The sequence below is a fragment of the Trichosurus vulpecula genome, chromosome 1 (assembly GCF_011100635.1).
Source record: "Trichosurus vulpecula isolate mTriVul1 chromosome 1, mTriVul1.pri, whole genome shotgun sequence".
NCBI classification, from domain to species: Eukaryota; Metazoa; Chordata; class Mammalia; order Diprotodontia; family Phalangeridae; genus Trichosurus; species Trichosurus vulpecula.
The window spans coordinates 441,835,155-441,907,243 of record NC_050573.1 but is presented as its reverse complement, the minus strand read 5'-3'; the positions used below and the strand labels follow the sequence as shown (position 1 = coordinate 441,907,243).

The 72,089-nt window shown below is 39.7% G+C and overlaps 2 pseudogenes; one reads left to right on the top strand and one right to left on the bottom strand.

The window, feature by feature from the left end:
• Positions 1-9,783: 9,783 nt before the first annotated feature.
• On the bottom strand, positions 9,784-21,208 carry LOC118839623 (annotated as a pseudogene).
• A 35,698-nt stretch (positions 21,209-56,906) lies between these two features.
• LOC118834524 lies at positions 56,907-57,580 on the top strand (annotated as a pseudogene).
• Positions 57,581-72,089: the final 14,509 nt, after the last annotated feature.

Genomic DNA, 72,089 nt, shown 5'->3' with positions numbered 1-72,089 from the left:
ACCTACCCCATTCCTAATTTCTACTTGGTGCCATCATCCTCTTCACCACTCAGGTTCAGAACCCCAGGGTCAGCCTTGATCCTTAATTACTCCTCACCCCTCATATCCAGTTGCCAAGTCTGTCTAATTCTACCTACACAACATTTCTTGTATCCCTTCTCTTCTCTTCAATTATATAGCCACCACCCCAGTTCAGATTTTATCACCTCTTACTTGTACTATTTTAGCAGTTTCTCAATTGGTGTCCCTGTCTCTAGCTTCTCTTTTCTACCATTCATCCTCCAAATAGCTACCAAGTTGATATTCATAAAGTACGTCCAACCACATCACTCATCTGACTACCCTTATTATTGGCCCTAGAATCTCTATTGTCTCTCAGATAAAATACAAACTCCTCTGTTTAGATCACAGAATCATAGATGTGGAGCTGCAAGGATTTTTGAGGGTATCTAGTCTAACCTGCCTTCTGTCATCTTACAAATGAGGAAACTGAGGCCCAGATTGCTTAAGTGACTTGCACAAAATGAAAAAGGTGAGGTGCCGTTTAAAGCCCTTTATAATCTGGCTCCAATCCATAGGTTTGTAACCTGTGTTCTTGACACACGGGTCTACTTGCTGTTCCCTGACCTTTCTGCCTCGGTGCCCTTGTACAAGCTGTCCTCCATGCTTGAAAAAGTCTTCCTCTTCATCTAACCTCTGTCTTTAGGAACTCCAGGCTCAACTCCAAGGCCACCTCCCACACAAGGCCTTTCCTGTCACCACCCCCCCACTTGTTTGTGTTCTCTCCCTTGACCCCAAGTTATTTTGTATTTACTTTGTATATCTTTTATATTTCCTTGTCTACCAGTACATTGTTTTCTCTCAGTAGAACAAAGCCTCTTTTGAGGTAGGGACCGATTCATTTTTGAATCAGTCATCTCTCTAAGGAGAGGCAATATGCTGCAGTGGATGGAGAACCAGTTCTTGTAGTTGTCATTGCTATTTATTGAAGTCAGAAAGACCCAGATTCAAGTCCCAGCTCTGCCACATATTGGTTGTGTGACCCTGGAAAAGTCATCTAACCACACAATAAAAGTTGTAGCTATGGAAGGAGATACTTGGTTCATTGGTAAAGGGAGTTTCCTCACCTCGGGGTTCCCTATACAAATGAAATCCCAGGTCCTATTCCCAACACCTAGTAGAGGACCCGGCACCTAGTGTGCCCTTATTAAATGGTTAAGATTAGGGTTAGAGTTAGAGTTGGAGGGTTAGGGTTAGAGTTGGAGGCATTTAGGGTTAGGGTTAGTCAGAGTTGGAGCTCGTGACTTTTTTTTTTTGGGTTAGGGCTAGGGTTGGTAGTGGTTGTGGTTGTTGTTTTTAATTCAAGGGATGCTAAAAATCTGTCCCTACAACTGTAATAGCAATTTAGATTTGGAGATCTTTCCCACCCATTAATAGGCCATGTGACCTGCTTACATCACAGGAGGCCTAAGTCACATGTGGTGGAAGGAGCTTACTGAGAGGAAAAGGAAGTTGTGTGATAGAAAATGCTGAGACAGAGAGAAAGCCATTATGGCTGCTAATGGCCATTGTGACTGTTAAAGCGGAGGTAAAGCAAGTCCACCTCTGATAGCTGAACAGACTGTGACAACCTACTGTGAGTTTGTTTTTGGGAAGACCCCAGCAGGGGGTCTGAGAGGTTTTGGGATGGAAAGCCTCCAGGTTGTGGTATTATATGTCGAATGCTTCACTGCTGTGATGGGTTGGGTAAATGACTTGTGGGATATGGTTCTCTGGTGTCTGAATAAACGGTTTACTTCTTCTACCTTCTATGTGGAGAGTCTCATACATTTTGCGATACAGAACTACATAAGCATTTTGACAATTATCATCTACATTGTTGTTACTGCCTTACTGATACAACAACTTCTACTCATTGTTACTAATTCTGTCCCCTAGAGCCAAACAGAACAGGACTAATCTCTCATGAACATGGTAGCTGGCATAGTATCTCTTCAAATACTGTCAGATACTATACCAGCTACCATGTTCTACCTCCCCAGACCCTAAGGCTTATCCTCCATAAGCCAAAACCCCTAGCTCTTTCTCTCAGTTCTCAAATAGCATGGTTTTCATTCTTTCCACCATCCTAGTCTCATTCTAGTATGACAATGACCTCCCTGAAGTGTGGTGGTGAGTGCTGAACCCAGCAGCTCTCCAAATATGGTCTGCTTAAGGCAACTGGGTCATCCTACCTTTTGTTCAGGCCACTTGGCTTCTTTTGGCGCATAATAAGCAGGGATGTGCTGGTCAATGTCTAACAATCAGCTTTCAGAGCGGGGAGGATGTACATAGGACACGCAGGAAGGATTACTGGTTTGTTTGTTTTTTCTTCATTCAGCCCTCTATCAACTATACTGTGCTGCCTCTTCCCTAGGATTTGATTCATCTATTGTTTAGCTTTTGAAGCCCTTCATGACCTTGCCACCAACCTACCCTTCCAGCCTCAGTGGAAATTACCCCTCCTCCTGAACGTTGTGTTCCTGACAAATAGGCCTTCTCTCTGTTCTTCACACATGACTTTCAAGCTCAAATCTCCACACCTTCGCCCTAGTCATCCTCCATGCCTGAAATGCACTCTACCTCATACCATCCCTCTCTTCCTTCAAGGCACAGCTCAAGTCCCATCTTCTTCATAAAGCCTTTCCAAATCCCTTCAACTGCTCGTGTTCCCTCTCCAAGACTACCATGTATTTACAGCATCATATTTATTTGTGTTTATTTTCTTTGTATTTGTCTTTGTCGTCTTCCTCATTAGAAGGTAAGTAAGCTCTTTGCTTTAGTAGGGAGTTTCATTCATCATATTTGTACATTTGGTGCCCAGCACACAGTAGGTACTTAATACTTGTTGACTGTTTGATCTGGACCTGGTGAGCTGAATTCATTGAGGTTCTCTTTAATATCTTCTCAAGTATCTGTTGATCATTTTTGTTTTATCCTTCCTAGTCTGAAGATCATTTTCCTTTAAGTTAAGGAGAAAACAAATTTTAAAAAGAGTTGCTCTTTTTTTTCCAATTTCTTTTTAAAAATTCTGTTATTGTTTGTTCATCATAGTCTTTACCAACCATTCATTTCCCAAATCCATCTGCCCTATCTGACAATTTTTGTTTGTTATGATTGAAAGCTCCATTCTGGCCTCAATTCTTCTTTTTTCCTAATTTATTTTAAACTTAAATACTAAAACTTAAATACACAATAAGAAAAGAAAAAAGAAACATATTTTAAACTTAAATTGAAAAGACAAAAAGAAAAAAAGCATCACTATGTGCATAACAGAACATAAGAAAAGATTCAACAACAATATTGATTAATATGGCTGATGTACAGTGTGATTTCCCTATTTTTCTCTTCTGATTAAATCTATTTTAGCTTTAACCTTGTCTGAGATTATGATTACTACCCTTGCTTTTTTTTCTCTAATAAATTCTACTTCTGATCTGTATTTTATGTTTGTGTGTACCTTCTATTTCCTATCCCTACTGACTCCTCTACTTTATGTCTACCCACTTACTTGCCCTCCTATTACTTAACCTACCCCCCAATGAAAGGTCCCTTCCTTATCTTCTCTCTCCCACCCTAAAATCATTCCTTCATCCTCTCCCCTTTCCCTATCCCCTAAGCCTTTTATTTCTTTCTGAATTCAGAAGACTTTTATGACCTAGATATATATGTATTATTTCCTCTTTAACCCACTCCTGATGAGAGTAGGGTTACAGAACTACCAGCCCTCCTCTCCCATCTAATTCCTCTATGTCAGTTCCTCCTCTTGCACCTCATTTGTATAAGATAATTACTCTTTTGATCTTTTCCTAGACGGTTTGCTTTTTAATATCATATCATATTCAACTCTACTTTGCCCTTTCAAACTACCCAATTACTAATAATAATCTTAGACATACAATTTATATTCCCTCATATAAAAAGTGAACAGTCTGTCCTTATTGAGTCCCTTGTAGTTAGTCTTTGATATTTACCTTATATTTCTCTTGGATTTTACATGTCAGATTTTCTACTCATTTCAGGTCTTTTTACAACAAAATCCTGAAAGTCTGACCATTCATCAAATATCTGTTTTTATTCATTTAGCATTATGGTTGACTTTGTACAATTTGATATTTTTGACCACAACCCCAGTTCTTTTCCTCCTTGATACATCGTGTTTCATGACCTGTGGTCTTTTAGTACAGCTGCTGCTAGGTTTGTGTGATTGTAATTGTGGCAATGTCATCTTCAAATTGTTTTTTTCTTGTTGCTCATGATATTTTCTCCTTGAGCTTTTGGATTCTAGCCATGACATTCCTGTAGATTTTCCTCATAGGATCTCTCTCTGGTAGTGACCAATGGATTTTTTCTAGTTCTACTTTTCCCTCTTGTTCTAACACTTCAGGATAATTTTCTTTAATTATTTCTTGTGTCATTATATTAAGATTCTTTTTTTGATCAGAGCTTTCAGGTAGTCTGATTATTCTTATGTTTTCTCTTCTTGATTGGTTCTCCAGATCAGTTGTTTTATTTTGAAAATATTTTTTGAATTTTTTTTGAATATATTTTTTCTTTCTTTATATTTTGTTTTGTTGTTTCTTGGTTTCATAACTTCGCTGGCTTCCCCTTGCCCAATTCTAATTTTGAAAGAGTTGTTTTCTTCCTTAAGATTTTGGATCTCCTTTTCTAGTTAGTTGACTTTCTTTTCATAATCTTCTCGTTTTTCTTGGATTGTTCTTATTTTTCTTTTTAATTTCTCCTAAATCTCTCTCATTTGATTTTTTCTTTTTTTATATAGTATTTTTAGTTTTCAACATTGATTTCCACAAGATTTTGAGTTACAAATTTTCTCCCCATTTCTACCCTCCCCCCTACCCTAAGATGGCATAAATTCTGATTGCCCCTTTCTCCAGTCTGCCTTCCCTTCTGTCACCCCACCCCACCCCCACCTTATCCTCTTTCCCCCTACTTTCTTATAGGGCAAGATAGATTTCTATACCCCATTGCCTGTATATCTTATTTCCCAGTTGCATGTAAAAACAACTTTTTAAAAAAACATTTGTTTTTAGAACTTTGAGTTCCAAATTCTCTCCCCTCTTACCTCCCCACCCACCCTCCTTGAGAAGGCAAGCAATTCAACATAGGCCACACATGTATCATTATGCAAAACATTTCCATAATAGTCATGTTGTGAAAAACTAACTATATTTCCCTCCATCCTATCCTGTCCCCCTTTATTCACTTTTCTCCCTTGACCCTGTCCCTTTTCAAAAGTATTTCCTTTTGATTACCTCCTTTCCCAATCTGCCTTCCCTTCCATCATCCTCCCCATTCCCTTCCCCCCTACTTTCCTGTAGGGCAAGATACCCAATTGAGTGTGTATGTTATTCCCTCCTCAAGTCAAATCTGATGAGAGCAAGATTCACTCATTCACTGTCACCTGCCCCCTCTTCCTAACTGCTTTTTCTTGCCACTTTTATTTAAGATAATTTACCCCATTCTATCTCTTACTTTCTCCTTCTCCCAATATATTCCTCTCTCACCCCTTAATTTAATTTTATTTTTTTGGATATCATAACTTCATATTCAACTCACCCTGTGCCCTCAGTCTATATGTGTATATATATATATCTGTATATTCCTTTCAACTACCCTAATACTGAGAAAGGTCTCATGAGTTACAAATATCATCTTTCCGTGTAGGAATGTAAACAGAATGGTTCAACTTTAGTAAGTCCCTTATGATTTCTCTTTCCTGTTTACCTCTTCATGCTTCTCTTGATTCTTGTATTTGAAAGTCAGATTTTCTATTCCGCTCTGGTCTTTTCATCAAGAATGCTTGGAAGCTCTCTATTTTATTGAAAATCCATATTTTGCCCTGGAGTATTATACTCAGTTTTGCTGGGTAGGTGATTCTTCATTTTAATCCTAGCTCCTTTGACCTCTGGAATATCATATTCCAAGCCCTTCTATCCCTTAATGTAGAAGCTGCTAGATATTGTATTATTCTGATTGTGTTTCCACAATACTCAAATTGTTTCTTTCTGGCTGCTTGCAATATTTTCTCCTTGCCCCAAGGACTCTGGAATTTGGCTACAATATTCCTAGGAGTTTTCTTTTTGAGGTCTTTTTCAAGAGGCTATCAGTGAGTTCTTCCAATTTCTATTTTACCCTCTGGTTCTAGAATATCAGGGCAGTTTTCCTTGATAATTTCTTGAAAGATGATGTCTAGGCTCCTTTTTTATCATGACTTTCAGGTAGTCCAATAATTTTTAAATTTTCTCTGCTGAATCTATTCTCCAGGTCAGTGGTTTTTCCAATGAGACATTTCACATTATCTTCCATTTTTTTATTCTTTTGATTCTGTTTTATAACTTCTCGATTTCTCATAAAGTCACTAGCTTCCACTTGCTCCATTCTAATTTTTAGGGTAGTAATTTTCTTCAGTGGTCTTTTGGACCTCCTTTTCCATTGGCCTAATTCTGCCTTCTAAGGCATTCTTCTCCTCTGGCTTTTTGGAGCTCTTTTGACATTTGGGTTAGTCTATTTTTTAAGGTGTTATTTTCTTCAGTATTTTTTTGGGTCTCCTTTAGCAAGTCATTGACTTGTATTTCATAATTTTCTTACATCACTCTCATTTCTCTTCCTAATTTTCCTCTACTTGTCTAACTTGCTTTTCCAAATCCTTTTTGAGCTCTTCCATGGCCTGAGACCAGTTCATGTTTTTCTTGGAGGCTTTTGATATAGAATCTATGACTTTGTTGACTTCTTCTGGCTGTACGTGTTGATCTTCTTTGTCACCAAAGAAAGATTCTATAGTTGAGTCTCCTTTTATGCTGCCTGCTCATTTTCCCAGCCAATTACTTGACTTTTGAGCTTTTTGTTAGGGTATGACTGCTTTCAGAGTGGAGAGTGCTTTTTCCCCAGCTTCAGGGGTTTTGCACTGCTGTTTTCAGAATTACTTCTATTCTGAGGTGGTATGATCCTCCTCTCCTGGGCTGTGCTCTGGTCTGTGAGTGCAAGCACTCTTTTCTGCCATGTAACTACCAGGAGCACTGCCTCTCCACAGTCATCACAAGCTCTGCCACACCAGCACTTCTCCTCCCCCAAGGACTGCCAACTAGGACTGCAACACAGATCCAGGCAGGGCAAAGCAAGAGAACCTTGCCTCACTGCCAGCAAAGCCATCTCTGCACTCATGCTCTGATCAGCCACTTGATTCCCACAACATGTAGGCCTGGGACTCCAGAAGCAGCTGCCACTGCTGCTGCTGTTGCTGCCATTGCCACCACCACTACAACCACCTCTTCCACCCCAGGGCAGAGGCTGGACTGCACACTTCCCTCACCCAGATCCAGCAGTTTTCTCACCGATCTGCTCCCTTGTCTTTGGTGTTTGTGGGTAGACAAGTCAGGTAACTGCCATAGCTCAGTGATTCAGGGCCCTGAGGCCTGCTCTGCCCTATCTATTCTGGCCTAGTTTGTCCTCTTGTGGCCCTTGCTGGGCTGTGCTCCATTCCCAAAATGGTGCAATGGACCCTTCCCAGGAACCATCCAGGCTGTTGTGGGCTGGAGACTTGTTTCCCTCTGTTATTTTGTGGGTTCTGTAGCACTAAAATTTGTTTAGAGTTATTTTTTACAGGTCTTTGAAGGGATTTGGGGGAGAGTTTAAGCAAGTTCCTGTTTTCAAGCTGCCATCTTGGCTCCACCCCCTCTCATTTGATTTTTAAAGTCTTTTTAAAGTTCTTTCATGAATTCTTTTTGGGCGGGTGATCATTTGACCTTACTCTTTGGGGTAGGAGAGGGTTATTTTGCTTTGATGACAATCCCTGGTCTTCTCTATTCTCATAGTAACTTTCTATGGTTAGGTTCTTTCTTCTTTGCCTACTCATTTGTTTTTTTTTATTTATAGGAATTTGTTATTATGATCACCTCTAATCCTGAGATACGGGGCATGGTGTCTCTGCCCTTAGATCCTCTTTCAGTTCTCCCCTCTTGCCTGGGACAGAAACCAAGAACTTTACTCTCCTGTAAGTATCCACAGCTAGCAGCATCCTGCCCAGCTGCTTCTGCACTCACCAGGAGTCAGCTGGTTCCTTCTCACCCAGAGCTGCATAGCTGGGGCTGGCAACCCTAATCAAGAGAGATTCCCTCAATCTTCTCCAGCTCAGACGCCCAACTCTCCACACTGTCCAGGAAGTGAAATTCCTATGGCTGGAGCCAAGATTACTTCCCAATCCAGCTAAACCCAGGTCTCACTGCTTGGTGTTTTAGTGGAACTAGCCTAGAAATGTTTGCTCTTCACAGGAACCAAACCTCAGTCTTCGGATTTTTCTTCCGTCCAGGGATTTTTCTTTCAACTGTCCCAGGAGGACCACTGTTCTGCCCCAACTCTTGTTTGTTTTTACCACTCTACCTTTGCCCTGAGGCACTGTTTTGTCTTTTCTGTGGAGGAAATCTAGAGAGCTTGGAATTTTCTTACCTATTCTGCTATCTACCCAGAATCCTCTCTGTGGCCTCAATTCATGATCTCTCACTTCTGGAGGGGGTAAGACATAATGTTTTCTCCATTGTCTTTATCATCAATCCATCAACCCTAAGAAGCAGACTATCACCTCTTTGATCTTCCTGTTTCCCCAATAAACCACTATTATTCACCAACATGTTGTTTTTTTAAATCCATTTTTGGTGTTCTTAGCATTCACAAGTTTTACACTTCCTGACATTATTCTTACAGGATTGCATTATGTCTTTGTATTCATTTCTAGTTCTTTCTTCTGGCTTCCATCTGCTATATGTGTTTTTCAAATCTAAATTAGTAAGACCAACAGGCATCTATCTCAGCATTTTCAAACAACTCCCACTTTTCTCCAACAGAATTTCTGCTTGTATCATCAGATTTTTTTTTCACTTGAGAGTCAAACAGACCTGTTAGTACAACTTCTTCTGTAGGCCATGGAATAGATGCTGCCTTTCATTTCTCTGAGCCCTTTGAAACCCATTCTTCCTCAATCTGAGATAGTAAAAAAAAAAAAAGACTTTCCCCTTCTCCTCTATTACTATATCCAAGACAGAATGGTCACTACCCTTCAGGGTTCCCATTTTTTCTGCTTTAGCAAACAGTTCCTCCATATTAGCCAATTTCAAGTTCAGAGTCACAGATCTCTTCATTGCTTCTTCCACCTTTACAACCATGTAATTCTCATTAAAGCAAATCAAGAATGATCCAGGAATCTGTACCCTCTTCTCAATCTGTATTGACTTTTAGTACTGAATACTTCCCTTTCTAAATGTTCACAAACCACCCTTTTAATTTTGTGTGTATACTTCGATTTTGTTCATTTCTTTACTAATCATCACCTCTTCTCAGACTAACTGTTGATCTCTTAGATCCACTCTTCTTATCTGAAGCCCCTAGCTCTATTTAGCAGGAGAGAATAAATATGCTTTGTGTTGCCTAGGACTTAATCTTCCTCAGCACTGCTTCTTAGGTTCCTTATGGTGTCAATCATGTGTTCCTAAGTGAAGCACCAAAAGGGATAGTAATTTTGGGGGCTTTTTTCAATTGAGGAGAAGGGGACAAAGAAAACAGTGATTTATTTGTTACTCCATCACAATAAGTTGCATGCCAGTTGTTATTCACAGCCCACAAATTAAGGAAAACAAAAGAAATACAAAAAAAATCTTATTTTAGAAAACATTCTGTATAAATGAATTCATAGTTTGCATATATGTAGATAAATATACACACACTTTGATTTACTTTTTTTTCAAGATGCAAATCAATTTAATACTCCTTTGGAATATATTTGTGCACAATGTTATCTCTCTCATAAAGAAATAAGCAAATGACATCTGAAATGCTATTTTGATGGAAGTGTGAAATTATTTTACTATTTCTTTGTCGTAGATCTTCCAAAAAGTCTGCCTTAAGCTTGCTAAGTTCTTCTGCTAGAAGTTTCAGTGTGTAGGCAATCACTTTTTCATCTTTGACTTTCTTCATCGTCTGAGAGATCACTCCTCTGAATTTCTGATCAGCTTGATGAAGAATATTAGTTGAACAAATAATTCAATCAGTTTCCTTTTGTTCCATATTTTCCTCAAAACATTTTATAGGATTCTTCAAAGCAGAAATCAGTAAAGCAGACATTTCTATGTTGTCCTCAGAACCAGATCTTGTACTCTCAACAGGGAGACTGTTGTGTTCCCATGCATTTTTCTGAATGTTTGGAGATTCTATCTTTTCTTGCATAAGCTGTATGATCTCATCCAGAACTGGTTTACTTCTCTGCCAATTCCTTTCCAGACAGGACTCAAATGGACATTCTAAAAATAATTGGCCAAAGCCTGAGGAATATTTTCAAGCCAGTTGGTATACTTCATAACTCATGCTCTAGTAATAAAAATTGATGTCCAAGATTAGATACAAAGGTTGAGACAGAGCTGCATTGGTTAAGCAATAACCCTGGGCCTTTCCTGTTCCAGAAGATATAAGATCTTCATCTTTCAAGAAGTTGACAAAACTTTCCCACATGACTTGAGGTTGGGGAAGATAATTTGTATCCATTGATGATGGCCATCAAGAAATGTTCAAGGTATGTCAAAAGTTCATGTCGGAACGATTTCCACTGGGATGGCAGCAGCAGTTAAGTGTTCTCGCCCTCAAGAAACGTATCTGGGATGATGTCATTGTAAGTTATGATGGCAACGTGCCAGCCCTGCTTCCTCCTCAGGTGGTCGCTAAGAGAGCTGGCAAGGCTAGATTTTCCCTAGCCTGGCAGGCCACAGAGGACGCAAAATTGCAGCTGAATGTGCCCCTCACTTCTGGTCTCCCCTGGGGATTCTCCTTTCTGCACGGTGACCAGGGCAAGAGAACCCCAGCCGACCGCGTAGGGTTTCTCAGAAGGCCCCTCAATTTACTTTTTTATTAATATTTTTTGGTTTTCTATACCATAATCATTTTCTGACATAATCCTCTTCCCCCCTTAGAATCTCCTTTTGTAAAAAAGAAAAACTTAAACAAACCAAACCAACATGGAGCCCCAATCTGGTAGCATGTGCAACATTCCTTGGGCCTAATAATTCCTACATTTGACAAGTCTTGGAGGGGGACCTCTGTCACATCATGCCCCAGTGAAAAAGCATAATTCCCTCTTGTTCCATGTGAGATGAGCATAAAGCCCCCTCAGAAGGGAGTTACCAAACAATATAATTTTCTTCTTGCTCTGTCTAATACTAAATGGTTTCTTTCATGGTTGTACCTGTATGTCTTCATCATCATTCTTGGGAGCACAAATATTTCTTCCTTCTTAGGGGGTTAAGATAAGAGACTCATAGCTGTTACACGTCACCAAAAGTTAATTGGTCCTCTTCCTTCTGTGCCACATTTTTCTATCCTACAACCTCTTGTCACAAATTAAGATTTCATTCCATCTCGTCTCTTCGGATTCTTTTTTCTTTCCATTTGAAGTTCATTGTTGATTCTTTCAAGGAATGCTATACTTCATCTTCCCTGATAGTCTGGGGAGTAAAGAAATATTGCTTTAGTTTTTTCAGCTTCTCCTCTACAAGGGAAACCTACATGGATTCTGTGCATGTATGTTGCTGTTACTTCATACTATAGAAATACAAGCATAGCATATTCTGCATAGGTCACTTCAAAATTCCTTTTGCCTTCCATATTCACTGACACTGAAATCCTCAGTTTTCTATCACTCTTAATATTTAATAATATTTTATTATAATATTATAATGCATATATTTTATAATATTGGCAAATTCTAATGGCTAACTGCCATAGCAAACTGCCTATTGGACACACTTATTCCCTGCACTGGTGCTCTGTCCCTGAAGGGTCTTAAAGTAAGGCCTTTTACTGAAGAGCAGGTGTTCCTGCCTTTTTTTTCCCTGTCTTTGTTCTTCTTTTGTTTATTTAATTTTTTTTTCTTTTTGTAAGGGAGAAGGCAGGGCTATTGGGGTTAAGTTACTTGCCCAAGGTCATACAGCTAGTACATGTGTCAAGTGTCTGAGGTCAAATCTGAACTCAGGTCCTCCTGACTCTGGGGCTGGTGCTCTACTCACTGTACCACCTAGCTGCCCCTCTTGTCTTCGTCCTTCTTAAGGTGTTACAAGAAGAACTGCACAAAGTTTTCCAGGTTCAGATGCTTCATATTCTTCTAATATTAACTTCTTCCTTTATCCCCAACAGTGACTGCTCTAAACTTTTCCTTTGTTCCCAAGCCTTTGACTGCATCCTACCTCCTATAGTTACAGCAAATCATTGTCTCTTTCTAAAAACACTCAGACTTTCCAATGTGAGAGCCCTCAACTCTCCACTATTTCTCAAAATTTCTCAATACCGTTACCTACTCTCTCTTCCTCTGTGGACGCAGAAGGCTAACTCCTTTACAAGGCTGCACCCCTAACTCTATCGCCTGCCACCATTTCTAGGATCTTGTTCCAACAATCAGACATTCTCTTTCATATATCATAAATTATTCCTTTTCACTAACACCTTCCCACTTGTCTATAGATCTTGAAAGAATCATCTTTTCTACTATCATCTGGTTTAAAAAGGATTAGAAAAACAAAGACAGATATGTGACCTCGTGGAATAGGAAAACAGGATTGTTCCTGTGCTTAGGTCTAGTGGCATGGAGACATGCAATCAACCAAACCAAAAGCATATGTTAATTTATTTACTAAGTGCAACGCATTGTACTAGGTGCTAGGTATACAAAGACAGAAGCAGCTAGGTGGCTCAGTGGATGGAGCCCTGGGCCTGGAGTCAGGAAAACCTGAGTTCAAATTTGGCCTCAGGCACCTACTAGATGTGTGACCCTGGGCAAGTCACTTAACTGCTGCTTGCCTCAGTTTCCTCATCTGTAAAATAGAGATTATAACAGCACCTGCCTCCCATGGTTGTTGTGAGGATCAAATGAGAAAATATTTGTAAAGTGCTTAACACAGTGCCTGGCACATAGTAGGTACTATGTAAATGCTTGTTCCCTTTCCCAAAGAAAAAAATGCAAGTCTCTGTCCTTAAGGAGCTTTCATTGTATCTGAGGAAACATTATGTACACATCCAAGGTAGATAGCTACGTAGATGGATAGACAGATAGACAGATAGACAGACAGACAGACAGACAGACAGATAAATAGATAGATAGATAGATTTGGTAGCAATGCAGACACAGTATACATACGTATCTAGTATGTATGTATATACTATATGGAATGTATTGTTACAGCAAATGGAGAAGTTTAGAATGCTATGAATAAGCTCACTTACCTTGGTAGTGTACTTTCCAGGGATGTCCACATTGATAATGAGGTTGATGCACGCATTGCCAGAGCTAAATCAATGTTTAGGAGTCTCCAAAGGAAAGTTTGGGAGAGAAGAGGTACTAGACTGACTACTAAGCCGAAGGTCTACAGAGCCATTGTGCTGACCTCATTGTTGTATGCCTATGACACCTGGGCAGTCTACCAGTGCCATGCCAGGAATCTGAATTGCTTCCATTTAAATTGTCTTGGGGGGCAGCTAGATGGCACAGTGAGTAAAGCACCGGCCCTGGAGTCAGGAGGACCTGAGTTCAAATCCGGCCTCAGACACTTGGAACATGTACTAGCTGTGTGACCTTGGGCAAGTCACTTAACCCCAATTGCCCTGCCTTCCCCTCTCAAAAAAAAAAAAGAAAACAATTGTCTTAGGAAGATTCTGAAGATCATCTGGCAGGATAAGGTACCAGACACTGAGGTCCTTATACAAACTCTACTGCTAAGCATTCAAACTCTACTTCAGAGAGCTTAACTCTGATGGGCTGGCCACGTTGTTCAAATGCCAAGCATACATTTGCCAAAAAGACTATTTTATGGAGAGCTCACACAGGGCAAGCATTCACATCGTGGACAGAAGAAGCAATACAAAGACACTCTCAAGACCTCTCTTAAGAACTTTGGAATTGATCATGTGACATGGGAGACACTGGCACAGGACCATTCAGCATGACGTGCCCTCATCAGAGAAGGTGCTGTGCTCTATGAGCAAAGCAGAATTGAAGCAGCTCAAAAGAAATGCGAGATGCATAAATTTAAAGAATCTACCCCAAATGTTTACGTGAATTATTTGTGTCTGACCTGTGGTAGAGCATTCTGAGCTCATGTTGGTCTGATCAGCCACTGTCAGACACACTGTAACTTGACTCTAGTATTAGTGATATCATGTTGGGAGAACTAAAGGACAACAAGCAAAAGGTACTACTGTGTGTGTGTGTGTGTGTGTGTGTGTAATACATATTAAGTATGTACTATATATGTGTGTGTATATGTTTAGTATGCATATATACACTAAATAGCATATACATAGTATAGATATGAGATATAGTATATATAATATGCATGTATGTGTGTGTGTATATTTAACCAGACCTATGATGTCACTGGCATAGAGGACTCCTAGAGAAGAAATTCCTTCTACCAATGTATATCAGCACTTGTACTGTGATTTATAGTCTTAGAGAATTACCTTGGGATATTGAGAGATTAAGTGATTTGCCCAGAGTCGGTATATGTCAGAGGCAGGACATGACAGTTTTATTGGCTCTAAGGCCAGTTCTCTGGCTGTTCCATGCTGCCTCTCCATATATAGAAATTTAAAGGGGAGGAGGGAGGCTAGCATGGGAGGTTGGGGATCAGAAAAGGCCTAATATAGGAGATGATGTTTAAGCTCTGAAGGAATCTAGGTATTAGGATAGCCCAGACCACATCCCCATTCTAAGCCTCCAGAATTCTAGCCTTCTAACTGGACGCACCAATCACCACAGAACTCTTGTCCAGTAAGAGCAGAGAAGCTGATATACCCAGTATTTTGGCCCCAAATATTAACTCCTCATTCAACAGGTGGAATAATGCCCTTCCCATGACCATAAATTGTGACCTTATTTTATAGTTGAAGGCAGGAAGGAGTGGAATAATTGATAAAAATGAAAGTCAGGTCCTCCTCCAAGGCTCAGCTGAGGTATTGCCTCCTCCTTGAAGTCTTCTTCCCCATTCACTCTCTCCCCTTCCCTCTAATTTTTAATCCCCCAGCTGAAAGTGTGTTCTTTCCTCAGATTTTCCCAGATCATTTTGTCCGGATCTCTCCTTTGCTTTCATCATGCTGTCCTAAGATTTGAAATGATTCCTAATCTTAGAGATCATCCAGTCCTAGTCAAAGACCTTTTTATTGTGTTCCTCTGTGTATTCAATGCTTCTCTCAAGATCATAAACTATTTGAGAGCAGGAACTCTATCATTTAAAAAAATTTTGTATCCTTAAAACTGACTTAGCATTGTGCTTTGTTCATAGTAAATACTTAATAAATACAGAATTTTATAAAACACACTCATGCTTCTCCAATTGTAAAAAAAAACCAACCTTCCCTTTATCATTTTACCTAAGATACTATCTCAACTCTCCCTTCCCTCTACTGCCAAGTTTTAAAAAATAAATGGCCTTTATCTATGCCTCTATTTCTTTACCACTTATTTCCTCTTCAGGTTTTAAAAATCTAGTTCCCATTTTTACCACTCTACTGAAATTACTTTCTCAAAGTTCGCCAGTGATGTCTTAATTACCAAAGATCGTGATTTTTTTTTCACTCCTCACTTGGCTTTCCTGCTTTTGGTATTATTGAACATACCCTACTACTGTATACTCCTTTCTCCCTTATTTCAAAGTTGTATACTGTCCTGCTTCTCTAACTAGGTCTCTGATCATTGCTTTGTCTTCTTCACTGACCCCTTGTTCTTCTATTGATGCCTTAAGGTAGTTATTTTCCAGTGTTCTCTCTGGTCCTTATCTCTTCTCTCTCTTCTTATTCCCCCCACCACCACCCCTTCCAACTCTACAATTTCACTTCCTACGCAGGAAATGGACGTCACCACCATCATTTAATGAAACATTTTAGTGGACTTATATATTACTGTGTTTTATAATAACCTATGTACATGCCTTCTTCCTATTGTGCTGTTTGTAAGAATATAAGATTTAAAACTGAAAAAGAACATAAAGATCATCTAGGCCAATCCCGTTATTTTTTTAAAATGTTTTCTTGATTTTTTTTTTTGCATTTCTATTACTAGCCACTAACTCTGCCCTTTTTCCCCAACTAAAACTTTCCATTGTCTCAATCAGCAACATATATATAGGTATAGTTTGGGTATGGTTCCAAATCATATGACAGATATTTTAAAGGAAAAAAAAGAAAAAAATAAATGTGAAAATATGTGTGATACACCACACCCATTGACCTCCCACCTTTGCAAAAGAGGGGATGGGAATGTCTTCTCATATCTTTTCTTTGGAGCCATGCTTATTCTTTGCAATTTTGCAACATGCCCTTTTAATTGGTTTGAGGCTGTTCTTTCTATTTGCAGTGTTTTTATCAGTGTATCTTGGCCCACCATTTTACTCTGCATCAGATAATGTAAATCTTTCCACACTTCCTTGTAACCATCACGTCCATCATGTCCTCTAGTACAGTAATATCCTGTTACAATAATGTACCAGTATTTGTTGAGCCTTTCCCCACTTAATGAACATCTACTTTGTTTCTAATTCTTTGCTATCATATAAAGTGCTGCTATAACTATTTTGGTGTACATGGGAATTTTCTTCTTACTTTTTATAGTAGTAGAATCTCTGGATCAAAGGTTATAAACATTTTAGTGACTTTATTTTAAAAATTCCAATATCTTTTTGGAATGGTTGTAATGATTCGCAGCTCCACCAACAATGCATTAGGGTGCCTGTTTTCCCACCGCTACTTCAACATTAAGTATTGCCATCTTTTGTCGTCATTATCAAAAGATGTCTTTTTGGTTTTTATGAGTTGAAACCTTGTAACACACCAATGTTACTAGTAACTGCTGTGGAGGTGTAAGACCAACAGCACCAGCACACAGGAGGGCTGCTAGCACAGATTCTTTGATCTGCTTTTCTGAAGGAAAGCAACTTAAAGGAGTTTACAATCTTATTTTGATTAAACATACATATATCATTCAGTTAGTTCAGGGGAAAAAGTCAGCACCCTGAACTTCAGAGAAAACACAAACAGAAATTACAAGCAGAAATTATATAAAGAGAACAAATAACACAAATCAGCAGACAGAGCTTCTAACTGTCTGTCCATAGCAATACATACATAGTTACCAGAGAAGCACCAACATCTGGATTTTCAAAGCTAGGGCGGGGGGGGGGCACTCCTTAACAGCTACCTAGAGTCTCATCTGGCCAAATCACACACTCTTTCAATGAGTGAGCCCCCCAAAGCAAAATGCTAACCTCAGAGTATATATACACTTCTCCAGGGTCAGCCCACAGAGGGTGTCACAACCATGTGACTCAAACTCATATGACTTAGGCTTTCTTGTGACTTAAGCAGGTCATCAAAGATTTGATTCAATCAAAGACTCTTGATTCAAACAAAGGCAAGACTCAATCAAAGGCACTTGATTGCCATAGTGCTGAGAAGCACTCCAAAAAAAAAACAGTAAAAAGTCCCACTTTCCTTGCCATTACAAACCTTGGGGCTGTTTTGATTCTCATTTCTCTTAATTATTGCTGTTACCAATTTTGAGCACTATTTCATATTGTTTATAGTCTGAGATTTGAAAACTATTTGTTCATATTCTTTGACATTTTATCTCTAGACAATGGCTGTTGGTTTTATACATATACACACACACACATATACACACATGCACACATGCACACTTATATCCTTTAGATATTAAATCCTTATCTGAGAAATTTGATTCAAAGATTTTTTTCCTCCATTCACCTGCTTCCCTTCTTATCCTAGATACTTTATTTTGTTTGTGAGGAATCTTTTCAGTTTCATGTAATCAGTAATCTATTTTATGTTTTGTAATTACCTCTATCCTTTGTTTTGTTAATAATACATGTCCTACTTCAGAAAAACCTGGAAAGACTTACATGAACTGATTGATGCTCAATGAAGCAAGTAGAACCAGGAGAACATTGTGCATAGTAACAGCAACACTGTTCAATGACAAACTTTGACAGACTTAGCTCTTCTCGGCAATGCAAGGAACTAAGACAACTCCAAAAGACTCATGATGGAAAATGCTATCTACATCCAGAAAAAGAACTGTGGAGTCAGAATGCAAATCGAAGCATCTGACTTGCTCTTTTTTGTTGTTATTAATCTTTCTCATGATTTCTCTTTACAATGTGACTGATGTGAAAATATTTTTAGATGAATGTATATGTAGAGTCTATATCAGATTGCATGCCATCGTGGGGAGTAGGGAGAGGAAGGAGGGGGAGAAAATGTATAACTCAAAATCTTATGGAAGTGAATGTTGAAAGCTAAAAATTAATTTAAAAAATACATGTCCTATCCATAGTTGTTAAATGTATATGATCTACTTCTCTAATTTTTTATGACATGACTATAATGAAGTATGTCTTATCTAAACTGTGTATCAGCAAACCTAGTAACAGTAGTAGTGCATTTCATGTAAGGGGTTAAGTTCTAAAGTCAGTATGTAAGCCAAAATCAGGCATAGTCAATTGTCCTTGAAAATTCCTTAAATTGTCCATAAAATACAGTGTAGTATTTCTAATTGTCTGGAAAGGGGTAGAAATCTCTCTAAACACAGGCAATTTATGCTAGAAAGCAGATGGATTTCAGATGCAGGATAAGGAAACAATTACTTTAGATGTAAATGTTCTTTTTCCCTACATCACACAGGAGAAAGGCAGGAGCCAGGATTTCTAATCAAACAGAAGAAAACAAAAACAGTGAAGACTTAGTTGGCAGGAAAACTGAAAAATGAAGAGTATGGGGCAGAATGCTCTTCACATCTAAGAATGATTTTACTAGAGGGAGATTGTACCAACATATAATGGATTTTTCCCCCTTATACTTTATTATGAGAAAAGAAAGAATACAAGGAAGTCAAAAGAAACAAAGCCTGTAAAAAATTTTTTTTAGTTAATCAGGAATGCAAAGAACGTCTTTTAAGGGCATTCCTTCCCTAGACTCTACCAGCCTAAGTAGAATGAATAAACTTAGAGTAAGAAGAGGAGATCCTTTAACTCACTTTCAGCATGCAGGATGCTCACACTGTGAGAGGCAGAGAGGAACCAGATCAACTAAAGGAACAGCTGATCCATGTCTCCCATAGCACCATCCTCACTCCAGGACACTTGCTCTTTGAAGCAGAAGGTTAGATGGAATTGTGAATGACAGGTAGAGTCAGTACATTATTTAAATCATGTTTCTCTCTCTCTCTCTCTCTCTCTCTCTCTCTCTCTCTCTCTCTCTCTCTCTCTCTCTCTCTCCCCCCTCTCTCTCTCTCTCTCTCTCTCCCTCCCTCCCTCCCTCCCTCCCTCTCTCTCTCTCTCTCTCCCTCTCCCTCTCCTGAATTCACACATTTGAATCTGAGGTTAAATGCCTATATGATGCAGTTCAATTGTACAAGTGCTTTGCATGACGTGGGACCTTAATGCTTACTTAATTGAGTTGAACAGTACAAATTCAAGATGATGCATTCTACTTTATTTGCTATTTTCTTCTTGATATCAGCCAGCACTCTACTGGACTTTGTCTTAGTTACATCAGGTCAATATTTTCAGGGGATAGTACCATAATACCTTCATATGTCCACTTCCTAAATTGTAATTGTTAGCCCAGAACCCATCATCCATTACATTTAAGCTGTTTACTTTTCCTTAAATTCATTATCTAGTACTTGTCAGACATATAATTGTTTTAAATAACAAATGGACATCTCATATGCTGGATTGGTACCAATGTAATATTAAGAGACTTAAAGGAGGGCACTTAGCACAATGGGTGTAACACATGGTGAACTCATAGAATCCAAATTACTATTACATATGCTTATTAGGACTAATGGTACACTAATATGATTTTCAATCATCAATGCATAAAATCAAACTTTATTGATTACTCAATAATACAAACATCAAACCTTCACCAACTTGATTCCTAGAGGTCCTGGTAAGCCTGTCTCATACTGGCTCTCATGACAAGGTTTCCTCCCTGCCCAGCTGGAAACCACGTATCTTCCTCTAATGTGATATTCTGCCGAGTCTCCATTAATCGGCACTTCTTTCAAGCTAATAGAGGATGCTCACATTTCTAAGCGCAGGGAGAACACAGGAGGGTGCCCTAATCTTTGACTCTGGAGCAGATAGTTAGGGTCTCCAGTCAGGTTTTATGGTTCTGGCTAAGGATGTTTACATATTACCTCTAAGTTCCAATTGATGATAGATTACCTGATTGTTGGTTGTTTTCCTTCATTCTCAGAGAGGACCAAAATGACATCACTATGCTTCATTCAAATTTCAGTGTGTGTGACAGTGGCTGATCAGACCAATACGAGCTCAGAATGCTCTACCACAGGTTGGGCACAAATAGTCCATGTGAACATTTGGGGTGGATTCTCTAAATTTGCACATCCTGTATTTCCTTTGAGCTGTTTCAATTCTGCTTTGCTCATAGAGCACAGCACCTTCTCTAATGTGGGCACGCCATGCTGAGTGGTCCAGTGCCAGTGTCTCCCATGTCACACAATCAATTCCAGAGTTCTTAAGAGAGACTTGGGGAGTGTCCTTGTATCGCTTCCTCTGCCCACCATGTGCATATTGCCCTGTGTTAGTTCTCCACAAAATAGTCTTTTTGGCAAGCGTATGTTTTGCATTAGAACAACATGGCCAGTCCATCAGAGTTGTACTCTCTGAAGCAGAGTTTGAATACTTGGAAGTTTAGTTTGATAAAGTCTGGTACCTTAAAATTCTGCCAGATGATCTTCAGCTCAGCACAATGGCTCTATAGCCCTTCAGTTTGGTAGTCATTCTAATACCTCTTCTCTCCCACACTTACCTTTGGAGCCTCCCAAGCACTGAGCTAGCTCTGGCAATACATGCATCAACTTCATTATTAAAGTGTACATCCCTGGAAAGTACACTACCACAGTGAGTGAACTTGTCCACAGCATTCAAAACTTCTCCATTTGCTGTAACCTACAGTTCCACATATGAATAGTGTGGTGGTGGCTGATGGAGCACCTGTGCTTTCTTGGTGTGCAATAGCTGACCTTGATGCTGTATTCATCCTCATTGTAAACATTTGACAGCATGGCTGAAAACATTATGTTAAAAAGCATGGGAGCAAGTACATAGCTTTGTTTCACTCTATTGGTGTAGGTTATGTATAATTTTTCTCCCTGAGATTTGTGAAGTAGGGAAGAAGTATGGTATGACAGAAAAAAAGCTGAATTTGAAATCAAAGGATCTGGGTTCAAATTCTACCTTTTCAACTCCCTGGCCGTGTGTGACTTTGGGCAAGCCACTCAATGTCTCAAGTCAAGGCCTCAGTTTCCTCATTAGCAAAATGACAAAGTTAGACTAGACGGCCTTTAACGTACTGACTAGCTCTAAGTGTATGATCCTTGCTGATACAAGGTGTGTGATTAGAGCAAATGGACTAATAAGGGCACTTGGGTATTTTCCCAACTGCATCCAGGAAGGGTAACAATTCTTCCTGTCAGGGCTCCACAATCTCTGACATAGGAAAACCTCCAAAAAAGGGAAGAGTTCAAAAGTGACCCAGCTGTCATCAACACCATGATTACTAACTAATCCACTGGTGTTGGCTCATCCACTGACCTTAAGACTATTAACAGCTTGCAACATGATCTACTTTCACAAGAGTCTCCCCCAGAATACCCACAAAATGGTACCTCAAGAACAGACAAACCAAGAAGACCACAAAAAATAACCAGACTCCCCAGAACTGTAGTGATGTTCTCCAAAGAGATCGCACCTTGTTCTCTTGTCCTACAGTCAACACTAGCAACACTGTAGAAGAGGGATCAATTTAAGAACATTAGCCATGTCCTTATTGTGGTGGAACAGCTTGTGTAGCTCAGCAAAACTATGAGCTATGCTGTGCAGGGCTACCCAAGAGGGACAGGTCAAAGTGGAGAGTTCTGACAAAAGGTGAACCACTGCAGAAGGAAATGGCAAACTACTCCAGTATCTGCCAAGAAAACCCCATGGACAGTACTGGTGTGCTATGGTCCATGGGATCACAGAGAGTCAGACACAACTGAACAACAATAAAACCGTTATATATTAACAATGTATATTCACGTATGGAAATCCAGGAATCAGAGGGGAAAAGCATGCCTAAAAGTATTTGGGCAAAAGTCAAAGGAGCGAGAAACAGAAATTATTTTGTCATTGTAATATACTAAAGAAAAAAAAGGAACATGCATGAGTAGTCTGGGAAACAGATTAGAAGCCTAGCACAGAGTAGGGGAATTTGAGTTATCCAGACATCTATCTGCTTCTAAATTTCTCTCTCTCTCTCATTCTCTCTCTCTCTCTCTCTCTCTCTCTCTCTCTCTCTCTCTCTCTCTCTCTCTCTCTCTCTCTCTCCCTCTCTTTCTCTGACAGAGAAAATAGAAGAATTCCTACACTGGATCTGATTCTCTCTTCCTTGGCAGAGCTGGTTGCTGGTGAGGAAATGATGGGGATCTTGGTGAGAACCACTCCATCCTAGAGTTTATGATAGAGAAGAGGAAATCTAGGCATAGTCTGACATACACTCTAAATTTGGGGAAAGCATATTTCAAAGGATTCAGAGGAAAGATAAGTAGGATCCCATGGACTAAAATGCTTCAGGAGAGGTTGGAGATGCTCAAGAATTAAAAGACACCAAAGGAAAAAGTTCAAATGAGGAGGAAAAATTGGATTTGTCTGAAGATATTGATGTAGATGCACAAGGGATTCACCAACCAACTCAAGTTTTAAAAAGAACAGGAGGGTACAGAAACATATAAACAGTACAGGAGATAGAAGCAAAGAAGAAAAACTTTTTGATAAACCCAAAGAACCCAGCTTCTGGGATAAGAACTCACTATTTCACAAAGACTTCTGGGAATACTGAAAAATAGTATTGCAGAAACTGGGCATAGACCAATATCTTACACCATATACCAAAATAAAGTCAAAATGGGTTCACAATTTAGATATAAAGGCAGATACTATAAGCAATTCGGGAGAGCAAGGAATAGTTTACCCATCAGATTTATGGAGAAGGGAAGAATTTATGACCAAACAAGAGATAGAAAGCATTACAAAATGCAAAATGGATAATTTTGATTATGTTAAATTGAAAAGTTTTTGTACGACGCAACCAAGATTAGGAGGAAGCAGAAAATTGAGAAAGAATTTATGCAACCAGTGTCTCTGATAAAAGTCTCATCTCTGAAGTATACAGGGAACTGAGTCAAATTTATAAGAATATAAGTCATTCCCCAATTGATAAATGGTCAAAGAATATGAACAGACAGTTTTCAGAGGAAGAAATTAAAGATATCTATAGTCATATGAAAAAATGCTCTAAATCACTATTTATTAGAGAAATGCAAATCAAAACCACTCTTAGGTACCATATCTCACCTGTCAGATTGGCTAACATGACAAAACAGGAAAATTATAAATGCTGGAGAAAATGTGGAAAAATAGGGATACTATTACATTGTTGGTGGAGTTGTGAACTGATCCAGCCATTCTGGAGAGCAATTTGGAACTATGCCCAAAGGGCTATAAAAATGTGCATACCCTCTGACCCAGCAATATCACTTCTAGGGTTGTATCCCAAAGAGATCATATAAGTGGGAAGAGGATCTGTGTGTACAAGAATGTTTATAGCAGATCTTTTTGTGGTGGCAAAGAATTGGAAATCAAGGTGATGCCCATCAACTGGGGAATGGCTAAACAAGTTGTGGTATATGAATGTAATGGAATACTATTATGCTATAAGAAATGAGGAGCAGATGGACTTCATTATAGCCTAGAAAGACTTACATGATCTGATGCTGAGTGAGAGGAGCAGAATCAGGAGAACATTATACACAATTACAGACACATGGTATCTGTGATGACTAACTTTGACAGACTTGGCTCTTCTCAGCAAAACAAAGTTCTAAGACAGCTCCAAATGATGGAAAAAGCTATCCACATCCAAAGAAAGAATTACAGAATCTGAATGCAGGTGGAGGCAAACTATTTACTCTCTTTTTTTTTTCTTTTTTGGTTTTGTTTCTTCTTTCTCATGGTTCATTCCATTGGTTATAATTCTTCTTTACAACTTGACCATTGTGAAAATAACTTTAATGGGAAGGTATATGTAGACCCTATATCGGATTACATGCCATCTTGGGGCGGAGGGGGAGGAAGAGAGGGAGAGGGAGAAAATTTGGAACTCAAAAACTCTTGGAACTGAGTGTAGTAAACTAAAAATAAAAAATAATTTTTTAAAATTACCTTAAAAAAGAAAGAAAAAATAAATAATTTTTTTAAAAAGAAGAAAAACTTTTACAATGAAATGGACAGAATAAAAAATGACTAACAGGAAGTTGGAGCTCAAGATAAGTCAAGAGCTTTTAAGAAGGTATTCAGGAGAGGCAGAGCCAAGATGGCAGAGAAAAATCTGAGATTCACCTGAGCTCTTCCAAATTCCTCTCCAAATAACTGTAAAATAATCTCTCAAAAATAATTCTAGAATGGCAGAAACAACAAAAGGATGGAATGAAATACTTTTACAGCCGAAGATAACTTAGAAGGAAAAGCAGGAAAAGTCTGACTGGGTTGAGAGTGGAGTACAATCCAGCCAGGCTGCACCCCAATGAGCCAGCAGCAGGCCTTGGGAATGATTAAATCAGCAACTGCAGCTTCCAGAGTTCTCAGCCCACAAATGGTAAGGGAGTTGGACCACTAGTCAAAAGGGGGTGGGGGAGATCCTTTGCTATCTCTGGGAGCAGGACTCTGTTGCATTGCCCATATGTGGTTTCAGGTAGCATTCCCAGGGTGAGGAGGAGCACTAGCAAGAGCAGGGACCCTGGATGAAGGAAAAGAGTGCTTGTGGTCACTCACAAACCAAAGCATAGGCCAAGAAGGTAGTGATCACTTATCTCCTTAGACCATACAACTTTGGAAGAACTGAGAGGTTACAGACCCCCTGAGCTAACATTGAAAATAGCAGCACAAAAAACCTGAAGCTTGGAACAGTGTCCCCTCCACCCTGGGAGCAGAGCCCAACTTCAACACAAAGTTAAAAGTCAAGAAATAGACTGAAAAATGAGCAAACGACAAAAAAAGAACCTGCCCACAGAAAATTACTATGGTGTTAGGTAAGATCAAAACACAAACTCAGAAGATAATGAAATTAAAGCAGCTATATGCAAAGCCTCAAAGAAAAACTGGTCTCAGGACCCCTCAAAAAATTCCTGGAAAAGCTCAAAAAGAATTTTAAAAATCAAATAAGAGAAAATAATACCTTAAAAAACAATATAGGCACAATATAAAAAAAAATATAAAAAAAAACAATATAGGTAAAAGAGGAACAAAAATCCACTGAAGAGAAGAATTTCTTAAAAGGCAAAATTGGTCAAATGGAAGATGTACAAAAGCTCACTGAAAAAAATAATTCCTTAAAAATTAGATTTGGACAAGTGGAAGCTAATGACTCCATGAGACATAAAGAAATAATAAAACCAGGGCAGCTAGGTAGCACAGTGAGTAGAGCACCGGCCCTGGAGTCAGGAGGACCTGAATTCAGATCCAGCCTCAGACACTTGACACACTTACTAGCTGTGTGACCTTGGGCAAGTCACTTAACCCCACTTGCCCTGCCTTCCCCTCTCAAAAAAAAAAAAAACAAAGAAATGACAAAATGAAATCAGAAGAACGAAAAATAGAAGAAAATGTGAAATACCTCATTGGATATTGAAATACATCAACAATTGAAATTTAAATATTTCAACAAATTGAAATATCTCAACAACTGACCTGGAAAATAGATTGAAAAAAATTGTTTAAGAATTATTGGACTACCTGAAAGCCATGATTTAAAAAAGAGCCTAAACATCATAATTTAAGAAATTGTCAAGGACAAAAGGTATCCAGGTGTTGATGAATTTCAGTCACTTGACCCAGACCAACTCCATTATTGAGTCCATTAGGACTTGTCAGATGGGATTGCCAAGCCACTGTCAGTGATATTTGACACACTACACAAAATGGAAGGTTACCACAAGATTGAGAAGGATAAATGTCCTGATTTTCCAAAAAAGGAAAGTGAAGCATCTGCATGCTATAGGTCAATGAGTTTGACTTTGATTTCTGGGAAAATTCTAGAAAGACTATCTAGAGAAGTAGTTGTAGAACACATAGCTAGAGAAGCCAGCACAGCTTCATGAAGATCAGCTCATACAAGACTAACCCCATTTCCATTTTTGACAGGATTACTAAACTAGAAAATAAAGACAATGTTGTGGATATAGTTTACCTAAAGCTTTTGTATTTTATGCTATTTTTGTGGAGAAGGTAAACAGAGATGGATTAGATAATAACCCAACAAGATGCATTCAGACCTGGTTTTATGGCTGGACACAAAAAGTAGGAGTTAATGATTCTATAGCTTCAAGTTTCAAGATGGGATGAGGAGAGTATGAGTCATGGGAATATGCTAACTATTAAGGAATGAGTCTGGGCAGAATGTGGCCGTGTCTAGAGATAGGTCCATTGATGGAAGTAAGTAAATAGACTATGCAGAACCTTCTCTAAAGGTCCAACCTAGTGGCATGTGCTAATGTTGTGTGTGTTGAGGGCCAGGAGGGCCGTCTTACAGTAGACAGGAGATGGTAGTCTAGGTGGGTCAGGTCCTGAAAGGCTTCCAAAGAACTAGAGAAGTCTCTGGAACAGAGATGCCCTAGTTAAATGTTCTGGATCCAGGATGATACAGGGCTCATTAGGAAATCTCTGAAGAGAGACAGTAAGGTGTGTAGCCTCAATGAGGGTTGAAATAGGGCTTCAGCCCTAGGGTTGGGAGAGAAGTCTAGGGCCTGGTGACCTGACTCAGTGTTCCCTAGGACAACATTGGTACATAGCACTACCTGAACTTACTATGTACTAACTGGTACATAGGAAATGCTTGATAAAATGCCTATGGGCTGACTAACATCATGGCAGGAGGTCTTTACTAGAGTAACATAGAAATCTGTGGTTGGCTCTAGGCTGTTAAGCATTTTTTATCAGTGATTTAACTAAAGATATCAATGGCATGCTCTTTGAATTTGCAGATGATGCAAAGCTGGGAGGAATAGTTAATGGATGACAGACTTAAGACTCATGATAGATCCCCTTACCTCTTCTGGGGACTTTTTGGGGAATAGTACTGTATCTCTTGGAGAAAAGACCAAGAACTTTATGCTCTAAAATGCTCTTTAATGCTCTAAAATAGGCACAAGATGGAAAACCACTACCCCAAGCTGAGCACAGCTCTTAGAGTTAATGAGGAGGCCTGACCCTCCAGCCTACAAGAGCATCACACTGGTCAGTATGACCTAAAAAAGAAGGTAGAAATGAGAATGGTCTCACAAGGTAATACCCTTCTGAATGATGGTAAGGGAATGGGCAATAGTAGGTGGGAGACTACCTGAGATTTTCTGAAACAATCTAGATAAATAGTAGGTCATTTTGGGAGCAACACTAAAAACCTTTGATATGACCATGTCCTTCATGAGTGCTGTATTTTAGTCTGTGGAGACAGTCATTGAATAACAGGCACAATTGTATATGTGACTTAGAGAAGTATCGCAGCCAGTATAAAGAATACTGACTTTTGGGAGTCTAATCATGAAGTTCAGGCTGTGAAATGCAGCCAAGTGGCAAAAAGTTATGGTTAACCGACTAACTGATAATCTCTAGACTGGTCCATCCTGACCAAATTGCTCTGAGGTAGCAGAGTGGGCCACAGAAGGTGACAAGAGAACTTTCCAGCAAACTTTCTATCAAGCAAAGTCAGAGGGGGACATCAGGATTGATTTGATTGTGTTTCCCACAAAGGGAATCATACAAGTCTAGGACCATACTACTTATACAAAGGCAACTGAGTTCCCACAAAAAGTCAGCAAAGGGATGAGTAGCCCTAAGAGTGCCCAAGAAAGTTCAATAAATTGGACTAAAAATCAGGCAAAGTATATCCCAGTAGAAGTCTGTACTCATAGGACCAGATCTCTCAGATCCACCTTCTTTTTTTTTGTAGTATTTAATATATAGGCTTTCTTAAAATGGAAATTTATTGTTATATATATATTTTTTATTTAATTTATTTAACATATTTAGTTTTCAGCATTGATTTTCACAAGACTTTGAATTACCAATTTTCTCCCCATTTCTACCCTCCCCCCCACTGCAAGAAGGCATATATTCTGGTTGCCCCTTTCCCCAGTGAGCCCTCCCTTCTGTCCCCCCACTCCCCTCCCATCCCCTTTTCCCTTCCTTTCTTGTAGGGCAAGATAAATTTCTATGTCCCATTGCCTATGTCTCTTATTTCCTAGTTGCATGCAGAAACTTTTTTTTTTGCTTTTGAACATCTGTTTTTAAAAACTTTGAGTTCCAAATTCTCTCCCCTCTTCCCTTCCCACCCACCCTCCCTAAGAAGTCAAGCAATTCAACATAGGCCACATTCGTATCATTATGTAAAATCCTTCCACAATACTCATGTTGTGAAAGACTAACTACATTTTGCTCCTTCCTAACCTATCCCCCTTTATTGAATTTTCTCCCTTGACCCTGTCCCTTTTCAAAAGTGTTTGTTTTTGATTACCTCCTCCCCTATCTGCCCTCCCTTCTATCATCCCTCCTTTTTTATCTTCTTCCTCCTTCTTTCCTGTGGAGTGAGTTACCCAATTGAGTGTGTATGGTATTCTCTCCTCAGGTCCAATCTGATGAAAGCAAGATTCACTCATTCCCCCTCACCTGCCTCCTCTTTCCTTCCTACAGAACTGCTTTTTCCTGCCTACTTTTATGCGAGATAATTTACCCCGTTCTATCTTGCCCTTTCTCCCTCTCTCAATATATTCCTCTCTCATCCCTTAATTTGATTTTATTTTTTTAGATATCATCCCTTCATATTCAACTCACCCTGTGCCTTCTGTCTATATATATATATGTGTGTGTGTATATGTATATATGTATATGTATATATACGCATACATATATACATACACATATATACATACACACACATATATACATACACATATACATACACACACATATACATACATATACACACACACACACACACACACACACACACACACACTACATATATATATATATATATATATACACAATATATATGCCTATTCCCTTCAACTACCCTAATACTGAGGTCTCATGAATCATACATATCATCTTTCCATGTAGGAATGTAAACAAAACAGTTCAACTTTAGTAGTCCCTTGCGATTTCTTTTTCTTGTTCTTTTTCTTGATTACCTTTTCCTGCTTCTCTTGATTGTTATGTTTGAAAGTCAGATTTTCTATTCAGTTCTGGTCTTTTCACTGAGAAAGCTTGAAAGTCCTCTATTTTATTGAAAATCCATATTTTGCCTTGCAGCATGATACTCAGTTTTGCTGGGTAGGTGATTCTTGGTTTTAATCCTAGCTCCATTGATTTCCAGAATATCGTATTCCAAGCTCTTCAGTCCCTTAATGTGGAAGCTGCCAGATCCTGTGTTATCCTGATTGTTTTTCCACAATATTCAAATTGTTCCTTTCTGGCTGCTTGCAGTATTTTCTCCTTGATCTGGGAGCTCTGGAATTTGGCAATAATGTTCCTAGGAGTTTTCTTTTTGGGATCTATTTGAGGAGGCAATCTGTGGATTCTTTCAATTTCTATTTTACCCTCTGGCTGTAGAATATAAGGGCAATTCTCCTTGATAATTTCTTGAAATATGATATCTAGGCTCTTTTTTTGATCATGGCTTTCAGGTAGTCCAATAATTTTTAAATTATCTCTCCTGGATCTATTTTCCAGGTCAGTGGTTTTTCCAATGAGATATTTGACATTGTCTTCCATTTTTTTCATTCCTTTGGTTCTGTTTTATAATATCTTGATTTCTCATCAAGTCACTAGCTTCTACTTGCTCCAGTCTCATTTTTAAGGTAGTATTTTCTTCAGTGGTCTTTTGGACCTCCTTTTCCATTTGGCTAATTCTGCCTTTCAAGGCATTCTTCTCCTCATTGGCTTTTTGGAGCTCTTTTGCCATTTGACTTAGTCTATTATTAAGGTGTTATTTTATTCAGTATTTTTTTTTGGGTCTCCTGTAGCAAGTCATTCACTTGTTTTTCATGGTTTTCTCACATCATTCTCATTTCTCTTCCCAATTTTTCCTCTACTTCTCTAACTTGCTTTTCCAAATCCTTTTTGAGCTCTTCCATGGCCTGAGACCAGTTCATGCTCTTCTTGGAGGCTTTTGGTGTAGGCTCTTGCACTTTGTTGACTTCTTCAGGCTGTATGTTTTGGTCTTCTTTGTCACCGAAGAAAGTTCCAAAGTCTGAAACTGAATCTAGGTGTGTTTTTGCTGCCTGGCCATGTTCCCAGCCAACTTACTTGACCCTTGAGTTTTTCATGGGGGTATGACTGCTTGTAGAGCAAAGAGTACTTTGTTCCAAGCTTGAGGGGATGCGCTGTTGATTTCAGAGCTATTTCTATATAGCCAGCTCTACCACCGCAGCACTCCTCCTTCCTCAAGAACCACCAACCCGGACCTGAGGCAAATCTTCAGCAGGCTCTTCACTCGGGCTCTGATCTGCCACTTAATTCCTCCCATCACGTGGGCCTGGGGCCAGAAGTGACTACAGCTGTAGTTCTGTAGCTGCACCTCCCCCGCTGCCCCTGGGGCGGTGGCCGAACTGAGAACTCTCTTCCCCGCAGCTTTTCCCACTAACCTTCTCTGTTGTCTTTGGTGTTTGTGGGTTGAGAAGTCTAGTAACTGCCACAGCTCACTGATTCAGGGTGCTAGGGCCTGTTCTCCCCAGCTCCTGGTCTGGTTGGTCCATGAGGCCCCTGCTGGGCTCTGCTACCCTTCCGCTCCCAGCTCTCTGCACTATAGACCTCACCCCGTGACCATCCAGGCTGTCCTGGGCTGGATCCCTGCTTCCCTCTGCTATTTTTTGGGTTCTGCAGTTCTAGAATTTGTTCAGAGCCATTTTTTATAGGTTTTTTGAGGGCCTTGGTGGGGAGGTCATGCAAGTCCGGGCTTTCCAGCCACCATCTTGGCTCCACCCCCTTCTCAGATCCACCTTCTTAAGTTTCCCTATGAGCCAGAAAAAAACCTGGTATACTTATTCAATTCAATTTTAAAACATTCATTGAGCACTCACTATGTGCAAGGTATTATGCCAGATACTGCAAATAAAAGACAAGAATTAAATAATCCTTGATCTCAAGAAGCTTATCTTCCACTGGAGGGAGGAGGGAGAGAGGGATAAATTATAAAACAGATTGCCCACATCCTTACTCCAAAATCACAATCAATATTTTTAATCTTGGGTGTGACCTCCAAGTCAGGACCAATTATGACTGTGCCTTGTTTGATAATTACCCTGAGTGTTAAATAAGATTCTGCATTCTCCTCTGAATATCTATCATGTGCTAGGAGCAAGCTGAAACTGTGTCCACATTGAAAGCAGGGGTGGTGACTAGCAATTGTACCTATACCTTGTCCTGTGAAAAATGGTAGGTACAATAGAATGATGAAACCTGGGTTCTAAAATCCATAATGGAATGCCTCATCCAACCAGAGGAGTGTGTGCTCCCGTAAGAGAAAAAGTATCCCTAATGCAGAAGTTAAGGCGATTGGCACCTGGGTAGCAACCCAACTTATTGATATCTCTTGACCATAGATGTAGCCATATAGTTTGTCTCTGGCCCCATGTATTTTTGAGCTGTATCACTTCTATTCCCACCCCCAACCATGGATAATTATTGGTAGATGGCAAGGCTATATATAGCAAAGGATCTTTATCCTATGTAGAACTCTAACGAGCCCAGGGCCACTAGGACTTTGCCCAGGGCAAGAAATTTAGAAGGTGCAAAATCACAAAAATTTTACTTACACATTCCTGTAGGAAAATAGAAGGAAGTGAGAGGAACTTGAACTCATAAGCTGAGTCAAGGTATGAAGAAAAGGAGCTTGGGGTTCTGAGTGACTGTGGGGACTGGGAACTATCCTTCCAATTTATTCCTTCACTCTTTCCAGTCTTCTTACACTTGGCTCCTCTCCATTTCCTTTACAATACAGAAACGCCTAGCTAAGCTACTTACTGTTTCTTATATGTGGCACTCTATGTCCGGACTCCATTGACTTTTAATTGGCCATCCTCGGTGCTCAGAATGCTTCTTCTTCTGGACTTTCCTGGCTTTCTCTAAGACTCAACTCAAATCCCACTTTCTGCAAGATGCTCCCACTGCATGTGCCTTCCTCTGAAATTGCCTTCTATTTACCTTGAATATATCTTGTATGTACATAGTTGTTTGCATATTGTCTTCCCCATTAGAAGGTGAACTCCTTGAGGGCAGGGGTTGTTTCTGCCTTTCTTTGTATCCCTAGCACTTAGTACAGTGCTTGGCACCAAGTAAGCTTTGATGTTTGACTGATGACACTCTCTCTCTATGTCTCTGTCTCTTTCTATCTCTTTCTCTGTCTCTCTCTGTCTCTGTCTCTCTGTCTCTGTCTCTCTTTCTGTCTCTCTCTTTCTCTGTGTTTCTCTCTGTCTGTGTGTGTCTCTCTCTCCCCATAAAAGAAATCTCTAGCTTGCCATACCCCATCCCATCTATTAGACAGGGCTTCTCTTTCCCTGCTTCCTTTCTAGGTAGACAAGCCTTTTCCCCTGCCCTTCTGCCAAAAACAGTGGCACATCTCCCTAATGAGAGCAAGTAATAATAGCTAGCTAGCATTTATCTAGGTAGCACTTTAAAATTTGCAAAGTGCTGTAGCATAGGTTGTCTCATTTGATCCTCATAACAACTCTGTAAGGTAGGTCCTACTATTATCTCCATTTTATAGATAAGGAAACTGAGTCTGGGAGAGGTTGAGCTACTTACCCAAGGCCACACAGCTAGCAAACTGTATGAGGCAGAATTCAAATTCGCATCTTCCTCATTCTAAATCCAGATCTCTAACCACTAAGCCACCTAATTGCTGAATGATCATGGTACTACCTTCTATTTATTGTGATGAATGAAAGGAAAGGGGGAGGGAGCCTCATCGAAGCCATTCTGGGAAAGTTTTCAGCACGGGAGCCAAAATCTCAGAAGATGGACTAGATGACCTCAGACATCCTTTCTGAGGTTCTACTCTCAATAACTCATTTTTTCTCAATTAAAAGTATTATTTTCATAACATGAATCACAAAGTTGATTTGAGGATTCTGCCTGGCCCAGTTGACTAGCAGTTTGCAAGAGTGCCCAGATCGCTGGATAATACTCTGATCCTATTCCACTTACCTCCAGGTGACAGATGGGGAAATTCAAGGGAAATGAGATGTGGGAGGATTGAGTAAGGAGTCAGATGTTGTAATCAGACTGAAAAATTTTGGTCCTATTAGACTAGAGACAAGTTTGAAAGGAGATGGAGCAATCCTCCAGCTTAAGGCAGAGATGGTAATAACTTGAAAACAATCAACCAACATTTTTTGAGCAACTACTACATGCCAGATACTGTGCATATTGAAAAAAACAAAGACAAAGTTGAAACAGCCCCTGCTGTCCTGGAGCTTCCAGTCTATATAGAGATATAAGCACACAGACAATAAATACGGGTAATTTAGGAAGGACAGGAACTAACAGTTGAAAACAAAAGTATGCTAGAGCCAGATAATCAGGATCATATAGCTGATGGTGAAATTTTCAATGTGAGCATTTATAACTTGGAAACCAAACACTATAAACCAGGATGTGATTTATTGTTTTGTTGACTGTCTAGACTTAAGAAAGTGATGAGATGTAAATAATGCAGTTTAAACTTAAAAGGATGTCGTGCCTTTTCGGAGATCCAGTTGTTAAACATGTACCAGCACACTCCTGGTTGGAAGGATCTGCAAAGGCTTTCTGTAGAAGATGGTGCTTGATCTGTGTCTTGAGGGAAGTAAAGGATTCTCCCAGACAGTAGTGTGAAGGGATTGCATTCCAGGCAGGGAGAGAATCTAGTGTTAAGGCAGAGATGGGAAGTATGGTGCCATGTGTGAGAAATAGCAAGAAAGTCGGTTTGGCTGAACTGTAGAGCATGGAAAAGGGAGTAACGTATGGATCTATGGAAAGGTAGGTTAGGGCCAGATTGGTGAAGGCTTTTAAGAGTTAAATGGAGGAGTTACTATTTGATCTTAGAGGCAATAAAGAGTCACCGGAGTTTACTGAGGAGAGTGGGTGGCATGGTCAAATCTATGCTTAAGGAAAATAATTTCAGCAACTGTCTCAAAGATGAGTTACATTGGAAGAGACCTGAATCAGGGGAGCCAATGAGGAAGTTATTGCAATAGTCCAGGGGAGAGGTAAAGAGGGTACGACCCAAGTGGTGACTGTGTGATTAGAGGGAAGGTGGATGCAACCGATTGGATAGGAGGCTTGAGAGAGAGTCAGTAGTGGAAGATAACATGGAAGTTGGGAACTGGGGTACTGGACATATGGCAATGCCTTCTTCTAATCCACCCTTTAACCAGTGCAGACATCATAAGCCTTGGTGGTGAAAGATCCTAAGCCTTGGTGGTGAAATTTTTAGTAAAAAGTAAAAAACGTATTCGGAGAGCTGGAACAAACTGAATCTTGGGGCTGGGGTTGATGGGACATGGGTTGGGGAGGATCATGGAGCTTGTTGGGCACTTGGGTTGTAGGCTGCCATGCCTGTGGGAGCCACCTGAAGAGCTAGAGGGGCCAAGCTGATGCATTAGTGGGGGGGGGGGGGGACGAGCACCGTGTCCTGACTGCCCAGGCCAAAGCTGTTTGGGAGTTTCTCAGCTCAAGGAACCTTCAGGTTTCCTTCTAAGCTATCTAGCCCAGTTTATCAGGATAGAAAAGAAGACAGGTCTTTGAACAGACATTCTATCCAAGAATGAAGATGTAATGTTGAAGAAGAGTTTGTCTCTCTCTCAAACTTGTATGAGGTAAGTGAAGTTTAAGAAGGCAAGAAACTTCTGACATTTTCCCACCTTTCCAAATCCTGACTTTAGAACCCATTTGAAACATATTCTGTCTCAATATAGAACAGGAATCAGTTGAAAAGAGCATGGGAATGTGTGTGAGGATATCTGGGTTCTAATCTCAGCTCTGCCACTAACTGTCTGTGTAAGCTTGAACAAGTGGATTTACCACATGGGCCCTCAGTTTCCCTGGCAGTAAAATGAGGGAGTTGGGCCGGATGAGTACTAGCTTCCTTCCTGTTCTCTAGTTGCTGTTCTATGATTCTGCTGGAATGGTGGGCAGCAGTGTCTGTGCTGGCCCTTACCAGCCCTCCTCATCAGCTTCTTATTCAACCACTGACCGAGTTACTCAAGATGTCATAAAAACTGAACAAAGAACAGAAGGCAAAAGCAATAACAATTTCAACACCAAAGATGTAAGAAGATCATCATAGAGTACCTGCTCCCTTGTTTAGGAAAGAATGAACAAAAATAGAGATGAGATAGGAGAAACACAGCCCTAAAGCTTCCCAGAGATCCATACAGAACACCGATCTTTGCCCTGTGACCATATTTATTTGCATAGTTTCACTGCCACAAACATTTCCCTAACCAATTTTTAATTAAGAAATAATAAATGTGGTTTCCCCCACACATTCCATGCATAATTAGGGTAGCAAAGGTGTTGTAATAGATAGAGCACTGGGCCTATAGTCCGGAAGAACTGAGTTCAAATCCTGCCTCAGACACTTACTGGTAATGGGACTGTGCGGAGTCAGTTGAACCCCATTTGTCTCAGATTTCTCATCTGTAAAATGGAGATAATAATAACAGTGGCCTCCTGAGGTTGTGAGAATCAAATGAGATAATAGTTGCAAAAAGCTTAGCATAGTGCCTGACACATAAGAGTGTTATATAAGTTTTAGTTATTACTAGGATTAGTTGAACAAGTGGGCATGTTGCTAATAAACTCCGGTTTTAGATGAAATAATTTTACTTTTATATCTAAGGTCACACTTAAATTCTGGTTTTTGGTTATGTTTGGTCTATAGACAGTCTGGTACAGGGGGTGTTGGACTTGGAGGGAGGAAGAACCAGGTTCAAATCCTGCCTTTGAGAAAACTTTACTAGCTCTGTGTCCATGGCTGAGCCACTGAGCTCCAGTTTCCTAGTCTATAAAATAAGGATAAAAAGAAAACTGCATCCCACAGTTGTTGTGAAGCACAAATGATATTATGTCTGTAAAATTCTTTGCCCACATTAAAATGCCCTGTAAATGTCACTTATTATTTAACATTTTCTCTTCCATACTCTGGTAATATTTTATTTCTAGAAAGTAGTTATTTGCTGGGCAGCTAGATGACCTGGAGTCGGGAAGACTCATCTTCCAGAGTTCAAACCCAGCCTCAGACACTTACTAGCTGTGTGAGCCTGGACAAGTCACTGTTTACCTCAGTTTTCTATCTGTAAAATGAGCTGAAGAAGGAAATGGCAAATCATTCCAGTATCTTTGCCAAGAAACTCTCAAATGAGGTCATAAGAGTCAGACATGACAGAATGACAAAAACTTCCTGTTCTTTAGTGGTGGGAAGTAAAGGAATCAGGCCCAGAGGGGACAGCTCTCTGCTTAGCAAATAGTGGTTGTGGGTTTTGTTTTTGGAACAGGAAGCATGGAGACTTTTGCCACTCGATTTCTCAACTGTGAATGTATGGTAAAGGCACATTTAAAATATCTTTTTCATTGCCTTTATGTTTTTGTGAGATACATTTAATTATGTCTTATTGCTCTTCCTGTTATCTGGTAAGATCTTTTTTTTTTTTTTTGTAACAACAACAAAAAAAGGGGGGGAGTGGATAGGGGCAGAACGTACTATCCTTTGGTACAAGGAATTCTCTTGCTAATGTAGGTCAGCCCTTTCTCTGCACATTATAGTCTTAAATAGTTTCTTAGAGTAGCAGTAGTTCTCAAGCTTTTTGGTCTTAGGACACTTTACACTCTTAAAAATTGAGGACTCTTCCAAAGAACTTCTATTCGTGTGAGTTTATATCTTTCAATATTTTCTGTATTAGAAGTTAAAACACCTTAGTATTGTTATGAAAAGAGTTTTGACTTCCTGGACTACCAGAAAGGATCTCAAGAAACCCCCACGGATATGCAGACCACACTTGGGGAATCACTGTCTTAGAGCACCTAGATATTACCTGTCTTTCCCAGGGTTACAAAGCTAGTATGTATCAAAAGTGGGATTTGAACCCAGATTTTCCTGGCTCTGTGGCTGACTCTGCCCACTGTGCCATGCTGCTTTTCTTTTCTAGCAACAAAAATAAAAACTAACAACCCTAGTCTTAGGTAATCATAGCCATTGGTTATTAAACAATATAATTTCCTTGGGTGCAGACATGATATTTCTTTTGTTCAGCATAAGAACATGTGGACTCCTATTACACGTAAGTGGTTTTCAGCATCTTTTGAAATTCTGATCTGCCATTTTCTCCCACTAATGCACAGCAACTTAGAACATATCCCAAAGGAGGCACAAAAAGGGAGGACATATGCTCTGTAAAGGCATTTATTACTTTCATGGAAGTATGGAAGTCAAATGGAAGAAGAAAAAGATGGTGAGCTTCTCTCCCCATGCTCCTCTTTGCAAATGATATTATGCTGATTACATCCAGCACTGGAGCACATTGGATTCATAATGGCACAATGCAGAGAGAGTTGTGCCGGAAGTCAGGAAAGCTCATCTTCTTCAATTCAGATCTGGCCTCAGACAGTTCCTCGCTATATGACCCTGGGAAATTTATTTAACCCTGTTTGCCTCAGTATATCACCAATGCCATACCCACAGTGCCTCTTGTGAATATGCCGGCGTATTCCCAGGTTTGAATCACAAGATATAACAGACTCTCTCCATGGAAGATGAAAGCAAGACATTTATTCAAACACCAAGAAGCCAAATTCATCATAGTAACAAAGAAATCTATACACATTATCAATGCAGAGAGCACTGCCATTCCCAAGCCTTCCCTCCATCAGGCCGCCCCACAAACAAACTCCCTCTCTCACTCCTGCTAGCTGCTCTGCCTGCTCTCTCTCTCCCAGCTCTGCCTACTCTGTCTCACTTCCTGCAAGCTCCTCCCACCACAGGCTCCACCTGGCTCAGACTCATGTGACTCAGGCTTCCATGTGACTCAAGCAGGTCACATAGGCCTATTAATGGATGGGAAAGATCTTCCTAGTCTCATTAACAATATACTCAGCTTCCTCACCTGTAAAATAAGCCGGAGAAAAAAATAGCAAACCACTTCAGTATCTTTGCCTCAAAAACCCCAAACAGAGTCACGAAGAGTAGGACATGACGGAAACGAACAAACAATAACACTGACAACAAAATCCACCCAGGAAAATCCAAATAGATATAGAATGTCTGTTGACTAGGCTGTGACATGCTGGTGGATGGATTGCCCATAGAACTGGTGCATCGATACATGTATCTTACCCAAGCATTGTAGGTGGACTGTGAACTGGGCCCAAAATTGAATAGGAGGAAAAGAGCAGCCTGGTTTGCATTTGAGATGTAATGCTATTGCTTACCCCAAGTTACTCACTGACACAAAAACCTACATCTTCTAATGCCAATATCCTCACAGGAATGTTATACAACAATTAACCACGATTTGTAAAGAATCAAAATTGCAAGTGACTCATACTTAAAAAGAAGGGAAAGCAGCAGTTTTTTCCCCCCAAGTGTGATAGTAGGTATGAGAGGGTACTGCATTTCTAAAGGAACCAGAACTTAAATCTCTGGGTTTTAAGCTAAAAAGAGAGATGACAGAACCTATATATCTTATAGGGGAAAAGTAGCACATTAGCTGAAGGTGTCTCCAAAATCAGAATTTTGAAAATTTGAGGCCAATTTTGCAATGTTGAACTCAGAGGAGCTTCACCTTAAGAACAGGAGTGCTAACAGGACCAGCACAGGGCTATTATAAAATGACCATGTAAGGTCAGCAGGTAACAACATCCAGCTGATACTATAATCCCATTTGGCAGAGACTACACATCTTATAGAAACTGTGCAACATACCAAAGCTGGGGTGAGGCTGGGGGCCAAGGGGTATAAGTAGTCCTGGTAAAATAAGTACAATGATATTACCAAAAGATACTGGCAGCCCTATATCATTGGAGGTGTGAGTTGTCCATCCACAAGATTACCATTGTCATAAGTGACCCCACATGGGTAGGAAACACTACATGTTCCTTTCCACATATGTCCCCTGGATGTGTCTATTCTTCCCCCGATGGTGTATAGATTTTTGGAAAAATTTGATCTAAGTTTAAGGAGGAACTAATTTATTGCATTTTTTTTTACTATGTTGCCCCATTAAATGCCTTTGTTTTGAATAAATTTTCTTCACTGGCTGACTAATAACAATAAATACATTGATATGGGCTCATAAAGTATAGTTTTGAATAAATGTGGACCTGCAGAGTCCATTGAAGTTGGGATATTGTGTCTGAGGAGAACAACATGCAAGTGGGGGAATGCTCCCAAGTACTACATTGGCATCAGACAAACTAGGCAAAAGTCTTAACTTTTTTTCTCCCTTCCTGTACCTTTGCACAGAGGACAGATAGGGAGGCAGGGGATGTGTTTGGAATAATTGCAGAAGAGTGCATTTCCCATGAGACTTTGGACTCAAGACAAGGGCACTGAAGAGAGAAGAAATGGGGGTCATTTCTCCAGGTACTGCTTGGACAACAGAGAAGGAAATTGCTAGGGAAAAAGATACCTCCCCAAAAAATGGATGGATGAGAAAGTTTGTTGTTGGTGTTTGTCCTTCATTCTCGAAGAGGACCACGACATTAGGAAGGAAATGTTATGACTTGCAAGTGAACTGAATGAGAAAAAGTGATGCAGTGGGAGAAGGGAGAGGCAGAATGAAGAAAATTTTCTCACATAAAAGAGGTACACAAGAAAGAGTTTTTACAGTGGATAGGAAAATGGGCAGTGGTGAGCAATGTTTGAACCTTACTTCCATTGGAATTCGTTCAAAGAGGAATATATACATATATATATATATGTGTGTGTGTGTGTGTATGTATATGTATATATACATACACACATATGCATGTGTATATATATATATATGTATATGTATGTACGTACATACATTCAGTTGTGTATAGAAATGTAACTTACTCAATAAGGAAATAGGAGAGAAAGGAAATAGAAGTGATAGGAGACGATAAAAAGAAAGGCTTATTTAGGGAGGCAGTAGTTAGAAGCAAAATATGCTTTCAAGGAGAGATGGTATAAAAAGCGAGAGAGAGAAGAAGGAACAGAAGAAAACAGGATGGAGGGAAATACATAGTTAGTAATCATAACTATGAATGTGAATGGGATGAGCTCACCCGTAAAATAGAAGCAGAATTCAACAGAACAAGAATTCAACAGAATTCAGCAGAATCTAAAATACTTTAGCTGAAGTACAAAAGGCAGGAGTAGTAATCATGATGTCAGACAAAGAAAAACGAGAACAGATCTAATTAAAGGGGGTAATCAGGGAAACTATATTTTGCTAAAGGGTACCAAAAACTTGGACAGCAAATTTCGCTGATAGAGGCCTTATTTCTTATATACATAGAGAACTGAGTCAAATTTATAATATGAGTCATTCTCCAATTGATAAATGGTCAAAGGATATGATCAGGCAATTTTCAGAAAAAGAAATCGAAGCTGTCTATAGTCATATGAAAAAATGCTCTAAATCAGGGCTGTCCAACCTTAGGTTTTTATTGAAACAATAGTCAATATATTTTGACTTGCCATTTTAGTGAGAGCTCTGCCATAGCTTGGTTTCGTTTACTAAAGCATTTATGTAAATTTCTACACGCTTGTAGGCAGGCTGCATAAATCACACTGTGAGGCATGTGGCCTGCAGGCCGCATTTTGGACCGCCCTGCTGTAAATCACTATTGTTTAGAGAAAGGCAAATTAAAACAACTCTGAGATACCACCCCTCATCTGTCAGAAATGACAAATGCTGGAGGTGATGAGAGAAAAATAAGTACAGTAATGAATTCTTGGTGGAGTAATGAACTAGTTCAAACCATCCTGGAGAATAATTTGGAACTATGTCCAAAGGACTATAAAACTGTCCACACCCTTTGACCCAGAAATACCACTACTAGGTCTGTATCCCAAAGAGATAAAAGAGAAAAGGGAAAGGACCTACAGGTACAAAAATATTTAAGCAGCTCTTTTTTGTGGTGGCAAAGAATTGGAAATTGAGGAGATGCTCATCAATTGGGGAATGGCTGAACAAGTTGTGGTATATGCTTGTGATGGAATACTACTGGGCTATAAGAAATGATGAGGGAGGTGGTTTCAGAAAAGTATAGCAAGACCTATACTGTTAAGGGGGCCCCTGAACTTGTATATTTGAGTTGTCATATTTTCCAGAAACACTGGATGCAAAGGATGCTGGAGGCCCTGAATGTGTCAAGGATGAACTGTCTTCCCACCCCTAATCCCCAGCTGCATAATTTGATGTTTGCATCCCAAACTGGACTCCGTGTGTGTCCTTGAGAGTCAAGACAGCACCACTCAATCTATGCTAGGCTGAGAAACTGCTTGTGCAGCTGGGACCCTTGCAAATAAGCAGACCAATGTATCTTCATGGTCTAACTATCACCTCTATTTCTTGAGGTCCCTTAATATAGGCCCAGATTGCGTTAACATTTCTGGCTTCCACACCGTACTGCTGACTGATATCGAGCTTCTAATCCACTAAAGTGTTCATATACTTTTCAGAACTGCGATCTATTTGTTCTATCCCCACCTTAGGCTTTTGTAAAGTTGATTATTTGTAACCAAGTGAAAACTTAGCCCTGTTGAATTTCATCTCATCAAATTCAGCCCAGTGGTCTCACTAGTCAATTTTCTTTTGGTTCCTAAGTATCAACCAGTCTGTTAGCTGCATGTGCCATCTGTATATTTGATGAATATACTATTTGTTCCTTTATTCTAGTCATTAATAAAAAAAAATATTAAACAGCAGAGGGGAATCAACCACAAATTTCTGGAGTGCTCACCTGGAGGTTTCCTGCCATATTGATATTTAATCATTAACAACTACTCCTGAGTCTGACTGTGCAACCTGACCTGAATCCATCTGATTATAATATCATCTAATTCACATCAATCCATCTTATCCACAGAATACTATGAGATACTTTGTCAAGTTTTCAATCCATCACCAAGCATTTATTAAGCACCTACTATGAGCCAAGCACTGGGCTTGATGCTAGGGATATAAATGCAAAGAAGGAGACAATCCCTATTTCACTAAACTCAGACTGTATCCCCATCATCCCCCTTTTAATTATTTAGTAATCCTATCCAAAAAAGAAAATGAGATTAGTCAGCCATGAACTTCATGATCTTGATGCTATTTTAATTTAATTGTGGCTACCCTTTCTAGATAATTCAATCATCTCTTTAATGATCCTTTCTAGAATTTTCCCTAGCAAACAAGTTCACTGGTTTATAGTGTTACCTTGTTCTATCTTGTTTTTGAAAATCAGGACGCTGGGCCTTCTCCAATCTTCAGAGCTCCATCTGATATCAGTGACAGTGGCTCAGCAGTCCCACCTGCCAGTTCTTTCAGGGCCCAAGGGTGTAGTCTGGAATTTGTCAAGGAGTACTAAGTGTTCTCTTGACTATTTCCTTAATTATCTTGGCTATCAATTCCCTCTTAGTCATTTTTATTTCATCACTTCTAACATAAAGGTCATTCTCCTTTGAAGAGAAAACAGGGGGAAAAAATCTGAGGAGCTTTGCCTTCTCTTGTTGTCCCAAAGCAGTCTTCTGTCTCTCCTTTCATCCTGTTCGGGCTACACTCTCCAGCCTTCCCAATCTTGAATGTGAATCTATTCTACACTATGCTTTATTTTCAAATTCCTTGGTCTCTTGGCCTCTCTATCACATTTGTGCCTTGCCAAACAAACCCCAAACCTGGATTCCTACTCCTACCAGTTCCCTCCTTTAGTCATATTCACATGTTGGAGGAAATATTGTAACTGTATTGTGTATTGACTGGGTCCATTATGAATTTATTATCTAATCACAACTGGTCCCTCTCTGCAGCAAGGCAATTTATTTTTTCCTCACTAACAACTAACCCAAACCTTCTCCTTTTTCCTCCCTCCCTCTACCCAATCAGCTCAGGTCCTCCCCTCATACTTTATTGAAATGAATCAATCAACCAATCAAAGATGCTGATGATGTACATTCTCTGAACTAGGTTCCAGGGATATAAATGCAATGAGTGAAGCAATCTCTCTTGCCAAGGAGAGTGCATTCTAACAGAAATACAACAAGGATTATGGGTATATGTGAATATATACATGTATATAAAATGTATGTGTGAGTGTGTGTGACTATACAGAATACATAGAAATAAAACAAAGTACCTAAATACAAGGTACTGTGAGAGGGAGTGCAATTGAGGGAATTAGTAAAAAGCTTCAGGTAGAAGAAGGTAGTGCTTCAGGTCTAGAAGGAAGAAAAGACTTCTTTGAGAAAGCAATCTAGATATGCAAGACAGTCAATGCAATGGCATGTGACATCATATGTAAGGAACAGAAAGACCAGTTTGGAGAGATCACAGAGTTTTGGAGGGGGAGTGGTGTCCACTGAGGCTAGAAAGGTGAGTTGGGACCATGTTGTGTTAAAGGCAAAACAGAAGAGCTTATATTTGATCCTAGAGGTGATAAGAAGCCATTTTAGATGATTGACTAGAGGAGTGACATGGTTAGTCTTCACTTAAGGAAAATAATTAGAGTCCTGAGGCAGGAAGACCAATTAAAAGGCTATTGCAATAATTTAAATGAGAAATGGTAAGGGCCTGACCTAATAAAATAGTTGTATAAGTAGAGAGGGGATCAGATGCAAGAAATGTGGAGAAAGAAATGGTAACTGATTAGAAATGTAAGGTGAGGAAAAGTGGGGAGTTGAGAACCTCGAGGTTACAAACATGGGAGATGAAAAGAATGGTGGTATATTCAACAGAAGGATGGAAGTTAGAGGGATGGGTTTTATGGCAAAAGATAATAATGAATTCAGGTTTGAACTTATCAGAGTGTGTGTGTGTGTGTGTGTGTGTGTGTGTGTGTGTGTGTGTGTGTGCTTCATTAGAACATTACGTACAGATGTTCTATAGTCAGGGAAGAAGGGTGGGGAGATGTCTTCTCATATCTCTTTTTGGGAGTGTCAATCAGACTGAACCGGCCTCTAATCTAAGGATGGCCAGAGCCAAACAGAGCAGTCTAGAGACAGAAGAGTCAGGAATCAAACAGAAGTTTAATTTCAAATTTCAAATTCCTTCAAAGTGAAGGAAACAGCTTGCAAGCAAGGATACATATTCCAGGGCCCCACCCCTGTTCCTGTATCAATCAATCAGGCCACAGCAGAAAGCTATGGTGTGAGTTCCCTACCTCCTATTTTCTCATTCCCATTCTCCTCAACCATATAGTATACATGTCCAACTCCAACCCTGTCCAAACTTTCCACTGTGCCCTCTTGGAATTCCAGTTCCATAGTTAAAAAACAAAACAAAATGCACTTCCCATTATCATGGACCTCATTCTCTCATACTTTTTACCTCTACTAGCTTTCACTAAGACAAGGATCCTCTGTGAAACACCATGTGCCTGACCCTCTTCTTCACCACTGGCAACACCTTCACCTACACTCCCTGACACATAGTTGCAGAGGGACATATAGGTTACTCCTTATTCCACACTGTACTGTCATACTCTCATTTACTACCATCTTGCAACAAACTCTTCCTTTGAAGTTCACAGTATCAACATTTTCTACCCAAACTAAATTGTGGTGGCTGTTGTATACTGACCCCAGGATTCTCCCTTCCTTTTCAAGGAGTTTACAGCCTGGCTCACCATCATTCCTATCATTCCATCTCTTCCTCTCTTTCTCCTTCAGCTGAGGATATTGACTCTAACTTTACTGAGAAAATTGAGGCCATTTAGTATGAGCAACCTTTTCTCTTCTCCTTCAAATCTCTTGATACCACTCTGACTCTGTCCTCCTTCCCTGTTTATTCCTTCTTCCTCATCTCATATTCCCTTAACATCATTCCCTACTCTCTCTTCCCTCTTGCCTGACTAAGGCCAATCCATCTACCTGCACCCTCAAATCTCTCACCCTCTACTTCTCCAGCAGATTGGTCCTGCTATTGTCTCCACTATCTCTCTAATCTTCTCTTCTTATATAATGATTCCTACTTTACTTTACAAACACGTCAAGTATCCCCCATCTTTAAAAAACAAAGAAAAACAACAACAAAGAAAAACAAACAAAATCTCACCCTAACTAGTTTCCACTATCCAGACTAGCACTGACTCAGCCAAACTCCTAGGAAAAAAAAGCTATCTCTGCTCATTGCCTATGTCTTCCTTTTGCTTACTTTTTAATCTTTTGAAATCTGGCTTCCTACTTCACCACTTAACTGAAACTACTTTCTCCAACGTTACCAATGATTTCCAACTGTCAGATCTGGTGGTCTTTTCTCAGTCCTCAACCCTTTTTTTTTTTCAACCTCTCTGCAATTCCTGGATATGCTCTCTCTGGGCTTTTTTGATGCTTCTCACTCCTGGTTTTCCTCTCAGGCCTCAGTTTCTTTTTGCTGATTCATTATCTACATCTTCTAACTGTGGGTGTTCTCCAAGATTCTGTCATGTGGCCCCTTTTCATTTCTCTCTACCTTCCTTGTCTTGGTGGCCCCATCAGCTCCCAAGGGGTGGATTACCATCTCTATGCAAATGACTCTCAGATCTTTATGCCTAGCCTTGGTCTCATTTTTGAGCTCAATTTCCACACCACCATCTGCCTTTTGGACTTTTTGAAACTGATGTTTCTGGTACAATTCCCTACCTGGAAGACACTAAAGATCAGCCTACCTCCAGGAAAGCCATTATGGCATGTAATGTAAGTGCCCTGGAAAGAATCTGGAGCAAACCTAGACATTCACTAACTAGTTTCAGATGACTAGATGTATGGTAGACAGTAGACTCTTTGGCTGCAGGGGCAGAACTGGACTGAGGAGTGCCTTCAAAAGAGTGAACTTTGGCTGCACTCTAGATTGTGCTTTTTCTCTTGGTTTGATTCTATTGACACCGTCTGATGAAAGGCAGAAATGTGAGGAAAGAGGCCGTGGGCTGTCTTCCCTCCAAGGCTGACACGTGGCCTAGTGATTAAGTGCTTTATTTCTTTGCCTTAGCATTTACTCTTTTGTTTTTAGATGAACTAAAAGTACCTTGAGAGTTTCAAGAGGTCATGGGAACATGAACTTGGAGAACACGGATCTGGGAGTTGAGTGCACATTGAGTTTTGCTGCCAGTCCAGCATCATTGCCCCAATGATCAAGGAACAACATTTTGGGCTCAGACCAGCAGAAGCTGAGATGAGGACTTAACTGGCACTTATGCTTCCTTTGGACATGAGCTTGGTAGAAGCAATGCTATGAAAAAACCATGTTAAGTGTGAGCCCACTATCTCCATTTTGGAGTGAGGGGGATGGTCTGGTCTGGCTTTATTAACAGTAAGGAGCTGGGGCAGCTAGGTGCCTCAGTGAGTAGAGAACCTTGGAGTCAGGAGAACCTGAGTTCAAATCCGGCTTCAGACACTTGACACATTTACTAGCTGTGTGACCTTGGGCAAGTCACTTAACCCCAATTGCCCTGCCTTTCCCCCTCCAAAACAAAAACAAAAAACAGTAAGGAGCTTGAGAATGGGATGATGTTACAATGGTAAAAAAAAGAAGGCTGGAGAAGGATTAAATGGGTCCAACTCCAAGAGGGGCAGGGAGGGTTCTTCAGTGGTGAAGCAGGGTAGGAGAGGAATAGGGGACAAGTAGGAGGGAGTGGGGGCAGAATGGGCACTAGACTCAAAGGGGAGGGGTATGAGGCAGAAAGCTAGCAAGGTAGGGCTCAGGAAGGAGCATCCCTGGGAAGCATGAGTGGCTATCAGGGTCCGTTTCCCTTGCTTATAGGTGAGAAACATCACTACGTTCCAGGAGCCCAAGCAGAGGAAGGAAGGCATGAACCCTTTGTAGAAGGCTTAGAGTCCACCGGTACACTGGCCCTCCACAAAGTTCATGCGTCTCATCTTGACCATGTCCATGGGTGAAGCAATAGTGGCAGTGCTGAAGCCAGCCCCAAAGGCTGATGTGAGGGGCCCTCAGGCGAGCATCTTTGGTGAAGTCATAGCACAGTTGATGATAGCACTCTGGGCAACATCATGCCCATAATGACTGAGGAGGTTAGAAGGAAAAGTCTATGATACTGGGGTGGGGGTTAGCTGGGAGCACAACTTGCCTGCAATACCAGCTGTGGGTCTTGGAGGCCACAGTGGCATCAGCAACAATACTAGGAGCTTTTAGTGCCTGGGGATAGTAAAGGGATTGAACATCTGGTCAAAAAGAGATTCCAGGAATGAGTTCATGACTACACATGTATAAACTATGTCAAATTGCTTTCCTTCTCAAGGGAGGGGGCAGGAAGGAGGGAGAGAATTTGGAACTCAAAATTTGGGGGAAAAAAAAGAAAGAGATTCCAGGGGATTCCAGTGCTAGAACTGAGCACACAATCAGGAATCATTTGGCCACTCTATTGCACATTACCCAGTTCTGAGTCAGTCACAATTCCAGGGCAGAGAGGAATGCTTGTGGTAGCAAGAAAGCAGGGGCCTTAGTTCTGGTTCATAGTTCCAAGTGGAAAAAAAAGTTGTGGTTGAAGAGAACAGAGGCCCTAACTGGGTATGGATGAGAATGCAGACCATGAGAGTAGTGACCATACTTCTCCCCAGATCACACCAATTTGGAAGTACCAAAAACTTACAAGCCCCTAGAACTATCTATGAAAAGATCAGGGTGAAAAAGCCTGAAGCTTGGGATAGTGACAGTAAGGTGAGGAGTTCAAAGTTAAGAAAAAAAGAGCAAACAACAAAAAAAGAACCTGATCATAAAAAGTGACTATGGTAACAGGGAAGATCAAGACAAACTCAGAAGACAATGATGTGAAAACGGTTACAAACAAAGCCTCAAAGAAAAATGCAGATTGGAAAAAAGCCCAACAAGAATTCCTAAAAGCGCTTAAAAAGAGATTTTTTTAAAAAGCAAAAAAAAAAAATTTAATCAAATAAGAGTGAGAGAGGAAAAATTGGAAAAAGAGAGAGATGCAAAAAAAATTGAAACAAAATTAAGAGTTTGGTAAAATAAACCCAAAAAAATACTGAAGAAAAGAAACACTTTAAAAACATAATTGGCCAAATGGTAAAAGAGGTACAAAATCTCACTGAAGAAAATAACTCAGGGCAGCTAGGTGGTGCAGTGACTAGAGCACTGGTTCTGGAATCAGGAGGACCTGAGTTCAAATCCAGCTTCTGACACTTGACACATTTACTAGCTGTGTGACCTTGGGCAAGTCACTTAACCCCAATTGCCTTGCCTTCCCCCCTCCAAAAAAAGGGAGACTTAAAAAAAAGAAAATAACTCATTAAAAATTAAAATGGGTCAAGTGGAAGTTAATGATTCTCTAATGAGAAATAAAGAAACAATAAAACAAAGTCAAAAATGAAAAAATAGAATAAAGTGTAAAATATCTCATCAGAAAAACAACCTACATGGAAAATAGACTGAGGAGTAATAATTTAAGAATTATTGGACTTTCTGGAAGCCATGAACAAAAAAAAAAGCCTAGATATTATATTTCAAGAAATATAAAGGAAAAGCTACCCAGATATCTTAGAACCAAAAAACAAAATAGAAATTGAAAGAATCTACCAATCACCTCCTGAAAAAGATAACAAAAGGATCCCAGGGAGATTATAGCCAAATTCCAGAACTTCCAGATAAAGAAAATACTACAAGAAGCCAGAAAGAAACAATTCCACAGCCGGGATAACACAAGATTTAGCAGCTACCACTATAAAAAAGTGGAGGCCTTGGAATATGATATTCTGGAAGGCAAAAGAGCTAGGATTATAACCAAGAATAATCTGCCCAGCAAAACTGAAATTAAAAAAACCATTGAACTAATACATAAAATTAAGAACTGATTTTGTGAAGAAAAAAAAGAGTAGGAGGAACAAAAGGTCAAAAATATCGAGGTAATCAGTGAAATAAAAATGTGAAGGAAGGAGGCCTAGCAGTACCCAGATCTCAAACTATACCACCAAGTGGTAATCATCTGGTACCACATAAGAAATAGAGTGGTTGATCAGTGGAATAGATTAGGTACACAACATAAATCACCATAGTAATTTGTTATTGCTCAGTCACTTTTTCAGTCATGTCTGACTCTTTGTGAACCCATTTGGGGGTTTTCTTGGCAAAGATACTGGAATGATTTGTCATTTCCTTCTCCAGCTTTCACTTCCATACAATATAGTACAATGGAAAGAGTGTTAGATTTAGAGTGAAAGGGCCTAGGTTAAAAATTCAACGGCCACTTCCTATATATCCAATCTTTCTAGGTCTCGGTTTCTTCATCAGCAAAATAAAGGGACTGGACTAATCTATAATTCTATGTGTAAGGGGGTGCTGTGCCCCATTTTCTGAAAACTAGAAGGGGAAAACACTGAGATATTGAAATCAAAAAGAAGGTCTTTCAGAAGTAAAGGAAAACATTTTATATCTTAAAAAAGGTCAGAGGCTCAGTTGGATACAAGAGGCCAGAGGTCTCTCCTATAACAGAAGTATTAAAGAAATGTGTGCCCCAGAAGCAAATTCAATGATCCCTAATGGCCTTACCTCTGGGGCACACATTTCTTTAATACTTTTGTTACCAGTCAATTTGTTACCAGTCAACCAGCTGTCCAGAGTTTCCACATGATTGCAAAAGAAGCAAGGAGAGAGTATCTGTGCATGTAGGCCACCTGTTACACATGATTTATAAATGTTCTTAGAAAAATCTGGTTCGGTTGAGACTTATGCCAGACTTTCTTCAGGCTCTCTGAACTGGATGCAAAAATAACAACACCTCCAAATGAACAAGGTGCTGGCTCTAAAAAATGGGACGTGGGCTAAAGGCCAAAATTTGTACTCTGCTTTACATTATGCAATCGAAGTTTGGCTCATGCCTGTATCACATAAGATGGCATCATCCATATGGGAGAAACTGGGGACCATTTCCAGGAAAATGAAGAACTATAGCACGTGTAGACATTCTGCATTGGCCTCCTGTGTGATTGGAAGGAGCCTTTTTATCATTGGCTGCAAAGCTAGAACTGTCTGTGTCTTTAAAATGGCCTGACCCTACCCTGGCCATGGCTTTTGCTGCATCCTTTATGAGTGGATACATGGATCCTAGAGTCTTGAAAGAATTTACTCGGACAGTCTCCAAGTTAAGGAAAGGCATTTATTGGGGTAATGGGCCCAGCAGAACCTGCTTCCACGTGGGAGAGACAGAGCCATTAGCCAGGGTAAAGGTCTAGTTTAAATACGGTTTTGCAGAACAGGGGGAAGCAGAGCAAGACAATGGAGGAGGGACCAGCAGGACTCTGGAATGCCTGGACTATCAAGTAGTCCAGGAGGTGTCTTTGTCATACAGATAAGCAAGGAGAATAGGAAAGGGGGAAGAGGGGTGCTGCTCTGGAGTCTATGTAGAGAAGCAAAGAGAATAGGAAAGGGAAGGGGAAGAGTTGTTCTGGAATGTCAAGTAATTGGGGGTGCTTTGTGAAAGCACACAAATAGGTATCCAGTGGGGGCATCAATGCATAGTCTTCTTTGACCGCTTTTCTGGCTGGTCTCATCCTGCATCTTATCTCATATCTCACAGCCTGCATCCTGCTTGCTCCATCTGCCTCAAGCATTCCTTTCTACCTCATCACCCTCATATGAGGGAAAAGGTGATTCCTTCACTCATACCTTGTGGTAAAGGGCCTGAGGTCTGAGTCTTTGGCCTTCTCGTTGATTCTTTTCCATTCTAGATACAGGCAGCGGAATCTCTAATCTCTGCCAGGAGCATGAGCCACAGAGATCTGAGAGTCTAGGAAGCCAGGCCAGGTGTTGCAGCCCAGTAGAAGACAACAGTGATGAAGACTTTGGACTTGGACTTACTGGGAACAGTGCTATATAGGAGGTGAATTAAATCGTAGGCCTAATCCCCCCACCACCATAGATAGAGGTGATCTATGGGGGGATCGCATTGCCCAAGTAATGGAAGAAACATTTGTATGTTTGTTTTTGTTATATCTTTGAAGTTAATCTGATAGAGGTCTACCTTTAAATTGAGTGTGCCATCTACTATACCATGGTTTCTCTTATATGGTTAGTAGTGAATAAATTATTTTTTGGTTGATTGACCGAAACTTTCCTACTGCTGGACTCAATTGGCTGCCACATCCCCAGAGAACAACTAGATCAAGCAGAGAATCTTCTTTCAGCTGCTCAGGATGAACTTGCTTATGACATGACAAAGTGCTGAGCATTAAAGCATTTACAAAATATTCCAAAATCCCTGGAAGTGATTATGCTAAAATTAATCAGCAAAGAAATGGGATCAAGATGGTAGAGTAGCAAGAAAAAATATAGCAAATTCTTCTCCCCTCCCCAACTCCTCCAAACAGATTTAGTAAAAGCACCAAGCTGAATCTTGATTGGGAAGTCCAAGAAAAAATCATGAGTTATTTTTCCTGATCAGGTTGGCATAAAGAGGCAGCCATGGAGGTCTGTAGACACCGGGATAGGATCTAGCCAGGAGTACAACCCACAGAGCATTCTGGCACAGATAGAGGCAGAATACCAGAGCCAGAAGAGGTCCCAGATTCATCATAGAGCAGTCAACACTGGTATAGGGAGTAGGAACAAGTGCCCACTGGCAGCTCTTTTACCCCAGGTCACAGATACAGATAGAGGGAACCTTGACCTAGGTGTCATATCCAAGGGTTAGGAATTGAGGAATTTGGGAATTAGTTTAGGGTTCTAGGTTTTATAATGAGGAAGCAAGAAGTTTAAAAGTAAATAGCAGCAGGGTGACTCAAACTTCAGGAGCAGAGTAAGGACTTAGTTCTAGCCTCAAGTCCAGTCTCAAGCCTGTAGGAGAATAACCAGTGAGATTCCCAAATAAATAAGAAGCCTGAAGCTGTGTGACCTTGGGCAAGTCACTTAACCCCAACTGCCCTGCCTTCCCCCCTCCAAATAAAATAAAATATTAAAAAAATAAGAAGCCTGAAGTTCTATCACTCTGGAGCAGCAGAGCTTTCTAGCTCGGTTGTACTGGCTGAGTCTAGGAGCAGTCTACTGAATCTCCAAGGAGAGCAAGCCCACAGGCCTATTGCTCAAATCTATACTCAGACCTGTGCAGAGTTCAGACCAGGAAGGCAGTGGTCAGACTTTGTCCTCCATCAGACCACTTTGGGAGCACTAAAAGCTTGCAGGTGCCCAGCTGAGCTGTCTCTGAGATCCTGGGATAGTATCTCCAAGAAATCAGCAGTAAGATCAGCCAAGACATTTGCTCCAGAATTCTGCAGAGCCAGATCCTAACCTCAACCTTAAAGTGAGGAAGCAGGCTAGAAGAATGAGTGAACACCAACAACAAAAATAAAATCCATCATAAAATTCTATTGTGATGACAGAAGCACTCATCACAAATCCAGGAGAAGAGAATGATGCTAAAACATCTACAGGTAAAGACTCAGAGAAGAACATAGCTTAGGCATAAATTCAACTAAAATTTCTGGAAGAGATGAATGAAATGAGAGCACTAGAAGAAAATTTAGAGAAGAAGTGAGATCTATGGCAGAAAGAATTGGAAAGAGAATTTAACAGCTTTACACAAGAGGTATGAAACCTTACCTAAGCAACAAACTCCCTGAAAAATAGAATGAAGCAAAAAAAGTTAATGACTCTATGAGACAACTAAAAATATTAGGAAAAAGCCAAAGACTGGGGAAAAAATAGAAGAAAATATGATAGTCAAGTAGTATTTATTAGGCACCACTATGTGCTAGCACCTAGGCATTGTGATAATCATAGGAGATACAAATAAAGGCCAAAAACAAAAAATCAAAACCAATCCCTTTTCTCAAAGTATTCACAGTCTAAGAGGGGAGAGAACATGCAAACAACTAAGCACAAACATTACATAAACAGGGTAAGCTGGGGGTAGTCTCAGGAAGATGGCACTAAAGTATCTTATAGCAAAAACAACTGACCTGGAAAACAGATTGAGGAGAGAAAATGTAAGAATCGTTGGACTCCTCAAAGCTATAAACAAACAAAAAAAAAGAGCCTAGACATCATATTTCAAGGAATCATAAAAGACAACTGCCCCAATCTCTCAGAATCAGAAGACAAAGTGCAAATAGAATCTACCAGTCATCTTTTGAAAGAAATTTCAAAATGAAAACTCCCAGGAATATTATAAACAAAATACAGCAGGAAAAAAAAATACTACAAGCAGCCAGAGAGAGAATCCAAGTAGCAAAGAGTCACAATCAGTATCAAACAAGATTTAGCAGCCATTACAAAGAAATGGAGAGAAGATGTCCGAGAACTGGTCAAAAAATTCCAAGTTCTCCAAATTTCTTCCACAAACCAGACAAAATAGCACCTCAGCCTGAATGTAGAGCAGCAAAAACAAACAAGAATTGGGGAAGAACAATGATCCTCCAGGAACAGCTGGAGAAGACTGGAGGAAAGAACTGGGGACAGCCCTTTGGCCTAAGTGAAGCCCAAACACTTCTAGCCTGTCTCACCTGAAACAATAAATGAGAAACCCTGGGGGCAACTGGATTGAGGAGTAGCCTCAGCCTCAGCCTCAGCCACAGGAATTCTTACCTCACAAATAGTGTTGCAGGTGAGATATCTGAGCAGGGGAAGATTGAAGGACCCTCTGTTGTCAAGGGATGCCAGGCCCAGCTGTGCTGTGGAGACTAGTCCCCAGCAGTGGCTGAAGGTGAAAAGGAACTAGCACATGCTCGATGAGTGCAGAAGCAGCAGGGTGGGGACTTTGCTGGTTGTGGACACTTAGAGGACAGATGAATTCTTGGTTTCAGTTCCAGGCCAAAGGGAAGAACTGAAGGTTCAGCCTCTGAAGGGTTCAGGATGCTCAAGAGCATTTCTAGTGTATCGTATCTGGGATCCTAGATGTGTCTTGGAGGGGGAGAGGATAGCCAATGTTGGGCCCTGGACAAAGCTCAGAAAATAACAGTAAGAAGGACCTGAGACCAGAAGCACCATTGCCCCACACCCTGGGCTAGAGATGGCTATAATGACAAGCAGCCAAAAATTAAAAATAAGTAAATAAATGAAATGAGTATACAAAGGAGAAAGAACCCAACCATGGACAGCTACTATGAGAATAGAGAAGAACTGAGTTCACTTTCAGAGGAGGATACTGAAGCCAAAAAAAGCCTCTCCTACCCCAAAGATCAACATCAAACGGTCATGTATCCAAAACAAGTTCTTGGAAAAACTTGAAAAGGACTTAAAAAATCAAATAAGAGAGACAGGAAAAATTAGAAAAAAAATAATAATCCAAGAAAACCAAAAAATTATGAAAAGAAAGTCAACCAACTGGAAAAAGATATCCAGAATCTTAAGGAAGAAAACAATTCCTTGAAAATTAGAATTGGACAAGGGGAAGCAAATGGCATTACAAAATACCAAGAGATAATAAAAACAAAATGAAAAGAATGTGAAACATCTCATAAGAAAAACAACTGATCTGAGGACAGATCAAGAAGAAAAAATGTAAGCATTATATATATATGTATATTATATAAAATATATTATTTTTAAAATATAAGAAAGTATAAGACTTATTGGACTAACTACAAAGCTACAATTTAAAAAAAAGAATCTTGATACAATATTACAAGAAATAATTAAATAAAATTGCCCTGAAGTTTTAGAACGAGAGGGGAAAGTAGAAATAGAAAAACATCCACTGAGCACCTCCTAAAAGGGATCCCAGGATGAAAACCTACAAGAATATTATAGCCAAATTTCAAAACCCTCATGTTAAGGAGAAAATACTAAAAACAAGAAGAAAAAAATAATTCAAATACTGGGAAGCCACAATTAGAATTACACAAGACCTAGCAGCTGCTACACTAAAAGACCACAATTTTAGAACACTATATATTGAAGAGCAAAAGAACTGTGGTTGTGGCAAAAAATAATTTACCCAGCAAAGTTAAGTATAATCCTGGACCAAAAAAAAAATGAATATTCAATGAATTCACAGACTTTCGGGTTTTTGTTACAAAAAGACCAGAACTTAATAGAAATTTTGACATATAAGATCCAGGAAAAATATAAGGTAAACAGCAAAGACCAATTACAAGACATTCAGTAAGGCCAAACTGTACTTTTTATACATGGAAATGTAATCAATATTCTTAAGACTGTCATTTGTACTTGAGTAGTTCAAAAGAAATGTTGGGGATGAACTGAGTATGATGTCATTTTAAAAAGCAAAATTGTGTAGGGAAAGAGCAATTATCTCATACAGATGAGGCATGAGAGGAAGAACCAATGTAGAGAAGTCAGGTAGGGGTGGAGGGCTAGAAGTGCTGGAACCCTACTCTCATCAAAGCTTTGTTAAAGAGGGAACAACACACAGACCTAGAAGAGTACAAAAGTCTTCTAAATTTATAAAGAAATAAGAAAGTGAGGGAACAACATGAGGGAAGGGGGCTAGAAGGGTGTGTAGATTAAGATTTAGGAGGGTGGGGGAGAGGAAAAGGGAGGGATCCTTAGAGGAGTGGGTCAAATAAGAAAGAGAAGGATTAGGGGAGAGGAGGGACAGTAAAAAGAGAGGCTAGAAAGGACAATAGTGAGGAAAAATAGGATAGAGGGAAATACAGAAATAATAATTATAACTTTGAATGTGAATGGGATGAATTCACCCATAAAACAGAAATGGATAGCTGAATGGATTAAAAATCAGAATCCAACAATTTTCTGCTTACAAGAAACACATTTAAAAATGAGAGATACACAGAGTTCAAATAAAGAGCAAGAGTATTTGCCTCGGCCAATGTGAAAAAAGCAGGGGTAGCAATCATGATATCAGACAAAGTTAAAGCTAAAATAGATTTAATTAAAAGAGATAAATAGGGAAACTAGATTATGATAAAAGGTACCATAGATAATGAAGCAATATCAATATTAAATTTATATACAGCAAATACCATAGCATCTAAATTTTTAAAAGAAAAGTTGAATGAATTATAGGTGGAAATAGATAGTGGTACTATAATAATGGGGAAATTTAATCTTCCCCTCTCAGATCTAGATAAATCTAGCCAAAAAATAAATCAGAAAAATAAATAAGTTAAAGAAGCGAATAGAATTTTGGATAAGTTAGATATGATAGATATCTGGACAGAAATGAATGGAAATAGAAAGGAATACATCTTTTTCTCAGCTGTACATGGAACCTTTACAAAGATTGACCATATATTGGGGAACAAAAATTTTTATAGCTAAAAGCAGACCAAAATGTAATAAAAATTATATTTAATAAGGGACCATAGAAACATAGAAAAAATCAAATGGAGACTAAACAACCTAATCTTAAAGAATGTATGGGTTAAAGAACAAATAATAGAAACAATCATTATTTTCATTAAAGAAAGTGACAATAGCCTTTTTTCAGTCGGTGGCCGGCGCTAGCGTGTTCACACGTTGCGCTCCTTCCCTACCCCGCGCTCGGTGACTCGGTCGCCGCCGCCGCTTCCTCCTCTTCCCGGTCCCTCCCACCACCACCACCACCATGGGCTTCGGGGACCCCAAAACACCCGCGGGCCTGCAGCACCTCAATGACTCCCTGGCGGACAAGAGCTACCTCGAAGGGTTTGTGCCGCCCCAGGCCGACATCAAAGTATTTGAAGCCGTATCCGGCCCCCCACCTGCCGACCTCTACCATGGGCTCCCTTGGTATAACCACATCAAGTCCTACAAGAAGCAAAAGGCAAGCTTGCCAGGAATAAAGGCGGCTTTGGGCAAGTATGGGCCTGCTGATGTAGAAGATTCCACCGAAAGTGGAGCTACAGATAGCAAAGATGATGATGACATTGATCTCTTTGGGTTTGAGGAGGAGGAAAGTGAAGAAGCAAAGAAACTAAAAGAAGAATGCCTTGCTCAATATGAATCAAAGAAATCAAAAAAACCTGCAATTGTTGCCAAGTCTTCCATCTTACTGGATGTAAAACCTTGGTATGATGAGACGGATATGGCAAAATTGGAGGAATGTGCCAGAAGCATTCAGGGAGAGGGCTTGGTCTGGGGATCTTCTAAACCAGTTCTGTGGCATATGGCATCAAGAAGCTTCAGATACTATGTGCAGTTGAAGACGATAAAGTTGGGACAGATACGCTAGAGGAACGGATAACTGCTTTTGAAGACTGTGTGCAATCCCTGGATGTTGATGCCTTCAATAAGATCTAAAACCTAACATCCTCAAAAATGGCATTTAAATAAAAATATTTGCAAGCAAGAAAAAAAAAGAAAGTGACAATAATGAAACAACATATCAAAACCTATGGGATACAGCAAAAGGAGTAATCAGAGAAAAATTTATATCTCTAAGTGCTTATAACAATAGAAAAGATAAAGAACAGACCAATGGATTGGGTATGCAATTAAAAATACTAGAAAAAGAACAAATTTAAAACCCCCAATTCAACACTAAATTGGAAATCCTAAAAATTAAAGGTGAAATTAATAAAATTAAATGTAAGATAACCATTGAACTAATAAATAAAACTAGGAGTTGGTATTATGAAAAAAAATAAAATGGATAGACCATTGATTAATATGATTTTTTAAAAGAGAGAAGAAAACCAAATTACTAGTATCAAAAATGAAAAGGGTGAATATACCACTAAAGAGGATGAAATCAAAGCAGTTATAAGGAGTTATTTTGCCCAATTACATGCCAATAAATTTAACAACTTAAATGAAATGGAAGAATAGTTACAAAAATACAAACTGCCTAGCTTAGCAGAAGAGGAAATAGAATATTTAAATAGACCTATTTTAGAAAAACGAAATTGAACAGGCCATAAATGAGCTTCCTAAGAAAAAAGCACCAAGACCAGATGGATTTACAGCTGAATTCTATTAAACATTGAAAGACCAACTAATTCCAATATTAAATAAATTATTTCAAATAACAGGAAAAGAAGGGGTCCTACCAAATTCTTTTTATGAAACAAATATGACACTGATACCTAAACCAGGAAAAGTAAAAACAGTGAAAGAAAATTATAGACCAATTTCTTTAGTGAATATGGATGCAAAAATCCTAAATAAAATACTAGTTGAAAGACTGCAACAATATATTAGAAAGATTGTACATCATGACCAAGCAGGATTCATACCAAGAATGCAGGGATGGTTTAACATGAGGAAAACTACTAACATAATTAATTATATCATTTAAAAAGTAACAAAAATCATATGATGATATCAATAGGTGCAGAAAAACCATTTGGCAAAGTACAACACTTATTTCTATTAAAAAAAAAAACACTTGAAAGTATAGGCATATATGGACTTTTCCTTAAATTGATAAGAAGCATTTACCTAAAACCATCAGCAAGTGTCACTTGTAAAGAGGATAAACTAGAAATCTTCCCAGTAAGATCAGGTGTGAAACAAGGATGCCCACTGTTACCAATATTATTCAATATAGTATTGGAAATCCTAGCAATAGAATAAGAGAAGAAAAAGAAATAGAAGGAATCAGAAAAGGAATGCAGTAATAAAGCTATCTCTTTTGCAGGTGATATGATGATATACTTGGAAAATCCTAATGACTCAACTAAAAAATTAAGTGAAATAATTAATAGTTTCAGTAAAGTGGCAGGATATAAAGTAAACCCACATACATCATCATCATACCTATATATCACCAATGGGATCATGCAGGAAGCTAGAGATATGCCATTTAAAATAACTCTAGACAGTATAAAATACCTGGGAATACACCTACCAAAACAAACCCAGGATCTGTATGAACAAAACCATAAAAAACTTTGTACACAAGTAAAATCAGATTTAAATAGATGGAGAAATATTGTCTATGGGTAGGCAGGGTGAACATAATAAAAATGACAATTTTAACAAAATCCATCCCAATTAAATTACCAAAAAATTATTTTACTGAGCTAGGAAAAAATAATAATAAAATTCATTTGGAAGAACACAAGGTCAAGAATATCAAAGGAACCAATGGGAAAAATTATAAAGGAAAGAGGTTTATCAGTACCAGATCTTAAACTATATTATAAGGCAGTAATTATCAAAACTGTCTGGTACTGGCTAAGAAATAGAAAATTAGATCAGTGGAAAGGAGTAGACATACAATCTACAGCAGCCAACAAATATAGTCACCTAGTACTTGACAAGGGTAACGACTTAAGTTTTTGGGATAAGAATTCATTATTTGGTAAAAAAAAAAATTGTTGGGAAAGCTGGAAAGTAGTCTGGCAGAAATTGGGCATAGACCAATATCTTGTACTATTTACCAAGATAAGGTCAAAATGGTTCATGACCTAGGTATAAAGAAAGGTATTACCAAAAAATTTGAAGAACATGGAACATATTGCCCATCAGACTTGTGGATAGGTGGAGAATTTATGAATAAACAAGAGAGAGAGAGCATTGTGAGATGTAAAATGGATAATTTTGATTACATTAAATTAAAAAGGGCTAGTAAAATAAAACAAATGTAGCCAAGACCAGAAGGAAAGCAAAAAACTGGAGGAAAAGATTTTGTAGACAGTTCTTCAGATAAAGGTCTCATATCTCAAATATATAAAGAACTTTGTCAAATCTATAAGAATGTGCATCATTCCCCAATTGATAAATGGTCAAAGGATATGAACAGGCAGCTTTCTGATGAAGAAACCATAAAGTTTATAGTCATATGAAAAATTCTCTAAATCATTATTGGTTAGAAAAAATGAAAATTAAAACAACTTTGAGATACCATTTGACACCTATCAGCGTGGCTAAAATGGGAGAAGGAGAAAGCGACAAATGTTGGAGGGAATGTGGAAAAATTGGGACCTTAATTCATTGTTGGTGGATCTGTAAGCTGATCCAACATTTTGGAGAGATATTTGGAATTATTAAAGTGCCTATACCCTTTGGCCCTGCAATTCCACTATTAGGTCTGTTTCTCAAGATGATTATGGAAAAAGGGAAAGAATCTATATGTTCTAAAATATTTGTAGCAGCTCTCTTTGTAGTGGCAAAGAACTGGAAATTGTGGGGATGCTCATCAATTAGGGAATGGCAAAACAAATTGTGATATATATTCATGATGGAATATTTCTACTCTGCTATAAGAAATGATGAGCGCTATGATTTTAGAAAAGCATGGAGAAACCTCCACAAACAACGAAGAATGAAATGAGCAGATCCAAGAGAACAGTGTATAAAGTAATAGTAGTACTGTTTTAAGAACAACTTTGAGCAACCAAGTCATTTTATTATAAATACCCAAATTAATCACAAAGACCCTATGAAAGAATATGCTGTTTGAATCCAGAAAAAGAAAGTATACATATATAGATTTGTGTCTAATGGTATCCATCTTGAAGGGTTTTTGCGGGGTGGGGGGGGGAGAGGGGTCCAAGGAAAAAAGTTACATGGTAACTTTGTTGTATATTTGAAATGAATAGCAAGTTGTACATAATGGATCTGTAATTTCAGGTGCAATCTTCTGTTTTTCCATCCCTCTTTGTTATGGAAATGTTTGTTTTATTTCTCAAGTTCAGAATAAAATAAGTAATTTTTTTTAAAAAAGGAAAAAACAGAGAATATAGGCAAGAGATATAGGCTTACAACCAAGAGTAACTTACCCAGAAAAAGTGAGTATACTCCCACAGGGGAAAAAATGGGCCTTTAATGAAACAGAAGACTTCCAAGTATTCCTGATGAAAAGACCAGAACTGCTTAGAAACTTTGAAATGTAAACACAGGAGTCAAGAGAAACATTAAAAGGTAAACGTGAATGAATAAGCATAAAGGATTAAACAAGGATAAACTGCTTATGTTCTAATAACAAGAGTGATAACATGAATCCCCTCTGTACCCTATCATCAGAGGTCATGGAGGAGTCTAGTTAGACAAGATATCCAGGAGTAATTCTGTTATGTTTTGATGATGTTAAAAGAAAAATGGAAAGGGAATGGAATATACTGAAGTGGGGGAAAGGAAGAAGAAAATTAGCATAAATTGTCTCACATAATGGGGAATGTGGGTAGAAATCTATATAAACAAGGAGGAAGGGGTAGGGGAGCAGTTAACATTTGAATCTCACTGTCATATTAACTGGTCAAAGGAGGAAAAGAATACACACACACACACACACACACACACACACACACAGAGTTGGGTACAAAAATACTTAGCCAGCAAAACTGAATAAGGTAAACAGGGAGTAAAGAGGAGAAGGAAGAATAAGAGAGATGTTAGAGTCAGAGGGAGATCATTCCAAAGTAAAACAAATTCTAACTCAGAATATATAAGATGCCCATCAAATGAGAAGTGACTGAACCATACTGTTGTGCTATAAGAAAAGATGAAAGGGATGGTTTTTAGAAAAAACCTGGGAAAACTTCTATGAACAGATGAAGAGTGAAGTAGAGAGAACCAGGGGAACAATTTATATGGTGACAACGATATTGTAATGACAAACAACTTTGAAAGACTTAGGAAAGTCCACTGATCAGCATAATGCCCAATCATGATTCTAGAGGTCTCATAATGAAACACACTATTCACCTTCTGATAGAAAGATAAAGTATTTAGAGTGCAGAATGAGGCTTTTTTTTAAAGGATGGTCAGTACAGATATTTGTTTCACTTGACTGTATATGTTTGTAACAGGGAGTTTATTTTTCTTTCTTAGTTAAGAGAGTGGGGTGGGGTGAAAGAATGTAGATTTTTGCTGATTGAAAAAAATTTAATTGAATTTTTAAAAATACAATACTATTTTCTACCACTACCTTATTCTTTAGATATCCTGTTTATTATGAATAAAATATATGATTCCGGGGGGAAAAATGAAATAAATCACTAAGAAAAAAAAGTTTAAGTTAATTTGACATTAAGCAGTTAAATGGAATGAGGATGCTTGTCACTGAGCCCCTAAATAATAGAGAGAATATAATCAATGGGGGTTTAAATCAATGGCCAAAACAAAGATTCCCCTAATTCTCACAAGGTACTTGAAAACCTTGTAGGGATAAAGTACAATAGTGCTGGCCTTGAGGGAGTAGGGCCAGGGCAACCATTTTACAATTGCATATAATATTATGTTTAATATTATATCCTAGTCTAGCTATATCTGGAGAGACTTATCACCAAAAGGTAGTCACAGGTGACTTTTTTTAAAAATTACATCAACTAATGAAGACTGTCTACTAAGATGTAGAAGGCTTATGTCCTAGGTCAGTGGAACAGAAGTTTTTAGAAATGTATTATACAAATATTTGAAGGATCCACAATTTCCTCAAGTAGAGAACTCCTTCCACCAATACAGATCCCAGCCCATTTATGGCTTGGTAAATAAGCTCTAGGGAGTTGTCTAAAGTTCAGAAAGGTAGATACACAGTCAAAAACATTTCCTGGAACAGCTTCTCTACGAACCAGCCTGAAATAAACCTCCCTTGAGGCAAAACTATAAGGAAAAATGCCCTAATAGCTAGAGCTGTCCAGACATGAAATGAGCCATCTTGTGAGATAATAAATTCTCTTGCACTTGACCTTTAAGTAATATGTGACCATTTCCCAAAGATCTTTTAGAGGAGATTCCTGTATGTCACAGAACATAATGTGCTCAACTTTAGAATCAGAAAGACTCCCGGAGAGGTTCTCATGGGATGTTCACCTAGGAAAAGCCTGCCAATTCAGATTCCACCTCAGAAGCTCATCTAATCTCTACTGCCATAACTTGCAATTGCAAGTCATGTTATCATTTCCCTGATGTCATGGTCCTCTTCGAAAATGAAGGACAAACACAACCTGTGAATAGTCCGAACTGCCTGAATGGGGATTCAGTCAGGGGGGTAACTTGGCTCACCTTCTCCCTCTCCCCTGCAAAGGAAGGTAAATTTTAATGGCCAGGGGCTGCCCAGTTAACTTGGAGTTTACTGACCAGATTGCTTCCTTCCTTCTGTCTTCCTGTCTTCCTGTTTTCCTGTCTTCCTTCTTTCCTTCCTTTCTTCCTTCCTTCCTTCCTTCCTAACTTTTTCTTTCATTCTCTTTCTTTCTTTTTCTTTTCTCAAAGATCAAACCTTAAAACCATTTCACTCTGGAGCTCATAGATTGGACCACAATAGGTCCCGACCCAGGATCTACTTAATGGCTATATTTTGGGCCCTCCTAGCTCAGAGTGAATGTCAATTGGTAACTGTTTCTCTTTTGACCAGCAACTCTGAGTGAGGGTCTTCCCCTCCCAGTTTGATTTTTTTTAATTAATTAAAGGGGTCGTTCCTTGCCTCATTTCTTCAAGGAGCCTATTCACTGAATGGGTGTTATCTCACTCAAAGTGAGAACATGAAAAGGCCTTAGCCTGAAAGGGCCAGGGTCTCCCATTGCATCCTGGGCCATCTCCAGTCATCCTGATCTATATCTGACCACTGGACCCAGATGGCATTGGAGGAGAAAGTGGGGCTGGTGACCTTACACAGCTCTCCCTCACTCAAATCAAAGTCAACTGCAAGTCATGTCATCATCCCCCTGATGTCATGGTCCTCTTCAAAAATGAAGGACAAACGCAACAACAATATCTATTGCCTCAGTTTCCTTATCTGCAAAATGAAGATAATAAAACCACCCTGCCTCACAGGTAGTTGTAAAGAACAAATAAAAGTATACTAAGAAAAGTATTTTTTAAACATCCAGCCATTTGGGGATTTAGAGAAGTGTTCACCAAATAATAGCTATAATAGAGCTTTTAGATTGTGTATTTATGAGGTATTTTAAGATTTGCAAAGCACTTTACAAATAATATCTCATTTCATCTTCAGAACAACCCTGAGAGGTAGGTGCTATCATTATCCCCATTTGACAGACGAGGAAACTAAGGTAGACAGAGCTTAATTTACTTGGCTAGGGTCAAAGAATTAGTAAATACCTGAGGGCAAATTTGAACTCAAAGCTCTATATAGATGTGAGCTAGCCTTATTCAGATATAGGTTAGACTGAGGATCCTAACACTGGTTTTCTGAGAACTGTCTTTCAGAAGTAGCCACTCCTCTTCAGAAGAAGATGAGGTACAAGTACAGGCTGCAACCTCTTAGAATAAGCATTCAATAGTCAGGATCTCAAAGCTCTGTAAATTATTATTCTTGGATATGGAACCAGAAGCAAAGAAACCAGGAAAGAGATAGTCCTCCAGAAACCACTCTGTTCTGGTGACTAGTAGCAACATGCCATTAGAGATGACAGCTGAATTTTAACAAAACGTCAGGGAAACGATGCCAGGATCAGAGAAATCAGTCTCTGTGAAAAATAAATAAACAAATGAATGAATGCATGAATGAATAAACAAATAACTAAATGGATAAATAAATAAAAATTTAAAAACAAGGATAAAAAATAAAGTGTTTACAAAATGCTCTAAGATCTTTGGAAGCGAATGCTAAAAATCAATTCTCAGGGAAGTAGAGCCAAGATATTGGAGTAGTAGGGAGGAGTATGCCTTCGACTTCTCCAGAAAGATCTAAACACTACACCAAATCCTGAGCAAGAAATGCAAGAAAAAAAAATTGCGGTTATTGTTCCAGCCCAGATCAGCACAGGGAGACAGGAGGAGAAATCTCTGGATACTGGACACAGGCACACCCTATGGAGCATTCCAGCCCACAGGGACTGAAAGAGATCTGAGGCTGCGCCCAAGAGCAAGCAGAGGCCTTTGGGCACCTGCAACATTGGGCAGGATATGAGGCCTAGGAAAGGAAAGCTTCTGTTTCTGGCTTTCAGCTACTAAGTTTCAGGCTCTCTTCAGAGGAAGAGTGCCCCTGATCTCAGCCAAGGGGAAATCTCCAAGGTTTCTGGTGTGGCAGTCTAGAAACAGGGATGTGGCCAAGGTGCTGGCTCCTCTACACGTCAGTTTCTTCCCAAGTCTTTCTCTCCTTCAGGGACTTCCATGTTCTTTCTCAAATGCTAAAGCAGTCCTCCTCTCCCAAGTTCTCACTAACTTGGCCTCTCTCACAGGCAAGAAGCATCAAGTAATCATTCTCGATTAATAAGAAGAGACTTGTGCAAATGCTCAACCCCCAAGTTACATAAATTCAACAAAAATATTTTATAGCAACTCCCCTTTCTAAAAGAAAAGATTATTCTTTTCTACCTCCATCGCACTCCGTAGACGACCTTGTTTTTGGCTTACAATTAAAATATTAATTTCCCAGAGATCAAGATGATTCTCTTCATTCCATCTCCTTTCTGTCATCCATTCATGTGCACCTGTGACATTCTTGGTTTTTTGTTGTTTTTTAACCATTCTGGATTTTGTTTGTTTTTTATTAAACTTCTCTTGCTATATAAGCTGCCTCTCCTCTGACTACAACCTGTCCTCCTGCTTAAACACACTCTTCTCCTCTCTAACACCTTCTGCCCTTATGTGGAAACTTCCAAGCCTCATGGCTTCTCCATACCTCTAATATTAGAGCTAGGAAACCCATCAAGAAGTACTTGTGGCTCTCATTGGCCTCAATGCGCTTCCCTGTTATGGATGTGACAGTGCCATACTTCACACTAGGCATACCACACTTCGAATAGAAGGATTGGTGGAAAGTTTCTGAAGCCTGTGTGCCATGTTCAAGGGCAGCCTCTCTGCAGATTCTTTTTTTTTAATTTAATTTCTCTTTCATTTTTTCTCAATTACATGTAAACAAAAAATTTTAACATTCTTTTTTTTAAATTTTGAGTTTCAAATTCTCTTCTCCCCTCCATCTCCTCCCCGCTCCTTGAAAAGGCAAACGATTTGCTATAGATTATACACGCGCAATCATGCACAACATTTTCATATTAACCGTGTTGCAAAAGAAAACACAGACCAAAAAAACAAAAACAATAAAGTAAAAAAAATATGCTTCAATCTGCATTCAAACTCCGTGAATTCTTTCTCTGAAGGTGAAGAACATTTTTCAGCGTAAGTCCTTCAGAACTGTTTTGGATCATTGTATTACTGAGAAGAGCTAAGTCATTTGTAGATGATCATTATATAATATTGCTGTTACTGTGTATAATGTTCTCCTGGTTCTGCTCATTTCATTTTCAACAATCCATGTAAGTCTTTCCAGATTTTTCTGAAATCACCCTGCTCCTCATTTCTTATAGCACAGTAGTGTTCCAACACAATCCTATACTACAACTTGATCAGCCATTCCCCAATTGACAGGCATCCCCTCAAGTTCCAAGTCTTTACCTTCGAAAGAAGAAAAGCTATAGATATGTTTGTACATACAGGCACTTTTCCTTTTTCTTTGATCTCTTTGGGATATAGACCTAATAGTGGTATTGCTGGATCAAAGGGTATGCATGGTTTTGCAGCCTTTTGGGCATAGCTCCAGATTGCTTCCCAGAGTGGTTGGATCAGTTCACAACTCCACCAGCAGTGTATTAATGTCTCTATTTTTCCAGATCCCTCCAGCATTTGTCATTTTCTTTTTCTGTCATATTAACCAATCTGATAGATATAAGTTGGTACCTGAGAGTTGTTTTAATTTGCATTTCTCTAATCAATTCTCTGTAGATTCTTCATGAACATACTTCTTCCTCCCATCATAGCATGAAGATCTTCATGTCCAAGGTCTTAAGAACCTCTCTTATTTTTTATCCTTCCCTTGTTTATCCTGTAACCATTCTCCTACTCTTAGTGTCTCATTTCAAGCCTTGAGGCTTCCTTTTGGGAAGTTAAAAACATTACATAATAAAGGTCTATTGCTTTAACCTTCACTGGCCTATTCGGCTCTAGGTAGCCTAGTGGAGGGAGCATTGGGACTGGAGTCAAGAAGACTTGAGTTCAAATTTAGCCTCAGATATTTACTAATTCTGTGACCTTAGGCAAATCCCTTAAGCACTGTCTGCCTCAGTTTCCTCATCTGTCAAATGTGGATAATAATGGCATCTACCTCCCAGGATGGTTCTGAAGATGAAATGAGGTATGATTTGTAAAGTGCTTTGCCAATCTTAAAGTGCTATGTAAATGCACAATATAAAAGCTCTATCATAGCTATTATTTTGTGAACCTTTCTCTAAATCCCCAAATGGCTGGAATGAACTGGGACAGCTCTGCACTGTGCTTGTCCCTTGTAGCCTGACTAAAATGCCCCTTCTTTACTTCCAGAGCATACCCAGCAATTAACCTCTTGAGCAACCACACAATTTCTTCCCACCTGACATGTGATTTCCTCATAAAACAAGCCAATGAACATTTTCAACAGATTACTCATGTGAATAATGCCCCATATACCCCAAACCTAGTTTCACAACACACCTCGATGAACAAAATCTATCAGTAATTTTTTATGTCTCTAGGCCGATAATCCTAACTCAAAAAACAACTCAGAGCAGGTTCCCTGATTGTTCCTTCTGTTCTTACTAGCGCCATCTTAGAAGTGGAATGGAGTTTAACCAAGTCACAGAGACACACATGGAGAGGCACATGAAGCAGAAAGAGGTAGATGTCTGATCTGGGATCTGGCCCACTCTGTCTCTGGTGAGGCTGATTTCTACCTTTGGGAGCAGCAAGAGGAAGGCTATGGCTGGGTGCTCACTCCTCTACTCTAGTATTTCTAAGTGGAGTATTGGGCTACAATTATATCCACTATACACCAGATATTTACAGTCTAGGAGTACGTCGCTGTTTTCCCTGGGTTCTGGATTTAGTCAGTAAACATTTATGAAGTGTCTGTGCCAGGCATTGTGCCAAGCACTAGGGATATACGGAAAGGCGGAAGACAATTAGTTCTTGCTCTCAGGGTAAATTGGAGATAATCAACAGAGGAAAAACTAGAATCAAAGGGGATCAAGAAAGGTTACTTGTAGAAGGTAGGATTTTAGCTGGGACATAAAGGAAGCCAGGGAAGCTGGAAGGTGGAGGTGAGGCAGGAGAAAATTACAGACATGTGGGCACAGCCAGTAAAAAACACCTAGAGCTGGGGGATAGTGTGTCATGTGCAAAGAGCAGCACAGATACCAACGTCACTAGATTGAAGATTAGGTGGAAGGGAATAAGGTGTAAGAAGCCTGGAAAGTGGCAGGCAGAGGCAGGTACCAATGGATTTTGAACGGCAAATGTAGGATTGTATGTTTGATTGTGGAGGAGATAGGAGGCCATTGGAGTTTACTGAATAGAGGGGTAACATGGTCAGACATGCTTCAGGAAGATAATTTAGCAATTCAAAAGTTCACACTTTGTCTTGGTCTCCCTCTCTTTCCCCCTCCCCCGCTCCTTCCTCCCCTGTCCCCTCCCTCCCTTTTCCCCTCCCCCTCCCTCCTTTCTCCCATCCCCCCTCCTTCTCTCTCTCCTTCCTTTTCTCCTTCTTTCTCTCTCTCTCTCCCTGCTTCCTCCCCCATCTCTCTCCTCTTCTATGCTTCTTTTCCCCTTCAGGTATCCTCTTTCCTCACAGGATGAAAGCATCTCTCAGCCAATCAGGGATCTTTTCTCTCTATAGATACTCAGCATCCTGGAACTGTTTTTCAGGAAACCTGGACAGGAGTGTTAGTAGAAGTTTTGCCTGCTTCCAGGGAGAGCTGACCCTGAACAAAATTGTGAAATTATCAAAATCTAGCGTCTTGTGGTACAATGGATAGAACACCAGGCCTGCAGTCAGGAGGACCTAAGTTCAAATCTGGCCTCAGCACTGACTAGCTGTCTGGGCAAATCACTTAATCCTGATTGCCTCCAAAAAACCTAAAAACAGTATCTAGCGTCTTTGGGCACCCCCCACCATGTACTTAGTGATCTCATGATGCCCACAATCACAACCATTTTCACCTGGCTGCCCAGGAGTCATTACTAAGGTAGTTCAACAGGATCTCTCCTTCCTTTGATGAAGCCCAGACACTCTAGAACCCCCCATCTTGCAGTGTTCTGTGTTCTGAAGCACCCTTTCTCTACTTTCTTAAATGGCAGCTAATTTCGAAAGAATCACAGTATTGTAATTGGAATTCCACAGAAGCCATTTAGTGTAACCCACACCTAAATAAGAATCTCCTCTAAAACATACTGGATGAGTGGTCTTGTGGGTTTTGTGGGGGACCCTGCTGCCACTCAGGACATTCCAAGGTGACAGTTCTGGATCACACTAATTGTTCAGACGGTTTTCTTTTTATCAAGCCTAATTTTGCCTCTTTGTAACTTCCACACATCACTGCTACTAGAGTCAATCAGGACAAGTCTAATACTCATTGCCTGGGTGCCAACCCACCACTGGATCTGTCCATCTATTCTCCTTGCTTTGACTGTTTGGCAACTTTTCAGTTCACACGTTTTTCAGATGGGTCAGTTTATACTGCCTTGTGCATACAATTTATCATTGGTTGTAAAGGCAATCAGTAAATGAAAAGATCTCCCCCTTCCTCCCCATTTGAATAAACTTCAGGTGAGGCTCCAGGTAGGGCCAGTGAAGGGAGGTCTGATTATATCTTTGCTCCCAAGTAGGCCCAAACCCCTAGCTACTAGGTGCTAAGCCTATGTGGGTGTGAAGCCCCCAGGGTCCTAAGAGGAGTTGCTAAGACCAGAGCGAATAGTAGGTGCCTAACTTCTGGTGTATCAGATGATGTTCTAGCCAATTGGATGATGGCTAACGACTGTACAAAAAGAGACAGCACAGCTTGGAGAGGGAGACTGTGGTGGAAGCAGGTGAAGGAGGAGTGGCAAAAGCAGAGACAGCAGAAGCCGAAGGAGAAGAAGCCGAAGCAGCAGGCGCTACTGAGAGCAGGACTGACCTGTGTGCAGACTGGAGAGTGCTGAGCAAGGACTTGAGGCCAGTGGGTAATCTTCTTACCAGAGGGCCCTAGCACTGGGGAAAGTACAAGTATGATTTGGCTTACTGCCATAATATTTCTCTGTAACCTCTTGGTTACTATTGTGAGGCAGACTTATTGGGCCCGGAAGGTTTTGGCCAGGATATTCAATTGGGGATATTGGTCCGTGGGTCTGCTACTTTGGAGCTTGAATAAATGCTTTAATTCCTCTGCCTTCTACTTGGAGAATTCCTTATATCCTGAGATCCTGAACCATTCAGGCAAATTCGTGTTTTTCTTCAAAATCATGAATTCTGCCTTTATGTTATATCATCGGTAAGATTCTTTTTTTTTTTAAGGCAATTGGGGTTGAGTGACTTGCCGAGGGTCACACAGTTAGTAAGTGGCTGAGGTCACATTTAAACTCAGGTCCTCCTGACTCCAGGGCTTATGCTCAACCTACTGCGCCACCTACCTGCCCCCATTGGTAATATTCTGCAGCCTTTTTACATCCACCTTGCATCTATTTCTCTTTGATGGTGACACACAATGCTGATTCCTAGGAGACTATGGCTTCAAAACCATGTGAGTATCGCTAGAAAAATATTAAAGTTAGAAAGTTGGGTTTTTGTTTCAGGGGAATGTTCACAGCTAGTAACAGCGCTACATGAATCCCCAAATTCAATAAAGCTCATTCTCGTCCTTCTTTTTGATTCCAGGCTCAGTTCGTTATCCATCTTCAAGCCTTTCTTAAGATATATCTACTGATAGATGTATCTACTAGACCTTGAAGAGAAAATTCAAACTGTTGTCTTTGAATGTGGTCCAGCCCACAGATTGAATCTTCTCTTCAAGGCCAGCCTAGCTAAGCACAGCATGACTCATCACCATACACTAGTCACTTGGTGATAAACTCTTTGACCATGGCAGACCCCCAAATAAAGAAAAATACTACTTATGTGCTTTGTATTATCATCTAGCTTTCTTTCCCAACCCAACTCTTCTCTACTCTCTACTGGGTTTTCTTCCTTGCCTAGCTTTTCTACAGATCGGGACTGCTACTCACAAACGAGTGACTATATGCAGGTGTCACAGAGAATAGAGCACAGGGCCTGGAATCGGGAAGACCTGAGTTCAAATGCAGACTGTGACACTTACTAGTAATGTGACCCTGGGCAAGTCACTAAAACCCTGTTCATCTCAGTTTCCTCATCCATAGCATGGGGATAATAAGAGCACCTACCTCCGATGGTCATAAGGATCAAATGAAATAATAATTGTAAGGCACTTAGCACAGTGCCTGGCACACAGTAAGAACTACATAAAGGTTAGTAATTATGATTATATTTGTTTTCCAGATACAGGTTCATCCACCAGCTACGCCACTGCGTTGACAAATGAACATGGTGGGAAAGGTGAATAATTTATAAAAAACATTTTCATTTGTGTCCAGCAGGGACTGAGGTGGCATAGAGGAAAGTGTGTCCCTGATCGGGGGGGCGGGGAGGGGGAGCTAATGACATTAATCGATTCAATGAAATCATGGCACTCATCACTTGTGACTGACAGTGGGAGGACCACCCAAGAATCAAGCTTGAACCAATAGCATTAAAGAAACCACATAACCCCTGAAGTACCCCTGGACTCCTGAGGGAAAGAAATAGCCTTGCTCTGTGGGCCTTAATTTCTCCTATGGGAATGAGAGTTAGAATAAGGACCCCCAGAGTTTATACAGGCTACACTTGGACTTCTCCTGCATCATCCCTTGTTCGTAACATGTTGCAGCCCACTCACCTCCCATGTATCTTCACCATTGCCCTTCAGGAGGTCTTCAGCCTCAGTTCTTTAGAGACTCCAGGATTCCATTGTTTACAACCATACAACAACACTAAATGATGACTGGTGTTTTAAAAAATGGATTTTTGTTTCACAGAGAAGCTTATTAGTCATTAGAAGCACTG